At 40.7% G+C, this 72,089-nt stretch overlaps 2 protein-coding genes and 1 long non-coding RNA gene across 7 annotated transcripts in view; 1 reads left to right on the plus strand and 2 right to left on the minus strand.

Moving 5' to 3' along the window:
* Nucleotides 1–30,135: 30,135 nt before the first annotated feature.
* Nucleotides 30,136–59,118, minus strand: si:dkey-40c11.2 (drebrin-like protein). Its single transcript, XM_034542424.1, has 16 exons — nt 58,660–59,118; nt 42,645–42,700; nt 42,301–42,413; nt 41,373–41,447; nt 37,052–37,195; nt 36,671–36,748; nt 36,345–36,496; nt 34,691–34,745; nt 33,600–33,674; nt 33,344–33,452; nt 32,672–33,211; nt 31,795–32,127; nt 31,536–31,628; nt 31,303–31,436; nt 30,533–30,584; nt 30,136–30,418 (listed from the first exon to the last, which is right to left on the minus strand). Exons 1-16 carry the CDS (start codon nt 58,749–58,751, stop codon nt 30,282–30,284), a joined length of 2,238 nt encoding a protein of 745 aa, XP_034398315.1. The 5' UTR covers nt 58,752–59,118; the 3' UTR covers nt 30,136–30,281.
* LOC117736830 lies at nt 47,288–47,701 on the plus strand. Its single transcript, XR_004609993.1, has 3 exons — nt 47,288–47,342; nt 47,424–47,481; nt 47,595–47,701. It is a non-coding gene; the product is annotated as an uncharacterized LOC117736830 (long non-coding RNA).
* Nucleotides 59,119–65,717: 6,599 nt separating the features above from the next.
* Nucleotides 65,718–72,089, minus strand: part of rhobtb4 (Rho related BTB domain containing 4) — a 34,417-nt gene continuing 28,045 nt past the window's right edge. For 3 of the 5 annotated variants that reach the window (XM_034540948.1, XM_034540949.1, XM_034540950.1), the window contains 3 exons: nt 71,850–71,938; nt 71,629–71,734; nt 70,760–70,938 (listed from right to left, as the gene is read on the minus strand). In XM_034540948.1, coding sequence (XP_034396839.1) covers nt 70,760–70,938; nt 71,629–71,734; nt 71,850–71,938 — 374 coding nt within the window. Of the gene's footprint in view, nt 70,939–71,628; nt 71,735–71,849; nt 71,939–72,089 lie in introns of all 5 variants that reach the window. The other 2 variants (XM_034540947.1, XM_034540951.1) reach the window with 1 other exon arrangement.

Genomic DNA, 72,089 nt, shown 5'->3' on the forward strand with positions numbered 1-72,089 from the left:
GTAGTAATGTCCACCTTGAAAAACCCTAAGTGTGCTGTTTGATCAATGCTGCCTGATGGGAAGGGGAAAATCAAGCCCATAAACGGGCCCTTGGATGCTAAAAGGGGAGAGAGACCTGAGGGACCTAGCATTGAAATGTATGGTGAGAGGTATATTGATGGCCGAGTTCCGAGAAGTAGAAGTGTTTGACCCTTTAACACTTTCCCCTATCCTAATACGCATGAGCTGTGTACCTGTGCGTGCATGTTGTTCAGCTTACAAATAGCCTATATGTGCATAGGTGATGTGCGACATACATGTAATTAAGATGATTGTAAGATAAATGTAATTAAGAAACTGTCAAGCTGCAAAAGTGCTGAGAGACAGTTATGACCTTCCTGCTTGTCTCTCAGATCATGCTTCTGTGGTTGAAAAGTTCATCTCCTCAATGGAAAGAGTACTGTAGAAGTCTATTGAAGCAGACAACAAGAGCAGAAGAAAGGCAGAGGGAAGAAAAACAAAAAAACAAATAAATAGCAAAGTTTTTATTCCCAACCAAGAAGAAGGCATGTTTCTGTGTCACTGTTTTCCCTTTTCATGGCAAAGGGAGGAGAGCCAAGGTCGAGTGTGTCAGTGTGAGTCAAGCCTGAAAGTGTGAAGACTCCAATTAGACATAGCCTCGGGTCTGACTCCAAAAGACAAGGATAACACACACCCCTCCGTGAAAATGTGCCAAACAACGCATAGTGCAAACACACACAGACACACACACAAAAAAACATATATACACATACACATACACACACCACATGTCTTCATGTCCCTGTTTTACATGAAATGCATGTTGATACCACAGCTGTTTGCACCCCATCCATCATCTCTAGCAGGCAACAGGCAGAATTATTAACAAGCAAAATCTGTCATGCCCTATTAGCACAATAAGGAACGTGCAAAGGCAAGTAAACAATGTATTAATGTACGGCTGATGTGTCCAATTATCATGTGTTTCAAAAATACCAAATATTTATGATTTCACAGTCCATTTGCACTTAATTGAACATGTTGCATGTAAAAAAAAAAGAATATCACAGCATATTTAATGAGCACTGGAAGATTTACAAAGTTTATAGAAATACATTTGTGTTACTCTGAGCTTCTTTGTGATGACATGACATCATCATTATTTTTTTACATAAGATAGTAAAAAAAAAAAGAATTGAAAGAAGTGAAGGTATTTATTTTTCACCAATTATTTTTATTTTACCTACCATTCTTTGTATTCTAGTTATGTAAAGCACTTTGAAGTAGAAATTATCTTGTGTTGGGATCACGCCAACAATAGTACTGTAGAAAGACTGTCCACACATTCAAACAAATCAACAAATTACCCACATGACAAATACTGTACTATGTCAGTGATGCCAACAATAATGGATCATATTAGAGTTCTTTGAATGCATCAACTTAGACCATATCTTTGGGGGTTTTGAAAACCACTAGCCTTTACCAACAACAAGTACTACTTAGTTGCATCTCTGCTGGTTTGTCAATCTGTTGTAAATGATCTAAAAAAAAACTTGGAAAAGTAACCAGACTAACAAAGAGATGAAAATGCACTGGCTTCTCCTGACCTAAACTTAAATCATTTGATAACTGGGGCCTCATAAACCCCAACTCATCACATCCCTGGCTAATTGAGAGCTCCTTGCAACAACTCACTTTGTGAGGGGAACACATGCAATGGATAACAACAAGTAATGTCTGTCACCTAATCTGGATAGTTTTCCTGCACATAACAAATAATCTCTCTTAAACTCAGCTCAGTTGAGATTCAATTGACACTGAATTAATGTTGTCGGCTAAAAGCTATAGGTTCATATACTAATATGTTTTTGTTTGTGAACATACTGTATGTTTATACAGAACATATCTACAAAACCTTCACTGTCAATGTATTTTTATTTTTTTTATATCTACGTGTGCCAACTAAACATGATAGACATGTTCATGGTTATCTTAATAATAAGTCACAACACTTGGTTAAGGTCAGAAAAAGATTCAGATCTTGGTTTTATACCAGAAAAGAAAACTGTCAGAAAGCCAACAATACAGAATGTTTTCTTTTTCAATATTTAACCGAAACCACTCTTTCTACAATCATTAAAGTAGCCTAAACTCAACATGTTAACCTAACAACATGCAATTCCCGGTCTATGGTTTCAAAGACCTGCAGTTGGTTCATTCGCCATTCACCCTGACAATCTCTATGTGACTGGGCGGGAAACAGAACGTGTACCTTTCTAAAGAGGAATATGGTTTTGAAGCCTAGATTTCACATCTTGGCCTTTGACTTAGGTTTAGGTTTAGGTTTATTTATTTGCGCAATTCAATCAATACAATTAAAAAATAAACAAACATAATAGAGATATATGAATATCACTGTGCAGGAAGCTGGGGTTATTTGAAGCCTCCCCCTATATAATATTACAATATTTTATAAAATTACAAACTGAAATATGCATAAAATAGAGAACAAAAGATGAAGAAAGAAAGACTTTTTTTGCAACCAGATGTGTTAGTCAAACAGGAACGCTTACTAAGACATAAATTAACTTGAACATGAACAGAAAACACACTGCGAAAGGTTTAAAAGTTCTAAGAGGAAAACTCTGACAACTCCGAGCGGACAATGCCATGGTAACAACCCCTCAATCCTAAAGTAGGCGCCCACTAAGGCATTCCCTGTTTTATCTTCTATTTAACTTGAAGGCTTGAAACTAGCGATTGAGACCATAAACTCGTGTTTATTACTAAGGAAAAGATTCAAGTGATAAAAGAGGTAATTTTCTCATTGAATCTGACTTCTTTTTGTAACCAAAGAAGTCACTCCCTGCTGGTCTTTAGAAATAATGCACGTAACGACACTTACACATTGGCTTTACTTTCCAGAAGTGGAGGTTGCCACCTGGTCAGAGGGCATATCTTCTTAATATCATTACTCAAGACAGGGATCATTAAAACCAGTATATGTTTTAATTAATGCCAACCGCCTATTGGGTCAATCCCTTATTAATCTCTTTTGTGCACCGATGCCTGGCTGAAAACATGCCAAAAATGCAATGCGAGAGAGCATTTGTGTGTGCTTTGGAGAAAGAGAAAACAAGCTGGGATTAAATAATATACAGTGTATAGTGTGTATAAAATATACAGAGAGTAAATGCACACGTACACACACATGCAGAGCAGATGTCCAGTGTACAGTGTGAACTTAATGAGCCATGAATGATATGAGAGGCACATGGAGATGTCCGTCTCTATCTGTTCAGAGACAGGCTGTGGTTGGGACACATCTGGTACCTGCCCCCCTCCTTTCTGCACCTGTGCTTTAGATGCTCAGGGACGGTTGTGAAGCAAACCACAATTAAGACCTCTAGCTCGCCATTTGTACCTATCTGATTTTAATCTATTGCACTGTGTGAGAGAAGGAGACCTCAATTACTGTATATTTGGTATTCAAATGCCCTCAATCTAATTGTCATAATAAATAATACTCCTAAATACATTTTTCAGCAGATCGTACAGATATTTTAACTTTTTACACATTGTGACTTTGCTAGCTACAGTAGTTCAGCAGAGACACACACACACATATACATGCATACATACATACATACATACATACATACATACATACATACATACATACATACATACATACATACATCAAGCTGATGCTTCTCAGATTGTGTCATGCCAAAAGAGACGCAATTCTTTAAATACATCTTCGGTCACATGCACTACCATAGGCACTCCTCAATTTGATCCACATTCACAGAAAATTAATATTCCTCTTCATTTACTTATTTTATTGACATAGATTAAACGGTATTTAATTGTGTCTACCATGAACAATGTTTTGACAAAAGTAAATTTAAAAAACATTGCAGAAGTGAATTTTAAGTGTGGGAATGTTCCTTTAAGTAATCACAGTAATGATGTTAACAACTCCTCTCTTGAAGCTAACCAAATAAGCAATTGAGTTCAGGTATAGATTCCATTATGATGTGAATGACCAGAAACAAAAGTTATAATACAAGTATTCTCTCGTGATCAGCTGACTTAGGATAAACTCCAAAACATCTGAGAGGGGGAAAATGCCCCAAACCAATTGCAAGTAGTAGGCCTCCTCAAGTTATGACTGCCCATTAGCAACCAGGCAAACACATGACAACGCTACAAGAAAATTGCTCATGCAACATGAACATTGAATATGGTGCTACCAATGCAAAGGAATGTACATAGCCCACATTGCAAATGAAAAACAAACACATTGCAAATGAATACGCATAGATCAGTCTCCTGCAGCATGCAGAAGCCATAAGTGTCAATAAGTCATGCTCATCCCCACTTGAATGATGACCAGCAACAACACAGCAATGCATCCACAGTTAGCTTCCTGGCATTAACAAGTGAACACAGTCTGCAGTGAGCCGACACGAGCGATGCATTGAAGCCCACTCGGCACAGAGCCGACTCACCTTCGTCTCAAAGACGTAATCCAGTGACCAACCTGCAGACTCATGGTCGCGCGGTCGCAGGAAGACTCGGCCCCTGGAGTCTGAACTGGTGGATGGAACCCGCCGACCACCGCGGAGACGACGCGCGGCCCTGCGTGCTTGTTTACTCTCCGTCCGCTTTCAGACGAGCACACTGTGTCAGATCAGCTGGGCAGTCGACATCGAGTTGTCAAAGGCAAAGTTATCAGCCATACGTGAACGATTGTAATCTCCGCGCAAGACACCTGTATGAAAAATGAAAAAAAAAGTGAACAAGCCAATCGCCGTAAAGCACATTGTCAACAGCCAATACACGCGCGACTGGCTGCAGCACTGAACTAACGATGCTTGGAGACCTAATTGTACTTTTTCCAATGAAGTTTCAGTGGAAAGTAAACAATTGAATAAAGTAAATGGTACACCTGCACTACCATGGATAAATATGAATAGCTATCAAAGTTTATAGGCGTATCTCCTAATACATATAGGGTGAGGAACTCAGATTTCAGATTGCCTTACCGAGTATGTATGCGGTGGCCATGTATAGGCCTCCAGGGTTGACAAATACAGATAGCTAGCATACAATCAAATAAGACCCATGCACCTTTGTGCTATTGTTTGCCGTTTATTCAAATCTGTCTTTGAATGTTTGTTTATACACTTTTTTACCCGGAACGCTCCTTTATCCTCCAGGAAGAGCTGAAAGCTTAGCTGAGAAAAAAATCCACCCTGAAATTATTTTATGTATTTTTTAATTTACTTAATATTTTGTTCCAACAAAGGGCAAAGGAGGTTCAATGGTTTTAGTAGAGAGTGATTCAAATATGGAGAGGGTCATTATAATGGGACAGAAAGGGAAATGAGAAAGGGAAGTGAGAGATATCAAGGATGAATGAAGGATGATGGTGATGCACTGGAGCAAAGCTCTATAAAATAAATGCAAGAGAGGAAAATGTTAGGAAGGAAGCATTGAAATAAATGATGGTCTCCTGTTTGCCCACTGGTCTGCAGCTAGCTCTGTCATGGGCACAGATGACCCAAAACCAGAAACTCTCCCTGCTGTCATCTACCTCCCGAGACCTCCATGGCACTGACCTAATTTAAACAGCTTGATCTTCTTCCAAGCCCTCAAATGTGACCTCTCAGACACTTTCCTCTACCTCACAACTAAACATCTGGATTGGAAACTTTTATTTTTGAGTGTGGTAATGTTTTTAACTGATCTGTTATGCCTACTATATATTTACATATATATATATATATATATATATATATATATATATATATATATATATATATAGTTAAATGCCTACATGGTTATGCCCCTTCCCTGCTTAATGAATTTGTTACAAGACACCAGCATACCAGTAGAGTGAACACACGGGCCTCACTAAAGGGGAACTGTCGTATTGCTATGCGCTAGACCTCATTTGGAGAATCAGTTTTCTCCGTTCAAGGAGCAAAAGCATGGAACTGTCTACCAACAGAATTGAAAATGGAACACAATTTAAATGTTTTTAATAGAGGTATTAAATCATGGTTAAAAGAGAAACAACATTGTTCTCACATGTAAACAAACTTGTACTTTGTGTATGTATCTGTGTATGTATCTGTGTATGTATTTGTGTATGTATTTTCTTATTTTCTTTTTAAAAAAGAAAAAAGGCCGGACAGGTGTTGTGAATTAGCGTTTCGCTACAAACAATTAGTACAGTGCATCTAGTTATTGTGCAAATTCTAATGCCACTGTGATGTCCATATCAAATAAAGTCAAGTCAAGTCAAAACATAAATGCATATTATATAGATAGTGTGCATACTTTCCCCCATAAAGTAAATCTGAATATTGTCTATTTATTGTATTGCTGTTTTCATGGTTCTCTTGCTTGACATTGAGAAAGCAGTTCAATATCAAAAAGAGTAGAAAGATACAGAACGGAGAACAGCTGTGTTTAGAAAATCTACTGTAAAATCCTTCAGTGTTATTGTTTAACAATGTCAAATATGCTGAAAAGAGGTACTGCATCTCAGCCTGATGGTAGTTTGCATGTTCTCTCTTTGCTCAAATTCTGGTAATAATCATATCACAAGAATCTTCCCTTATCTACTGTTAGTTGTCACTTCCTCTGTGTGAATAAGGTTCAGCAACAAAGCCTGTTGATTATCAACTCATTGCCATAGTTGAACTCATAAGAATTTCAGTTTGAGTGAGGTGAAAATGATGTCTGGATTTTTGTATGAAAATATATGAAGATGTTTGCGCAATGCAACATAATAGCTTAAAGATGTGCAAAACTCTAATATTGTGCAATACTGTATATCATATCAATACAACCTGCAGTGATGTCGCCGCCACATCCTCCCTCTTTATAAAGGAACATGTTTACGATTCAAAGTTTGGTTTTAAAAAGTTTAATCAAAGATATAATGTAATCTAGCTGGCTACCAATGCTTATCAGATACGTCTTGTTCCTGTTCACACTGTGGAAAGATGTTGCAGAATCAGAAGTAAGGACACAGCTTTAAGATGAAAAACATTGTACATATTGATGATACAGTTTTTCAGTTTAACAGTGCCTTCATTGGTATTATTGTCTTTGCCATCAGCGCTATCATCTCGAGCAACAGCAGCAGCAGCATCCACAGCTGGATCGTCATTATCATCACTAATGGCATCATCACTGTCTCGATCAGGTGACTAAACAACTTTGATTGCTGGCCTTTCATTCTGTTACAAGATCCGAAACCCAGATAGAGTGCAACACCACCCATCCATCCATTCATCCATCCGTAGAAAGGGAAATCATTGGTGGCCTAAGACCAGCCTCTGTAGTCCTCTCCTGTCCAGGAAACTTCTCAGTGAGTTAGACTGAGTGGCCCTGCTCCAGCATGTTGAATAATGAATTAGAGGCTGATATCCTGTGACGGAGACTGGGAGAGAGCACTTCCTCCCTGGGCCAGAGTGGGGTTTGAATACCCGTGAATAATACATGGCCAAAAGTGGGTCTGTTGAAATGACTCAATACTGGGAGTCAAGTGCGAGATTATCTTTCCATGGTTATGAAAATATTGCAGCCTTGGTAACACAATAGGAAAGGTGAGAAGATGGTTGTAAGAAACAGGCTTACAGTTACTGTTCTGTGTGAACAATATGTTATCAAATTTAAATTTCAGAAATTGTTTCTGAAATTTGCTGAAAGTTTCACAGGGATAATAATATTATATCAATCCAAACCAAAAACGTATTCTGGTTTAAGTCTATTCAAACAAGAGGACATGGATTCATTTTGACCAAGAGTGGACAAAGAAGTGTGCCTCTGTTCACCAAGGCATGAGTCCTACCTTGTTTCTCAGTCTTTCCAAGTCCCACCATGGGATTCTGGTTACATGAATGTGGAAAAGTAATAATCACGGCACCTGCCATTTCAAACTAAAATAAATCCTCCCGGACAGAATTATGATATATTTACTTATCTTTATACAGTTGTCAATTTACACATTCAGAAATGGATTTTTGGCCTCCCACAAGACTAACTGGGGCCCCCTGGCTCTCACTGGGCCAAGTCAGCCTCCAAGAAAGCTGGAAACCGCAGGCTCTCGCTCAGCCCCAGCTCTCCCAGCTAACCACTAATCCATGTGTTTGATACATTAGACGCTCTGCTTGGCTTTGTTCTGCAGGGATGTGCTGTCCCTTCTCCTGCCAAGTCTCCCTCTTTCCCTTGACTATCTTTCTTGCTTCTTGCTTGCGCTCTCTCTTGCTCCTGCTGCAGTCCAGAGGATTAAGCCAGAGTCCATGGGATTTATCTAATTGTGTTTAATTAGGGCTGGGTCAGGCCAGAGCCACAAAGCTCAGGCAGTTGGATTCGAGGAAGCAGATACTTTGGAGTAACCCCTCCAGATCTGAAGCTGGCAGGTGGGCCTGAGGATGGTGAGAGAGGGGCAGAAAGAAAGAAGTAAGAGAGGATAAATAAATAGATGGTGAGTGAGGAGAAAGAGAGAGCAATAGAGGGCAGAGAGAGGTGGAAGAGAGGAATCAGTAAGGTGACGACAGTGTCTGTGTTGGATTCCCCCAAGGAGAAATCGATTGCCACGCGCCTCGCTGTTCCCCAGACCTCTGCTCCTCCATGCTTCTCTCGATGACACCATGCTGTGGGGAGCCGTAACTCACTGTGCCCTTGGTCGGGGCTTAAGCACATTGTGGGTCAGGAAGTCTTCCCTTTGGCATGATGCACTGTATTCCAGCTAAAATAAATTCTCTGCTGAAGAGCCTTGAATTAAGAGCAAGCGGCCTCTTGCACTTGTCTGCTGAGGAGTACTAAGGGCTTAGACTCTGTCTTCCTCTAAGCCTTAGAGGAAGACAAAGGCACAGAGGGGGTGCAAAAGGAAAGCACCAGTTTCTTTGATTTTCATTGACTAAAGACCTCCATGTCTACTGAGAGCATTTAACCCTCACTATATCTGGGTTACTTTGATTCTATGTTTTCACATTACAATCCTATAATTCACCTAACAAGCAGTCATGTATACAGCGCATACATCTAATACAGAAAACAACATGTCACAACTTATTTGGTCCACTACATCATCCAGTGTAAGACCGATCTAAGATGTAACCATAGGAACTGAAACAAGTGCTTAATGACTCTCATCTCTCTACAACGAAAAAGCTCCTACATTTTTTTTTTCAAACCAATAAGTCAGTGAAATGCTATTGATATTGCAATAAAAATTCAGCAATGCAAAAAGGAAAAATGTTTATCCTTGTAAAGGAGCTGACATGTTAAATCGCCAAGCATGTTCTCCTGTTCCAGACAAAATGAATCTGGTCGCCTCATAATGAGCCTTTATTATGGCGTTGTGTTTATATTGGGCGAAACAAATTGTGATTCCAGTGGGGAGGACTGGGAAAAAGAAGTGTATGTAATTTGTGCCCCACGGCATTGTCATCAGGAGTAACTGTAAAAGCGAGCGGCCTCTGATATGTGAGCTGTGAGCACACACACACACACACACACACACACACACAGGTATGCAAGCAAAGCCACACAAAAAGAAGTTCTGGTGCCCACAAAAGCATGCTGATGGAGTGGCAGTTGTAAAAGAAATGTAATAAAATGCTGCTGCTTGCTGTTGTCTTGATTCCATTCATTCTAAGACAATTCCCCCCAACTCTATATAGTCTGTTTTTCCACCCACCCTCAAATATGTATATTGTTTTCAAGTTTAGGGTTTAGAAATCTGATTGTGGACATGTATTAGTCGACAAAAAAGGTCCAAGATTCTAAGTCTTGACATAAAAGCACATGTCAGTGCCCCTTTTAGATAGAATTTCAAGATGCTAATTAGCTCAATCCAAATAACTGCCACAGACCGACTATACTGTAAAACAATTCCCTGGTGTTCATCATAACCAATGTGTTGATTCAGCAAGAAAGACAGATGGACAGTGACAGTCAATGCTATTAACCCCAACTGACTACCAAAAGCTCCCACAATTACTCACTACACCTCTTAATCACAATGACCCATAATAATATCCAAGGCACTCAATTGGGCTCAGAAAGGGTTCACTGTACAATTATTCAAATTACAGCTGAACAAGAGCATTGGATGGAATTGTTGGAATTGAGTAATTATAGAGTGAAGCCAGCGGTGGCTCAAAAGGCCACAAGCTGAGCGATTAAGTAATATCCTTGTATCCACGGTAACCTTTCTGAAGAAAGGTAATATCAGTATAATGTGGCCCCACCTGATCAGAAAGAGAGAGCAGAGAAGATGTCCCACTAGGAAAAGAGAATATTAGGGAAGAGGTTTACCTACTATTATTGATTTGAATGGATCAGAGTTAATTAGTGAATTTGTGTTTATGATTTAAACACAGGACATGTTTCCAAAGTGCCTAGGTATCTACATATTAAGTCAGTTTTAATATGGTTTCTGGCAAGCTGAGGGAGCCACAAAGCAGGCTTTATGGAAATGTTGCCGCATGTCTCTGGTTCCTCATATACGGAACTACAATTAATGTGCAACTTACCTTTTCATCTATGTTTTTGATACTGAAAAAATAGCGACCATCATTGCTCTGGAAAAAAAAATCTTTTTTAGTTCTGCCCTGACACCTGCATGTATCCTATCATAAAGAAGAAATGGCAAAACGTCAGTGTGAGGCTTCGTCACATGGACCCACAGATGGAGAAAAAGAATAAAACTTTATTATTCATCACAAGATTGGCCGGGCGAGCTACTGAACACAATATATCCATTTTCATCACCCTAACAACTCAGTCCTCTGTCATCCCCAACATTAAGAATTGAGTTCTCTATATCAGCTCCTTCAAATCCCTGCATCCTCAAAACAACCCTTTCCATTTGATTTGAACTTTTGGAGCAACTGATGAAGAAGCGTGTGTGTGCTTTTGTGTGTGTATGTGTGTGTGTGTCTACCGTGAAAAAGTTCATAATTGAATGTAAAAAACATAGTTCAACATTCTGAATTTACACACTGGATGGTCATGTATAATTTGTTCCTATTGTGGTGTCAGACCTTTGATCAAAGAAGATTAGATAAATCATATGTATGTACATTTGATGTATATTTAACTAAGGACCAGTTATTTATGCGTGCAAGACATGGCTGACTTGTCACTGCCCTCAAAGGACTTTTAGTGAACCAGACAAAAAGGTAAGTGTTGATTTTAGTTAAATGAATCATGTTTATTTAAATCAAAGTAATCTTTTCAGTTTGATAATTAGAAAATGGAACATCCAAAACGCGATTATATTTTTCAGAATATGTGTGACTGCTCAAACATATGATTCTGAATAAAACATAACTATACATATGGCAAGCTATAAAATGGTTTAAGGAGTGAAGTGTTGTTTTCTTTGCATAACTTTTGTAGACTCATTCTATTAAGTATAGCTGTATTGTCCTGACTGAAGTAAAAGTGGGACACAGCCAGACTTAAATTAGAGAGAGGCACAGCAGTTGCATGTGTGCACATAACATTGAGGCTGGTTGCCTAGTCACAGAGGAACACAGCGCTGCATCCTGGTCCCTGAGAGTGGACTGGAGATGCTGACTCAGCCACATCCCTCAGCTGCTGGCTACAATTGGCCCCCAGGAGCACAATGTCTGACCCACATAGCTTGACGATAGGTACAATACAGCACCAGCATCCATTAAGTTTCACAACACTTTACTTGTACTAGACTAACACTTTTGGTGACATGTTCCAACATAACAGCTCGGATACAATCTGATAAGATATATGTTCTATTCTAGTCAAACATTGCACAAAGAAAACATATTTTGCAGTGCCTTAGCAGGTAGTAACTGAATTCCATGCTTGAATAGGCTGTCCTCACATGACCCATGAGCGTATGAGGACATTAAAAGACAGGAACAAACACCTTGTCTGTGCAACATCTGTGTAATTTGTGAAGTAGCTTGCAGCTTAGTTAGTGTTGTATTCTCTGTCAGTTGGGTAAATGAGCCTTTTTGTCATCAAAGTAGGCTTAAATCTAACATTGTCCATATTCTGGTCAATTGCTCATACACAGACACAAACACACACCTACACACACACGCGCGCGCACGCACACAAAGGGCAGTCAGATGCGTGGTGGCCTGAGGCTTACTTGCCCTTGGTAACAGACCGCGCGACCATCGCCTTCCATTAACCTCCTCCAAAGAGGGGGAAGAGAACTGCAAACAGACAAGAGCTGAAGACTTTATATTTAGACGTGTGCTGCTGAGGCTTTGCTAGCTATCGGTACTGTCTTTGTTCCAACTTGTGAGGCAGTGTTTGCAGGCCAGCAGTAACCTGGCAACAGGTTATGTTTGATGGTGTGCTTTTATAAAAAAAAGAAAAATATATATGTATATATATATATAAACTGAAAACTGAAATTAGGGGTTTAAGACTCTTAACAAAGTCAACCCAGAGGAAAAGGAAGGTGGAAGGCAAGAGAAAACTTGGGTTCTTGGATCTACGAAGAAGATGTGGCCTAGATTAGCACTTTTATTTCAAGTAGAATTTCAGATATGTGGCATGTTCATGCTTCCTCTTCTCCACTCTTCTGGTGGAAATACTATCCTCAACATTATTCAAGATCAACATTTGTATGGGAGCATGCTTTTGTCTGTTATTGATCTGCAGCATAGCCATTTATCATACTGGTATGCACAGCAAGAGAGCATTGGAGTGGCACTGGTGGCACATGCTTAATACTTTCCTTCAGAGAGACCACTTAATTAATGTAGTTCTGCTTTTGCCTGTTTGTGTGTGTGGTCTTCTGTAAAGTATTATTTAGATAATATTGTTCTGAAGGACCTCTTCCTTCCTTCCAATCAATAATTCAAGGTGTTTTTTGAGCAGTGAGTAAACTGTAAACAGGATACTGATCTATTCAGATAACATGACCTCCATTATGTTATCATGAAGACCCGAAGGTCATTGATTGGTAGGGAATCATTAGTGACTTTCAAGAAGTTTCGTCTGCAACTCTATTTAATAGACAACAGTATTGTTGGAGGGGAGGGGTAAGAAGATCGACAAGCCCCTACACTTTCCGATCAATACATGCCACTGTCAAGAAAGCTCACTAACCAACAAAAAAACGTTTTGCAGTTTTACAAACTGATGCTAAAGATAACAAAAAAACACACTGAGACACAGTTACTCCAAAAAGCAGACATGGTAGAACACATTTATGGCTGTATGATTTACACTTTTTCATTTCTGAGTCTGAAGTATGAAAGCCTTGTATGTACTTTTCCACGCCAACTTTGATCAGAGCTCTTGAGAAAATGGTCATCTGGAGTCTGTAAAGGAAACTTTGTTAATTGTTAAAACTAACACTGTGCAACCTGTACTGTGTTCTGCTGGGTTAAGGTGGACACAACGGCAGCTGGCTCTATTTTGTTGTCAAATACAGGAAGGCCGGGAGGAGAAAAACACCATGAGCTTGTATCAGTAGAAAGAGAGAGGACACTTGGTATTATTAATAGTAACAGACCCATGACAGTGAACAGAGAGGAGCCTGTGTGAGCTGCCTTTTATTTCAACCACCCTCCCATATGCCCCACAACCTCCCACTTCCCTCCACCCAAGCATCTTATGAAATATGTACAAGGCAAACAGAGGTGGGGTTGATGCGCAGACCTTCCTCCTCTATGACTAACCGCTACATGTCCAGTACCATTACTTATTTATAAGGCATGCCGTGTAAGTGCCAGAGTGGCCTCGCTCGCTTCCCTCCATGCCATAAGGGCACTTTCATAACACCCTGTTTACATTTCAACCACCAAGAGAAGAGTGATAACAAAAAAGGATCTCCAATTAGTTACAGTGTCCAGAGCATGGCGAGACATCGGCGGCGGTGACGGTTCTGCTAAATATTTGTAATGTGTCTTAGAACCTATTGGGTTGTGCTGGTCATCATCCAAAGTTATTGGGGGAGATGAGTTGAATGCTTTTTTCCATAGGGCCTCAATTGTATTCAACTTCAGAGCTGGAAAAAGTGTAAAACAATAAAGGCTTATTCAAAAAGAGCTGTTCAATTGCAATTACATTCAAGGAACAGACCATGGTTATGTTGTTCCTGTACATAGTGTGCACTTTTTTACTTACTTTTCTTCTTGTCTGTCTTTAACATAGGATTAGATTTTAGATGGCAATGTATGTTTTCATGTTGCAGGACCAGAACTGTTACCAGGATTCAACATCCTAAAAATGGTTTTAAATCATTTTGTAACGGCATTCATTTCAGTCCATTTACTGTAATGATGTCATACAGATGCCCATTGAAAGGAATGATGGATACTCAATAGCTGGATTAGATTCTCTTGATGCACATGGATTGAATAATAATTCAAATCAATTTTGACAACATGGAGACATTTATTATAAAAAAAATCAATGAACACAGCAAAGCCCCTTGCACAGTGAATACATTGCAGATTTTCACAGAGACATCTGCATTGGCGTATGTGGGAGCTTTGAAATATGTATTCTCAGGAATGAAAACAGTCTTTGCCACTTGCATCGAAATAAGTGGGAGGATTCATTGTCAGAAAGTAAACAAAGCACTGTGACAAGCCAATGCCCCACCACCCAGTTTGTGTAACACATCAAGAATCAGATCAAATCTGGATTAAGAACAAAATGCCTATGGCATATTACATGTACCTTCCAACTGTATAGATTAGAAGCTTTGTTCCAACCCAGGGACACCATCTAGTATAACTGGATTCTCCTACATGGTATTAACTTGGTGTAAACCATGATGCTCAATAGATCTTTGCTTCAGACACCTTTATTGAAAATCAGGTCATACTCTCCAACATGTTGCCCACCCGTGCAAGAAATCGGTGCTCCTGATGAAACTGAAAAAGTATCATTGCCATACATAAAATATCAAAGGTTTACAGAAAAAATAGATTCATAAAATACATTTGATGGAAAACTTAAGATGCTCAGTAATTTTTTTTGTAAAAATGGTAAAAGCCGTACAGTTAGTATTCAGATTGCTTCTGTGTACATTGTGAAAGCTAAGCATCCTCCCTCCCTTATGGCAATGTAGGTCATATTTTCCTCTAACTCTGCCTCTTGAGTGTCCCAGCATGAGGCTAGCCCTGCCCCATCTCTGGATGCCACCAAACACAGAGCTGGCACTACCTCCAGGGGCACACACACACACACACACACATTCTGACAGAAGCGATGCCAGTAAGACCTCAGATATGTTACCATACTGCACCACTGTCTGGGACCTCCATTGCCACTGTATCCCCAAACCACTATCCAGCACCACGCCCCATAGATCCAGCCTCAGGCCAGGCCAGCCCTGCCCAGCTGTGTGAGATCCAGACCAGACCTGGCTGACACTAGTCGTCCCGCCATCCACTCCATACTTCAACATCGCCCACACCCTAATCTCTCTCATCACTTGTCTCTGGATGGATGGGGGCATGGGATTGACGGCACGCGTGTCGCCTCCGTCCTTGCCATCGCCATCTGCTTGGTGAGCCCAAGGAAAGCAAGAGGAACGATCGCGTGCGCCTGCCAGCCAGCCAGCCAGCTAGCCTTGCAGAGGGACGTTGTGTCCAAAAACTCTGTGCCGTGCCGCAGAACCTTAACTCACTGTCACAGGGCCGTCCAATGTGATTGATCTGGTCCATTTAGTCAGACCAGCCAAGTCTGGAGGAGGCCTGGTCCTCCAGTAGCCCCTCCAGCCCCCCTCAGCCCACTCTAGCCCTGACATACCAACTAGCACAACACAAACAGCAGAGCCCTGCCAGCTGGCCCACAGGCTTGACATGCTCTGTCTGCTTTTTAGTTAACACGCCACAGGCCTAAAACCAGGCTTATATGGCTGTCCACAGCTCAATTCTTTTGGCTCTCCTAGTGAGGAGTAATTGAACTGAAATTGAATCAATGTTCACATTGTGATGTGCTTTCAGTGCATGTTAATACCATTATGTTAGAAAAGCAGAGTATTGTATCCTATTAACCACAGGTAATCTGAGGCTCAGGAGGTTAAATGCAGTTGCTCAGCAATACCAAATGAATGCTCAAAGAGAAGCTTTAATCAGCTCTATGAAATGACACTGATTCACAAAATGGGTCGTCCAGAATATTCTCAATACATGAATTAGTGGCAGATGAAATGCAGTTCAGAGGAAATTAAAGAGGTCATCAGTACGGGTTTGTGTAGTTTCATTTTTCATCCCCAATATTATTTCCTGTTCAGCGTATTTACGTAGTCCTATCCCATTTATTGGATGGTCGGTGCTCTGGCTTGGCTCATTCCAGGAAAGATATTTCATTGGTGTTTAGTTACTATGAAAATGAGTTCCCTAGACACAGAGGTCATAGCCACAGCCCTTTATGCAGTTGCTATTTGCGCTCTGTCTGTATTACATCACTTTGAAATCAGGCTTTTCCAAAGCATTGACTTCTCAATGCTTCCTCTTTAACAAGCCGAATGTTAGTTTTTGGGATTTACCCATTGCCAGGCTTACGATTTTCCTTAAAATTTCAACCACATCACATGGACTTATTTCACTTTTTAGACGCCTGACTGCTGAGGAGAAATCGATTGTTGAGCTACTCTAGTTCACTGTATAAACAGAAAAAGATTGTAGATTTAGCATTAAAAGTCATGTAAGTTTTATTTTATTTGTTGATATAGATGTGACATTTATCTGAAACAGACATTGTTCTAAAGCTTTAATTCTGAACAGTGAAGCAAGGCAAATATACAAACCTTTTAGTTTCAGACCAGGATTCTGAAGAGATATTAACTGTATGTGCCTCACGTACACTGAGTGACTTTAAAAAACTCTGGGAAGTTGTGAGGAAAGTCGAGTGTCTTATCACTTAAATATTTAACAAGGGGAGAGCTATTTCTCTGAAACATTTCAGCATCTTCTTGCTCACTTTAGTTTTTCTATTTCTGTTTTAGTTTTGCTGCAGAAGACAATATGTGCATCACACATGGGGTAAAAGGGACAAAGGAGCTAGCTGGTCATCCAGATATTTATTAACAATCCAAACTTTACACCTCTGGGCATCAATAAGGCACATCGTATTTTATATGATATTATTTAAGTGAGACTTAAACCAAATGCCCACACACCCTTGATGAAATTATATTTACAATGTGTGCTTAAAATATACACAATAGAAAATGATTTGGCTTTTTTTCTTAAGTTTGCATACTGTGGGTAAATAATTTGAATCTCCATGATCCCAAACCAGAATTTCTTCTTGCAAATTTGCAAATTCCCTATCTGACTGAGGCAGCTCGCCTGTGAACCACCATGGGAACTTTACTAGAGGGGTTAGCTGGAAATATTGTACAGTGACAGTTGGGGAACTTTTCTCATGGGGCCCAGCAGTTCTGTAGAAAAACACACCACTACAAACAAAGAGCATCCGTGACCTGATCATATGGAGTTGGAGTTTTTTTTAAAGTAGTGGCAATCATTTTTTTTTCTTTTTTTCTTTTTCCACATTCGTAGCCAGGTTAATTAAAGAATTCTTTTCTTAATTTCCCAGAATATATACATGACAGTCTTACAAGCAACAAGGTAATATAATCTCATATTTTTTTGGGGGGCTGCTAACCGTGTTGCAAAGTAGTTTTAAGCGTGTCTCCAATGGTGACATCTCATCATGCGGCAGTATGAAATGGTCTTGAAGTTGAATGAGACCCAAACAAAAGCGTGAGGGAATTAGTACATGCGAGGCACATTTCCAGAAAGTGTTTATGTTCTTCTTAAAGCCTTTCTCTGGCAGAAGCGATTACATGAACGTCTCCTACTCATTTGTTTTCATCTGAACGTTTGGCTGAGGGGTTTATCCATCTTGACAAGCACATAATGTGGCTTTTGGTGCTGTGAGGGAGAAAATTAGAGAGATCGGAGGAGAGAGAGGGGAGAAAATGTAAAAGTTAAAACAGAGGCTCTGTGGTGGGGTTTTATCACTTTTCTTGCTCTTCCCTTCCTCTCTTTAGCAACATGCTTAACCCCCTAAAGATGTGTTAAAAGATCACAATAATCCCCTCGAAATGACATTAGTCCTCACTCTCCTCTTTGAGTAGGTGGAATATATCTGAGCCAAAAACTGAAGACACTCTAGGGTGTTGGGAACGATATGATAAACACATAAAGTTCCCAATGTAATTTGATTAAGTCTAAAAAGTATAAATATGGTGTCTGCTCAGCATCCCATACTAAGCCAATTAGAAGCTCTACAGTCAATGAATTTGTTTCCATGTGATAGTTTGACTTGACTTCTGCAGAAGTCACATGGAATCGTATCAAATAGTGAGCATTATGGTAAACTTTCTATCATCCGCTGTTGGTTATTATGATTTCTTAAAAAGAGGCCTTGAAACCATAACAGCATAAAATATAGGTTATTAACATAGAAAATTGCCTTTACACATTATTGTGAATGTTTTTGATGACATTGGATCAAGACACTGTCAAAGACCCATTCTTATGCTTTGTAGAATACTCTGATACACCACACCAACCAAAACCACCATAGTGGCCGACTAGGTCGGAAAACAGTGTTTTATTTGCTGAGGAAGAAGTAAAAAAGGAAGAAAAGGGAAAATGCGTAAAATAACTTTGTAGGATTGTCCTCTAAAACACTGTCTCGACCAATTACTTGGACACTACTTCGGCCAAACATCAAAATAGAGCATTACAGAATATGGACTTCTCCCTCAACCAATGGTGCATTTGGACATTGCAGAAAGAGTACGAAAATGCTTATTTCGACTCCATCAAATGGGGAAGCTGGGAGGCTTGATAGTAGTACTCGGCCCCTAGAATTGCTGCCAAGATATGCCATTGACTTGTCAACCAGATTTCACTTACAGAACCGTAAAACATGAGTGGACAGGGGGGGTATCTATCTATCTATCTATCTATCTATCTATCTATCTATCTATCTATCTATCTATCTATCTATCTATCTATCTATCTATCTATCGATCTAAATACAGTATAGTGTTATAAGCCTTACATTGTTTTTGTGCTCATACGTGTATATGTGTTGCTGTCTGTTTGCAGATCCACTTCCCCTGGTGTGGGAAGTGTTGGATAATTAGCTGCCTTATCAGCCCGGGACACGAGCAGTCTCCTCTCCACTGACAGGTCATGGAGCCCAGGACCAGCGGGAGGTTTGAGAAGGAGGAGGTGGGAGGATAAGACCACAGGAGAAGAGACAATGAGGAGAAATAGAGAGAGGGAGAAGGAGCTGAAAGGAGGGAAAAAAGAGGAGAGGGGGAGGGGGCAGAGAGGAAGACAAAACCTGAAAGAGAGAAATGGGATGAGGATCCAGACAGAGGAGTAGATAAAGAGATGGAGCAGATAAAAAGGGGGAGACAGTTAGGCCCCGCAAGGACAGAGCAGCTGCTCCGGCCTATCAGCACTTCCACGAGACCTCGGCACTCATTAGCATAAATTCGAATGACAAATGTGTCCCGCTATGGCAAAGACTAATTAATTCACGGAGGGGGGAAACTCACCAGAGTAAGAATTCAAATCATTCAATGCCACAGGCCTGAACAAGTGTTAAGAGGGAGCGTGCTGAGCGCCATTGTGTTTTGGAATTACTACAGTTGCCTTACATGTCCTGAAAAGGTCACAGCTTTCCTTTGAATTGTATTTGTCTTTTGTTCATATATCTTTTTCAGAATTTAATTTTTGGGGAAAAGTTTGAGTTTGTTAAAGTACGATGTTAAAAAATATATATACATTCCATATATGTGCGGTGTGTGTGTGCGCGTTGGGAGCACGTGATTGGGTTGATTAGACTGATCGGTTGTGTTCAGTATATTTTCACACACATACAGGTACACGTACACTTCATAAGAGGCAACAACGGACAGGAAAGCATGGCTTCGCTCTGAAGTGACGGCAGGCCGTGCGGCCTGGGAAACACAGAGAAAGGATAAGTGCTCCCCCTTGTGTTCAGCTCAATCAGGTTTCATAAACTAAGATATGACAGTGTAACTCCAGGTCACATATAAATTGATATTAAACTCTGTCACTATGGATACCTGAGCAAAGTTTTGCACACCACAATCAGCCTTTTGCTTTCTTCTTCGCACAGTGAGCATTACCTCATTTTATCCTCCGTTCACTTGCCTGTAAAGTCTGCCAACGAAGTGTCTCCTCAACTTTTGTTACAAGTCTATCGCTCTTAGGGGATTAGTGTATAATGAATCAATCCAACATGTTGGCGAGTGGCACCGACTGGGGTGGGGGGTCTAAATGAGCCGATTTAATGAGATTACAAAGTGTCTGCTTCATGCAGCTTGTGTTCACCCTAAATTCTCGTTGTTTTCCACTTTACAGCAGGTTTAAGTCCAGGTGTTCCTGTAGCAGCGCACATGTGTGTGTGTCTGTGTGTGTAACTGTATCTGTGCATTGGAAAGAGTGTCTCTCATTCTCTCCTGCTCTGTGTCTGTCTCTCCTGCTCACTCTACCTACTTACATCTCTCCTTATCCTCCCTGTTCTCCAAAACACACCAAGCTCAGCCAGGTGCAACCATTTTCTCTACCAAATCCCCGGTTAAAGACCCCACTACGGTTGCCCAAGAGCGCTCCTGCTAAACCAGGCTCTTCCTGCACCATAATTACATCAAAACAGAACATGTTGTGCAGTGTGAGGACTATTTATACATCCACATCAAGAGCCAGTTTTCGGTTTTTCGGCTTTCAAGGAACATCCTGTGAGTGCATCTGTGTGTGTGACTCGGGGTGGGTGTTGGGGGAGCAAATGGGTGGTGGTTGGCTGGGTGAGTGTGATTCTCCAGGTGGCACACAGGGGCCCCAGTTGCCGTTGCCCAATTACACCAAGACTCCCACACCTGTGAAACGCATTATATCTTGACCAAACACTGAAAAGAGTTGGTTCTCTTTTCGTCTGACAGTGGAGGACAGCTTAAGCGATTTGAAGGCAATGCTATAACCAACTGTTGGTTCAAAAGGGATCTTTCAGGCTAAGCCGCAACTATTATGGGCCTACTATTCATATCTTTGCATGAAGCCATCACAATTTCCAGACTAGCTATGTATGTAATATGATGGCTCTCTGGTTGAAGCTATGGTCTTTGTTGGACAAATACTGGTGCAATGTTTCAGGCTCCGATGGACAATTACACTAAAGGCCCAGTCATTTATATACTTGATACCATACTATGTAAATAATGTGTGTCTAATTCATACTCATATGCTGTCATTCAGCATTTCATTATATTTCACACATTTGTAGACAAACGTTTAAGGCACCATTATGTCAACAAAGGAAATTACGTGTTCATACATTACAGTAAACTCAGCCATCAAGTTCAAAAACTCAGTGACTTAGTTTAATTTTTTAATTTCTGTCTGTGTTTTTGTGTTTGTGAAAGAGGAAAGAGAATTTCCAGCCAATACAAATATGGTAATATCTTTTCATATATGGTAATGATGAAATGACTACCAGGTACCATGTAAGGAACTGGTTAGTCTAAGTGATAGTTATGGCCTTATGGGTTGAGAGCTCGACCCGAGATTGAGCAACAGCAGCAAAACAAGCCCACGCTAAGAACAAAGCAACGTCTGATTCAATGAAAAAACTGCATAAATGCTGCTTTGGAAATGCAACAGCTACTTTAAGACATATTAACTGATTAACAGAATGAGAAACTTAAATAATATATAATACACCATTTAGTTTAGTAACAAGTTGGGGTTTCTCACATAGAAAGTAAAACACACCTGGAAGAAAAATCTGTTTTGTAATTAAATACTACATACACTAGATACATCTCAGTGTTACATACATCTGCAGGACGTTATTTGTAAAATCCATCAATTGTTATGTGAACAAATATAATCGACAGAGAGCCAATTCTGGCAGGGTACATGTACAAACTCAGCTTAAATGCAATGCCCCAAACTTACCCTATGAACTTTTGAGTATCCTGACCAGTAGCTTTGATAGGTTATCCACTGAAGGGGCCCTCACATCACTGATAACAAGCCTGGGAAGCTTCACAGAGAGGGACACGGCAGCAGGCCACACCAAAACTCTAAGCTACTAAATATGAATTGCCATCAAATCCACAGCAATCGCTGAAGACCAACTAGATATTGTCATTTGGTTATGCAACAAATAATTGTACATGGTTCCCTAAACATTTTGCCACAGATGCTTATAATCTAGATGTCCTACACTTCATTACAAAAACATTTTTAGCAACTTTTGCCAGCTTTTTGACTCACTTAAACTAAGGTATGACTGCTGCTACACCTGGCTGCTGACGCACGTGGAGAAGAGAGGAAGGGAGTGGAGGAATCATGGGAGGAAATGGTTTCATGGCTGAGCTGACTGTTTGAATTAGTGTATCTGAAATGGGCATCGTCTGCTAGCACTCTGACATGGTGTTGCTCTCGCCTTTGGCATGAATCCATCCCTTCAGACTGACACACATGCACACACTCACAGTCACACACAGACACATAAGCACACGCTCACACGTGGAAACTCACATCGTGCATTTAGCTTGCCTTCCTCCGACCTCCCCGCTGTGTCTGACACAGCACCCATGATCCTTTGCCTCGCGGGCTGTGAGCTGTCAGAGTGACAGGGCATGAGAAGGGTGACATGTGACACTGCGAGACAGGATCAAATGTGTCATCATCACCTCAAACAAAGAAACAAAGAGATTAGAAACTCTTCCGTATACCGTAAGATAATTTGTGATTGCTATCACAACAATTTAAAAATTTTCATCAACTTGAATTCCATGATTCAACCATGATTGAGTTCTTTTAATGAGACACATGCAGGAGAGATGTGGTCCTTGAACCAAAACGGCAGTCAAATAGGTGAAATAAATGCTGTGGCTCATTTATTTAAAAAAAAAGAGAATGGCATTGGTCAATAGGCAGAACTTGAGCTGAATTATTACCTGATCTGAGCAGGCTGAGGTGTTAAAATTAGATTGGGGCATAAACGTACAAGATTACTGCAGTAATCCTTTACTCTACTCTCCTGTGTCGGACAAGCTGTCGTTAGGTAGACCACATGCAGTAGGATATGCACACACACACACACACACACACACACACACACACACACACACACACACACACACACACACACACGCACACACACGCACACAAAGCCATCCAGCTCTCACTAGCTTAGTCCAATCCATCCTAGGCCTCTGCTGGGCTAGCAGAGACAACACCTCTACACATTAGCCCTTTATTGTTCTTTCCATGGTGGTAATGGAAACAGAGTAAATGTGGCACGGAGGGGAAGGAAGTGGTGGTCAAGGGCTGCGGGACCTGGGGCCCTGCATTGCCCCTCCATGGTTGGCATCTCTTTACTTAAACACACTCGTGCACACATACACATTGTACGCACAACCTGTCTTTCTCTCCCTCTCTGGATTTGACACACACATACATACACACCATTACGAGGGAGTTCGGCAAGCCGCACGGTAGTGAAAACACACACCGCCTCTGCATCCCTTCAAATGGTAGGAAATCCTGGACATGTCGAGCACATTTAGACAAATACTTGAGGTTTTGGGGAAATCGGGGTCACCTCATCTCGGAGTAACGTGATGCTGGATATATTAAAAAATGAAGGGGTGCCCATATGGAAGCCATCGCAGACCTCGTGCACATGCACGTACAAATCAAAGGAACTGCTAATGAGGGTGACCGTGACATTTTTATGTTGTTATCCTACTGTGTGGCTTAGGTAATGGCTGTATAGGATGGGAGGAATTTCATCCACACACGTACAGGGGGGTCTTGGCGGTATTGTTACAGCCTAAACACATTTTTATGGTCTTTGGAGCATTTGAATTATAGTATCAGCTCTACACATGGCAGGTAGGGTTTAGTGGACGGTTACCAAGCTGGATTTATTTACTTTAAATGTCTCACAGCAGCCAAACTGACACAGAGCGACTGGTGCTCTACTTACAGTGCCACACCAAACACCAGCGCTTCAAATGAGCAAAGAAGAATAGAGTAGAAAATATGCTTTAATTTGCTGCACAGGCTTTTTAAAATCTAAACAGAACTATAACACTACTGTTTTGTATTCCTCTAATACTCCAGTGTGTCTTTCACTTTTTGTAATTGATCTTAGTGTGAACAAAGATCTGTTAGACGCTGTGGTACGAATTGTGTGAGGGCTGGAGCTGGTTGCTGTTAGGATGTGTGTGTGACAGATACGGCGTGTGCACGCATTTGTATATTTCTGCATCTGTTTGTGTACTTGCATGCTCCTGTGCTATCAGTCTTGGTCAGGTCCCTGCCTGGTTGTGTGAAGGTTTGTCTCCCCATGTTGTTGCAGCCTGTGTAATCATGGTATTAATTATTAGCTGTTTGCTCTCCATCATCCACCTCCCCTGGGGGCGGGCACTGTGCCTGGCCTGCCAAGGGCTGGCTCTGGGTGTCTCATCCACTATAAATCTGCACGGTTAACATCACAATCATAGAACAGCAGGGTGAAGCACAAGCGTGTGTATGTCTTCTTAGAGGGTAGAAAATGTGAATTGGTTAGGTTAGAACAATTTCTAATTCAAATTGAAGAAATATACAAAATAAAAAATGCAGCTGCATTAAACAATGCCATGCTGTTTTTTTCTGTGTTTCAAAACCACACTTATAGCCTGAAGTCATGTAGTTCAGCTAAGAAATAAACAATGCGTCCCCATGGGCTTAGCCTAAATGGTGTGAGAAAAGATGTCTCACTTTATCCTGCTTAATATCCTCAGGCCAGGCTGTGAATTAGTCTCAGCTCTATCTGATCTCATATGTGTCCTTTTCACACACTGCCACCGGCATATCCCCATCACTTACTAACACACACGTGCTTATGTACATTTGTCTCCCTCAAATGCCACCATCGGCATTGCTCCTTCAGAGATACTTGTGAAATGAATTGTCTGAAAGAAAGTCACAGCATCTGGCAGTGATTGTGGTGCCAAAGGCATCATGTGTGAAACCAAGAGCATATATGTATGTGTGTGTGTGTGTGTGTGTGTGTGTGTGTGTGTGTGTGTGTGTGTGTGTGTGTGTGTGTGTGTGTGTGTGTGTGTGTAGGTCACCAAGAAAATGAGTGCTTTTACACATAGTCTTTAGGGACAGCTCACCCAATTATTGACCACTAGGGCTTTAGTCGTGTTTGCATGCTGACTGGTGGCTTCTGCAAACAATTTAGACTTTAGTTTAAGGTCATGATTTACTCTGACAATATTTCTCTATTCTTCATAGAACTTTTAGTATTGCTTCTTATTAAAAAATATGAAAATGTGTACAATCAAAAGCAATCCAAAACCTTTAAAGTCATTTACTGGATTGAAAGCAATTTAGAACATTTTAAGATTAAACCCCATTATACATCATTCATCTTAGCTTGAGTTGTCTTTCAGCGGTTACCACAGACTCTGTCATGTTTCCCATTTCTTTCAAATTCAATAATAGTCAAAAAGACCAGAAAATATCGTTTTAGCAAAACACATTTTACATCAATTTACTGAATGGAAAAATAAATGATCGCTATGAACAAAAATCCAATAAAACGTAAACCAAAAATGGAGATATTTCTTCTGGAACCACAGCAAAGTTAATAAAAATCACTAGTGGTTTTCATAGACACAACAGCATTTCATTGTCCAGGATAACGGATTGAAGATGAGGTAACAGATTTGGTTGTGCCTGTTGCTAGATTCAAAGCATGATGTTTTTTTTTCATCTTTAGAATCAAGAAAATAAAGCATTTGTACAGAGTCTGTTGCATTAATTAACAACTACCAATGTTCCCCTGTGGTTTCCCACCACTTTGAAGATTCCTTCACAATAGACTGAGAGACTTAACCATTTACGAACTGAAGGGGGGAAAACAATCTTGTGATTGGATCACAATGCCACATGTTAGCTGATTGTGAGCGCAGGAATTGTATCGTCAAAGCTAAAAGCGCCTCTTGGGAATCATGTCAAGAAAAATCCCGTGGAGGAAATGCTGCCAACTCGTCTTCACCAAAGATTGGTAAAAAGAGATTTTTTTTTGCTTCAAGACAGAAAGATGTTCTAATCCTCTATTCATTGTTAGGGTTGTGTAGGACTGGCCAAGGGAAATAGCTTTTTTGACGGCAATGGAGGGGAAAGGGAGCTTTGCCAAAGAGGGCTTCAGAAGTTAATGGGCCGGTTTCAATACTGACAGTAAAATCTTTGCTCGAGCCATCAGGAGCTTCTAAGGCGTTATCTACTTCAGCGGTTTTGAAGATTATCTTGAAAGGGAAAACAGAAAATGACAATGTCAAGAACAAGAGAGATGTCTAAAAGCAAAGGTTTAATCAAGACTTACACCAGAAGGAATTATCACCAAGCTAAAGCTGATTTATGTTGAGGAAGCATTATAGTTTGGAGAAATTCTTCCCAGATAACAGTAGTAGCCTTGAGATCGTCTCACAAGCAAACAGCATCAATGGTGCATTCACATTTTGATACAGCACCTAGGGTTGCAATGGAGTTTCTATTGCTGGTGGGTAATGCTCGATACCATGGATGAAATACTGCCTCCGGTAACTCATGCCCCTGCAGAACAAAGAGCCAAGAAGAAAATGAGGCCCGTGTTCTCAGTGAGTGCTCTAACGTATACAGGTGCTTAGAAACACTGATCTTTATTTCAGCAAGGGAAGAGAAAAAAAGGAGCTTCTTAAGTCTTTTAAAAATAACACTGCCTGAGCCCTGCCAAACCTTTACGAAAGCATGAGCAATGTGGGTACTGTATCTTTCATAGCACTTTGGAGTGGGGAACATCCAACCGGGCAGTCCTCTGGCACAAATACTGGTGCGGTAACCTGAAGCCTTCAGGACGGACAGGGTGACCCTGTCCTTCATGTTTCTTCCTGCAGAACAATGAGCCAAAAGGAAAACAAGTGCCATTTGCTTGCACTTGCACACAGGTGCTCACAGCTAAAGAAGGAAGGCTGAACACAGAGTTATTCTCTTGAAAACTCAAACACATAATTAATAAAAACAAGTTGAAGTAAACTACTAGTTAGACCAGTGGTTCTCAGCCTTTTTTCAGTGATATACACCTTGTGCAATGTTACCCCCTAACCAGCGCAAAATCATTTTTGTTTTTGAAAAAATGATTTAATACACAGTGCTGTGCCATCAGTGTCTGATTTAATATAGAATATATAAAATTCAGTTTATGAACTTAAACTTATATTTTATTGAATATTTATTAAATAACTTTTTTTAAAGGATTTTTGAATGGATGCTAATTTTAAATAGATCACGTACCCCCTGGGGTACACATACCCCCATTTGAGAACCACTGAGTTAGACAATGAAAGGCAGAGGTTGAGCAGTGGCAAGGAGACAGAGGTTGCCTCGGATATGGAGGCTAAGAATAGGACGTCTTCGGTTGTTTGCACATGCATGTGTGTTTCACGTGTTTATCCGTTCCCATGTGCACATATTCATGTGTGTCTGTGCTTATCCTCCCCTCCAAGGTTTGCCAGAATCTGCTTCAGAGCAGAAACCCAGTCAATAAGCCACGAGCCATCAGCAGCCAGGTCAGATTAGGTGTCTGTCGTTGGCCTTTGTGCTGATAACACTACAATGAGTGGCACTTCCCTACCACCACTTCATCTCGGCCGTCCCACACTTGTCAGTCCTCCGCCGGTCAGATAGGCTCTGTCAGTTAAATAAGAGATAAAGGGAAAGTCAGGAGGAGGGAGGGGGGTTGTTCTCTGTTAGTTTAGCAGCTTAGTCAAAGAGATTTTGTTACTGATGAGGGTCACAGAAGGAATAAACAGCCTTTAGACAGAGGGGTAGGGGAAGGGATAGTTGACTGGCACATTAGCCGGTGTCTCCCTATCACTCTGCTTAATCTAAAGAGACAAGGGATCTCTTGAGTTATGGGGATGACCATGGGAACAGGAATATGGCAAAGTGAGAGAAGAGGGGACACAACTGTCGAGATACATTTGCCTTCACATTTTCTGTGCACAGATGTCCTCTCACTCTCACAATCTTTTATCTTTCTCATGCACACCAGTGTCAAATGGTGTTACACGAGGAGTGTTAAGGTTTTCTTCTTCCTGTTAAAACTTAAATTAAGTCTCTTTTTCTACCTCTCAGTCTCGCTCATTTGAGCTTTGCACAGCCATCTCCTTGCAACCCAATTAGTATTTCATAAGAGGCTCATCACCTTTTCACACATATCACTGATGATTAGCCTTCTGGGATAACCTCGACAGAATAGTCTCCTGGATGGATTTAGTCAGTCTGTCAACAGGCATCAGTAGGGATCAGGAGGGATGAGACCCATGTCAAACATTACCTGTCTATTTCAGAACAGATGCCAAACACGGTCATTGAACTGGCACTACAAGAGCGTAACCTAGCCCTCACAAACATATTAAAGTTGTTTGGTTAAGAAATATTAATGTCATATTCAATCAATCATTATTACTCTGGGAGAAAATCCTGTTTGAGGTGTAGCGGCATTAGCAATTTTTAGCTTTGGAAATGTCTGGATATCCTGCTTTTAAAATGTGTGTAACAATGAGCCTCCTCTCTGCCTGTCAAAATATTTTGCCTTTTGTTCTGAGGAATCGGTTCATTTCGGTGAGGTCTCTCAATAATGTCGTAACTGACATATCAGAAAAGGCAATGTCTCCACCTATAGGTGCAAATACAGCACTACAATTTAAAAAAAAATGTTCTTCCTTCCAAAGCATTTAAGAAGCAATGCATAAGATGAGACCATTACGAAATGTATATTGAAATCAAGTTACACTCGTTAAAAAATTAAATATCAAAATACTATCAATAAAACAGCTATTTTACAGTTCAATCTGTCTTCTTACACGATACAAACCCTACTTTACTATCCTTTATTACGAGAAAAGAAAACACCTGCTCATGATCACTTTACTGTTATAATTTGAATTAGTATTATTATTATTTTGTAATTGCTTTATTAAAAGGTAGTAAACATGTAATGTATCTGGTGCATTTATGGTTTATTTTGTACATTGAATACATTACATTCCTACTTCCTTCAAAAATGCCTGAAGTAACATTTGCGGTCATTTGAAAAACTGTGCTTCCCTTGAAGCAAAATGATAATATCCATCACAGTTTCTGTTTGGTTTTAAAAACCCGTACATGTGAAGAAGAAAACAAACACTTTAAAAGTTTGAGTTTGAAGATGCTTTATATTTGTAAGTTTGGAGTAAATACAAAGACCATATCAAACAAGCATAAAACATACAAATATGTATAGAAAATGAGAAGCTCTTTGCTGTTTTTATACATTATTATATACAGTGTAGATGATTAAGATATAACAGAAGATTAAAATAGGAAGATTCTTTTCATATCATCTGTGTTAATACAATGCTTTCATTTCTTAAAACCTAGGAATAATCAAGATGAGACATAATCACAAATGTATGGAAGGACATCACCATATCAACAAACTATAGCCTATCTTAAAGAGTGATAGAGAAATGCAGATGTCAACACAGTGCCTCTTTCTACTGCTCGTTCATCTTCTGGTTCGCTGCTGTTCAGGTAATTAAAATGTGCTGTGAGACTGTCAGTAAGAAAACAGTGCTACAAAATAACTCAGGAGATACAGGAAGGTGATTATAAGATGATGTCTGATACAGGTATCTTGATTATATATACCAGTCAAAAGCAGTACATTATTTTTTAGCAATGCAACACACAAAGCAAACGCTGAGCAGAATGGAATGCTTGTTATATGTGTGGATCAAAAAGATGACAATACACTAGAAAAATCTGTTTGTGTTTCTCACACGAAAAGCAAGTTTGTGATCCTTTGTCATTGAGATCTGATCCCTCCCACCAACATTCCTGCTGTATCTCAAAAGGAAATAAGTTATTTTGGTCCAGGAAAAGGTCTCCGCTATTATATCCAAGAAAATGAGGCTGGTTAATTTCTGCATACTTGAGAGAATATTTTGTTTTGCTCAAAAAATATCAAAATAGAGAGTCACACTTTTCTTTATGCTTTCTACAAAACAGGGAGTCACACTTTCCTTCATCCTTCCAACAAAATAGAGAGTACAAAGTTTCAGTGGGAGGATTAAGGTAAAAAATATGCGGAAATGTGAGATGGTGTCCCTGAGTGAGTGTCTGCGTCTCTCTGTCTGTCTATATGGTCTCCACATAATTGGCAGGGAACAAGCCTTGATGGCCATCTTTGCTCCATCCTCTCCACCAGGCTTTGTCCACCGTTTCCACGTCCTTAATGATGTCACCGGGTTCAAAGGAGATCTCAGATTCGTCCTCTGTGGGAACCGCAAGATAACATGGTGAAAACTCAGTAATCACGGTGTAATTACTGTAAATGGAGGCACTTTAGGTTCAGATGCATGGTGATTATCCTCTAAATGGCAGCTTACCTGCTTGGTAGTCATACAGAGCTCGGACACACATGTGTTGCTCTGCTAAAACCTGTGTGGAGAGGAAAATGGAGTCAGAGAAAGGCTGTAATCCTGAAATACACTTCTTATAAAATATAGCAATATGAAATCACTTCCATTGAAATTAAATTGAACCTTAATGATAACGCTGGCAATATTCTATATTTTTGTCAACAAGGCCCAAAAGGAAAACAAATTATCAATTAATTGATGTTACTAACAAGTACCTTTCTAGCCAAAGCCTAATATACATTTTGCCTGTGCAATAAATCTCAATTGCTCTTCAAAAACTATTACAAATGCATTCCTGAGCAACAGCTTAACTCTGCGTGACATGTTCTTACTTCTATGAAGAGGCATTGTGCTTTATTCACTCGTACTCTGAATGCGTATTAATCCACTTCTGAAAATAGTCCCCAAAAAATTGACTAAATAATCTGTTTGCTGAAAACTACAGTGACCAACTGTTTTAGACATGTTTAGCTTTTTAAAGAATAAATAAAAAACATTTTTGTAAGAAATTAACATCTTTAATAGGAACCAATCAGCTTGGAGCTGAGTGCATACAGGGTAAAGAAGTCAGAGAAAATTGAGAGAAACTAACGCAAATAACCCAAATATAACCAACCAAATATTCAACAATATTCTTTTTTTTTAATTAACAAACCGGCTTTGTGCAAGACACTGACTGAACAAGTATAATATGTGTTTGTAGCTTCTTATAGATCTATGGTTTGTGGATAGACTACCTCTTGTCCATTCTCTGAGATCATCTGTTCCTCTTCCTCGTTAACGTCAGCCTCCTCTGCTGTGCGATGAAGATCGTAGTACCCAGTCAACTCCGGGGAGCTGAGTTCTGTGTCCGATGGACTCAAGGACCGCTCTGAGTGGGAAAAAGTATTTATCACATTCCAACCAACAACCAAATGGGTATTTATGTATTATCGCTGAATAATTGTTTTAAATAGATTGGTTGCCAAACCTAAGCCATTCTGATTTTGCTCTCCGTTTGTGATCCCATTGGTTGACACGACGACAGTCTCATGTTTCATTACTTGACAAATTGGTTCAGCATCTGAAATAATGACTTGGTTGTAATCTTTTGTGATGGAGCAGCATATTATCAAATGCCATTTTAACTTTTGGAAAGCTTCAGTACATCATTCAAAAATAAACCGTGTGAGACAATAAGAAATGTTGAGAAATGTCAAATTAGCAGGATATAAGAACAAGAGGGCTACCAGTGACTGTCGACTCTTCCTCTTTCTTTGGAAGCTCAGCAGGCTCAGAGGGAGTCTGACTGTGTGGGGCCTTCTCAGCATCCTGTTTTAATCCCTCCTCCTCCTCCTCCTCCTCTTCCTCCTCTTCCTCCTTGTCCTCTTGCTCCTCATGCTCTTCTGCCTCAGTCTGGACTGGTTCTGTGGTAACAGCACAAGGCTCTAGTTGCATTTTACCTTTATCTTCTTCATGCTCCTCCACATCCTCTTCCTCATCTTCCTCCACCAGTACAGCCTGCACTTTGTAGCCAGTGTCTGAGACCAGCTCAGCATGCACAAGAGTAGCTGTGTCGAGGTCTGTTGATTGGAAATGGATATCATTACAAACACAATTGGGAATTTGATAAGCTTACATGTTGTAAAAGAGCCCACATGTTTTATATAAAGCAGTTGCAAACCTAGTGAGGGGTTTGCAGTTGCAAACCCCTCACTAGACACACACTGAACTATAAAGAATAACAAAATTGGCTTTTCTGGGAGCACTTTACATTTAAGCTTGGCATGGCTAAAAGTATATGGGATTACTTTAGGACTTTTTAATTGTGACTGGACTGTAAAAATATTCTGAGCTCTGTCATTTCTGTATAACAGGCCACCGATTCATAGCTCCCGCTTTACTAGCTATGTGGAGTAGGTTTTGGCAAAAGCATATAAGTCACTTTAGCCTGGAATAAAATGTTTAACAATCACTACTTAATGTCAAACGATTAATGTAATAGGCTCTTCTTCACTCTTTTGTTGTTTTTGGGATAATTCCACCTTCCCCACACACCTCAAAAAGGAAAAACATATCATTAGACATATCATCAGATCTCAATGTAATTGTTTGCGTCCACCCTACCTGTGTTTGGCTGTGGTACCTCTGGAAGAGGAGCTGTTGGAGCCACAACAGACTGGAAGAAGAAAGCTGAGTGCTCTGGCTGGGTTGGGCTATTTGGGGTGTTAGGGGGCGATGCCGGCAGGGTCTCTGGATGTGACAGAGAGGGGTTGTTTTTTACTAAACTGGGGGACAAAGAAGCCAAGAGACTAGGGGAGGCGGGTGGTGCAGAAGGCTCTGTGGGTGATGGGGGTTTGGGCTCAACAACAGCCTGAACTTGGTTGTCGGCTTGTGGAACGCTGGGCAGGGCTGAAACTGGAGGGGCAGGGCGGAGAGGTGATGTGGGCTGTGAAATGGGGGCTCTGGGCCTTTGTGGAGAGGTGACAGGGCGGAAATCTGGACTTGTTGAGGGAGACGTGGCACGGTAGATTGGGGAGCTCGGAGCTCGGGAGAAGGGGGAGACCAGGGGTGAGCTGTAAGGGGAGGATGACGTGCTCTCTTCTGCTTTAGAGAAGATGAAGGCTGTGTCCGTCAGGCTGCGCTGGTATCGCCTGAAGGGTTTGCCTGGAGGAAAGGAAACAAAGTAGTTTAGAAACTGCAGATTGTTGTTCTTGTTTCAATGAGCTTGTTTGGACCTTGGAACACATGTCACCACGTGGGACCACCTCTGCTCAAGCTTCCACACAGTGTGCATACCAGAGCGGGAGGATCCAGGGCTGGTGGGACTTTGTGATGATGATGATGACAGCTGCCTGAAGAACTCCCTTGGGTTCATAGAGCGCTGGGACACCAATTCTGCTGCCTCCTACAGGTCAAGTAATGTTTATCATCGGCAAGAAATTGAAATGATTAAACAGACGGAGACAGTTCCTAATGACACACGTGTGGCCCATTCAGGCCTTAGACAAAGAGTTATTTAAAAACAATGTCAAGTAGTCTAAGATTCACTTACTGCTGCTTTCTCTATGGACTCACTCCGACTAAGACGAGCCCTCATATCTGCCACATGCTCCCTCTGCTGCTGCTCCTGTCAGTGCAGAAACACAGCAGAAATCATATTTACATATTTACTCACGCATTTTGATGTTTTTAATATCTTCATTTAGAATATAACTATTTGAAATGGTAGATGACAAAGATTTGAGAGGAGTGAAATGTCAGTGTTTGGACATTGAGCCCTAATTAATGATACGTTAACTGTTGATGCAAAGCAATACCTTGGAAGTACTTTTTTCCTTTTCTTTTAAGCAACTGCAAACCCCTCACTAGACACAAGTATAATCAACCTTATTTCACCTCTCACAAATATGAAGTTTATAGTATAATATAATGTAAGCAGTCTGCACTCAACCAAGCTAACCGGAGGTAACTTTACAAAACCATGAACATACTGTACATACAACTCACGACCAAAACAGAGATTTTTTTCATGGTAGCCAGAATCCAGCAATGTTTCTGCATTCAGTATACAATATAAGAATTGTATGTCAAAATGCCATGAAGGTCGTCACGCCTTGCTAGTTCACACGATTTATGTGCATAGCAACCATGTGACAAGGAATCAGTGATGTGTTCATTTAGATTTTAAATGATATCATAAATACTTAAATTAGATATCAAATAACATTCCTTTCAGTTGTATAGTCCCTTGAATATCTCATTATAAACCGAACGATCAGCAGTGGGTACATAGTCCACTTTCCCCAGTAAATTTAAATCGACTATAAATGAATTAGTTTGCACAGTAAATCAGTAGATATTGTGGAAGACAACAGTGGCCATTTACATGGATAACATTACATGGATCAAAGGGTCACTAATAAATAAAGAAACAATTTGAGTATTACAATCAGACCTCTCAGTCAAAGGTCAATCTGGTTCTTACACGGGGGTCAATGAGTTCAGGCAGTCTGACCAAATGGAAAGGTCAGAAGTCAGCAAAGCAGGTGTGCTTTTTGATGCTAGAAAAACAGTGCATGACCACTATTCATCATTACAAATTTAAAAAAACACATCTAAACAAACACGCATCTGTTCACTCACCCATTTAAACTTCTCCTTTCCGCGCAGTTCTTCTTCTTGCTCTGCCTGTTTTCTTCTGTGAGACAGGAAAACATAAGACAGCGCCATGTTACCATTTCCAAAAATCATTATCCAAAATGCAGTGTCACAGAGTATGTGATACTATTACTAAACACACATAAACATTTTTAATGAAATAAAAGATCTTCACCTTTGTTGATGCACACAAACAAACTTAATCCTCTCAAATTGTTTAAAATCCATGTTAGCGAGCACTTCTCCTTTGCCAAGATAATCCACCTGACAGGAGTGGCATTTCAAGATGCATGATTATCACACAGGTGTGTCTTGAGCTAAAAGGTCACTCTGAAATGTGCAGTTCTATCACATAACACCGTGGCAGAGATGTTGCAGGTTTTGAGGGAGTCAGCACAGGCATTGAAGAGTAGGAACAACGACCTGATCAACTCTATGGGTACAGCCCAAGTCTCTTATTTGTCATTTCCTCACTCCTCGCTTGAACCGGAAGTTGTCCTGCGCCGCCATATTGACGGCCGTTCCAAAGCTCTTATTTCTGCTGAGGAGCGAGGAGCCATGATGGAGGATGCACGAGAGCAGCTTTCCAGGAAGTGTTTTAACATTCGACATCAAGTATTTGATTGGACGCTGCAGCTGATCGGACTGATCACTAGAGTTTCATACCAGAGTGAAGACGGATCACAGAATAAACTTATTTGATTATGTGTCTGATTCAGCATCTGGTTAATATGTATGTTCATTGTAGGTCTGATAACTTTCTTTCTTTATTAGAAAGAATTATCTTTTCATGATCTTTTATTTCCCTCAATAACTTTTATAATGGATGCAATTAAAGTAATTTGGTCATTGGTCATTTACTGAGTGTCGGGTTTGATGAGTTATATAATTTAAGTTTACCCTGAAACATTAAGCCTAATAAATTAATTACAGTGTTTCAAAACATACAGATGCAAATAATTCATGAATAAGACATTTGCATTCCGCTGGAAGAAATCGGCCCTGCGCTTATATGAACACAGAACACAGTATAACTTGTCCACACTGTGTATAAATACTCAATGCAGTTTGTTTAACAGGTAACAGACCACAGAGAGAAAACATCTCCACTCTGACAGGGATGATAACAGTGTCTTTATTAGTATAACTAGTAACACCAATAACACCATTACACTGATCATGTGTCAAAAATCTTTTCAGCTGTTAAAGCCGACTGACAGATAATCCAGCCGTCATCAGAAACAGACGTCGCTTCACGTGACGCTTTAGAGGAAAGGACATCTAATTTCTCTTAAAACATATTACCTCGTTTCCTCTCTCCTCGCATGGTTTCCTTGCAAAGGAAAAAACGCAAGTGAGGGAAACGAGGATGCAATTAAGAGACTTGGGATGTGCCCTATGAGAAGGAGATGTGTCGCACTGCATGAGGCAAATGTTGGTCACAGCAGATACAGAATTGTGCACAAGATTTGAGTGAATAAAACCTTTTGTGTGCATAGAAATCTTCCTCAGAACTTCAATTTAAACTTCAGCTTATAACAAGTGTTGCATTCATATTTTTGTTCAGTGCACTTTGTTCTTCAAATCTTTACAAAATGGAGCCACTGGAGGGCACTATGTAAATCGACATTGTTCCTACCTCTGCTCCTCAATCATCTGTAGCTTCTCATTCATCTTCCTGTCCCTCTCGTCTGCATCCCTCCGCTCTTTTGAAACTCGTTCTCTTTCAAGGCGACGTCTCTCCTCTGCTGCACGCCTCTTCTCCTCCTCTTTCCTCTCTTCCTCTTCACGCTGACACACACATCGGCAAACAATGGGTAAAGTGTTATACATTTAATTAACTTCTAAATATACAAAATAACTGTCTTCAATAGCTTTCCAAATGTACATTGCAATAAACATCCATCTGAACTATATTTTAGCCAATTAAATGTGGCCAAATAGAGACACGGTTATTTGTCATACCTCTGCACGTGCCCAGAAGGAGTCTCTGTTTATTCGTCTCATCTCCATTGCAGCATTCGTTTTTCTGTAGTTAGTACCCTATAAGTCAAACAAAGGAATAGTGAATGAACAGCCACACATTTTGTACATTTTCCAATAATGTGTACCAAGTTATTTTGTTGGTGTCACTGTATTATACTGCATCATTGTCAGTAACTATAATTTAAACCTCTTCAAATGTATTTCTTTATTTTCATGGTCATGACTGAATAAACATACTAGAAAAAAAGTAAAACGCTGAAGTCAGAGAAGGGAAATGTCCACCTTGAGTTGTGTCACAATCTGTATATGAAAGTATCTGTCTCCATCAGGTGGGGAGATGAGGTATTGCAGTAGACTCACCACTAATTCCTCCTTGTCCGCAGACCTGGAGCTCCTTCTCACCCACTGTGTGGGAGAGTGGGCCTGGGCCTTGCTGAGCTCTGCTCTTATCTTCTCTTCTGTCACATCCTCCACTTTCTCCGCACTAATGAACGCATGTGCTTCCTGAAACACGGACGGCAGGGAAGGAAAAAGAGATGGCAAGTAGAGTAAGCATTTAATCCACCCTTACCGACTGTATTGAAGCCACACACACACACACACACACACACGCACAATAGCTAGAAATCCACACACACAAGTATATGCAGACTCTCTAGTGGTTTTCTCTTGGTCTGACTTGGAGTTATGCATAGTTGGAGCCAAACAGTTGCGCAACTGCTTCAGTTATAAGGATTGTGAGAGAGCGATAATCCTTCCTGGCTTTAGCGTGAGGACAGGAATGCTTTGGTTTGGATGGTTACAGATGGCAGAGGGAAGGATATAGGAAAAAATTAAAATAGGGGATGTGATCGCAAAAGTGAGCATTTGTTTTCGCGAAAAAAAGAGAGCCCTAACTTAACAGTTGCTCAATACCTGAAATAAAGCTTAAGGGAGATTTAGAGGTATGACAAATTACTATTGACAGATCATATTTAAAAACCACAACACCAAAACATAGTGTTCCACTGCAGCTATTTTCATGGGGCAGATAGGTGTTAAACATTGAAATCATGCATGTATACAGGCATTTGTATGTGGCCAAGACCTAAGAATAAGTAAGTAAGACCAGGCTTGTTGATGGTGGGCCAGGTCTGTCAGCCTCCAACAGGAAACCAGAGCTTTATCTGAGTGACAACGCTGACACTGACACTGAACAGAGCATTCAATGTGCCCTATAATACATGTCAGTCCGGTGTGTAATCCATATCACTCTAGCTGTCACTGCCAACTGCACACACACAAAGACCAGAAAAGCAACCCACAGTGCTGCCAAGGATGCTGGGAAAGTCATGCAAGCAGACAGAACCAAAATCTACAGCAAAAGCTCCCAGTAGCAACACATGTTTGCCTATTACTGACAGCAACCTGGCCTCCTCCTCACGTACTGTAGTTTATCACGTACAGGACGTACACAAACTGGCAGGGTTATCGATGGTGTTACCATTACTGAATGACAGTTCATATAAACGCGGGGCAAATGGATATCATTAAACATGCACAATTCAGATGTCAGTGTGCAGGTGTCTAACAGATTGACAAATTCACATTAAACAGATAACAGAACAGTTTGCTCTCAGGAGAAAAAGCTGTCTATATGTTCTTCCCTGTATACCGTACACATATCTAGTCATACCTTTTATAACATAATACAGCTGGTAGTCATTAAGCAGCATGTAGGTGCTAAAAGCCTAAGATTCCTTTTTTACCATCTTGTTTTAGATCGTAAGTGTTAGAAATTATATAACGCCCTCCTCTACCCTCCTCAGTCTCTTACCTTCCCCTCATTATTTTCTTCCAATTTATTTTCATTTTATTTTTAACCCCTTAAACAAGTGCCAATCTGCTAGCTTTGACATTTGACTCTTTCTTTTTGAGCTCATAATACTGTGTGTACACTAAACTGCTCTATTAAGACAAACGTGTCATAAATACCCTTATCAATGCTCTAAATATTTTCAACGGCGATGAAAACCAGCTATGAGTTATAAGAATATTACCTCTCTGGGCGGAAAAGGAGTTGAATTTAGATTGTGTTAAGCTGTCAGATAAATCATTACCGTTTTGAACACTCTACTTTAAATGTAAAAAGTAATGTAATTTGATTCATGGCCTGTAAGATTGTTACATTAATAGCTTATAATGTTCCACAGAGGAGGGCTCCTCTATTTAAATAAGACAGGAGGAGACACACACACACACACACACACACATCTCAGATGTACTTTATTCTGCTATTACTTCTTTGTAGAACATGTAGAACAATGGAAACATTCATACTTTAGTTTTCATAACTTAACGCCACATTTGAGTACAGTATGTAACCGACCCAAATCTGCTGCTGCAGACTCGCCTTTACAATAAAACCTCACTGCCAGCTGGGACATGCAGAATAGCAAGCTAGAAAGACGATGTAAAGAAAATAAATAGATAAATAAGGAATACAAACTAACAAAGTGCCAAGGGAAATTCTGACTAACTGCATCCAAAGCAATGAAAGACAAGATTCTAAGTAGACAAGCTACTCGAGCCCCAAGTTGTTATTATCACCACCTAATTTATGTATGTGGGTTATCTCACTAATGTTGTTTCCCGGTCATCGGAAGGTAAAGTAGGAATTGGAGCAGTCTGTGGCTTCTGTTTATTTCTGCCGAATGTGGACAACAGTAAAATACGGCCTTGCCTTGCCTTGATGACCTCGGTAATATCAGCAACTACCTCATGACCCCTCTATTTTAATTTATGTTTCCCTAAAAACAACTGGTGCTCACATCCAATGAAACCAAGTAGAATAATCAGTCACACATTGTTTTAGATCACAGAAGAATTCAAATAATGAGGTGACCTGCATGATGTAATGCCGTGTCTTTGATATGCACCAGCGGAGCAAGTTTGCATTTCATTTACTCAATGTAGAAATCCATAAAAAAAAGACCCAGATTGACTTGTTGTCATTGATTGATCGACTATTAATAGATTAATCAGCATTATTTTTAATGGACAAGACACAGAATCGATGTATAAAGCCTGTGATTAAAGTAATTTGGTGCTTGAAAAACAAGACATTTGTGAGATCTACACAATTACAAAGACTGGTATCAGTTGGCATGAATATTCATTTCTATACAGTGTTCTTACTTGTAATGCTAATTGTTTCCATGTGGCTAAAGCTGGATAGAAACTGTTAAACAAACCAATTTGAGTACTCATTTTAAGGAATTTATCACACGCCAACCCCCGATTATTTCCCAGACGGCGGTATGACGCAGACTGCTGTGCTGTTTTTAAAAAGCTTCCCATTACTCTTCGCATTACTCTTTGTCAGCATATGAGGCCAGTTTTCAAAGAGCCTTTTTGCTCATGAACAACATATGTAATGTGTGGATAATCTTGTGACTTTAACAGAGCATAGAATGGACAGAAGACCAGATAGCACAGTCACAGTGTGTATCATCCCCACAGACTTTATAGTGAGAATATTTCTGCAATTGCCATCAATATGCTTAAAGTGATACAGTATGTACTCTTTAAGTCTTAACCAGCTATAACTAATACATCTAAGTTTGAACTGCTGAGTAAAGGAAAATTAGTTTGGTCTTGATCAAAAATAGTTTATGTTGCCTTTTTTGTTGTCCTCACAGTGACATGTTTGTAGTGACAGTAGTGACCACAAGTCGATTGCATTGTCGAGACCCAGGAGGGGCTGTGTGTCTGTGTGTGTGTTTGCTTAGGTTAGGGGTTACAATTCTCCCACAATTCTCGGGAGAAGAGACAATTGTCTTCACTCCACACCATATTGACCATGTGATAATTTCCTTCCAGTTTTTGAAATTCCACAATAATATGTACACAGGACCAAGGGTGCACAGACACACACACACACACACACACACACACACAAACACACACAGAGAGGTTAGGCGCTTTCAGACAGTGGCTCACAAAATCCCACACTCTGCCTTCACTGTGTAAAAAAACGGAGACAAAAAACAACAAACATTCCACACATGCCATAATGTTGACTGGGTGATGCCTTTATATGGAAACTGGTAAACCTAGGGGTCAGTTCAACTTCTCCTACTTGGACTGAAACGCAAAACAATTTGAGGGACACAGATGGAGAGAAGAATCTGCAGCTAACTTGGTGATGGACATAGTTCCTGATATACTGTATACACACCTGAATCATAAAACCACTCTTCTCCATTCCCTCTAGTTCCTCTTTGTCTGCATTACCACTTGAGTTTCTGTTTCACTACAAACAATAGAGCCCAAACTCAGCTGTCTCACCCTGGAAGATAGACCAATCGCCTAGCCAACCACATGACCGAAACTGCAATACAACAGGAAGTGGACTGAGGACAGGAAACTCTCAAAACAATACAAAGTAAACTGCCGTGAGTAAATATAGAGTTTTTGTGCACAAAACTGAAAGAGTACAGATTTGTTTCACTCCAGCAGAGATTTGGGAAAATAAAGAGACAGTTATTTTCATGTACTGGACTGCTTCCGCCCCTCAATGCTAAAAATGCCACATCTGGAATTATGTCATCTTGCATCCACAGTTTAATGGGGAAACCAAACAAATAGACAAACTACTGGATGAAATGCACAAAGGTTAGTAAAGCACATCATGATGTACCTTGAAGAAGTTGTTGATGGCTGGAATGTGGCTGGCACATTCTGTCCTTCGGAAGTCATCCACATTTTGACCGACCTGCAGACAAACGAAGGATGTAGACACTTACATTCATACCTCTCTTGGAGGAGACTAAAACAGACTAAAAAAGAGGAGGAAGCAAGATTGGGAACAATAGGAACAATGTGGTTCACCATTTGGATAGATAGCTCACTAAAAACATAAAAGATCATACATTAAGTCCTTGTGAGGTACAATTTACAGCTTATCCGCATAGAACTATGCAATATTATTTTGTATATTTATAGACCTAAAGTCATAATAATGCATGTGTATGTGTACTGATTTTCTCCAATATTCAGCTGGCTGCAGATCTAACACTATCCCACCTCAACAGCGGACCAGCACCTTTATAAACCTTCTCACAACATCTGTTTCTTGGACGAATTCTTAGACTAATTCATGACCAGATATTCTGTGGAAAATGTGTCAATCAGAGGCAGTGGCAACAACTCCATAAGTCCATGTGTCTGACAATTATCAGACATGCACTGTGATCCATGTACTACAATGACAATATAACATTCTCACAGCCTTTTCCTACAGTACAAAACAGTACCATAGAATGTGAATAAATTAAGTATTTTAAGATTGAAAGTATTTTACAGATTAGTGGGTATAATGTATATCTTGTGCATAGATTGTTTCTGTGTATGACCACTTGAACTTAAAACCACTGTCTTGGAACTGGTAAATTAATTTGCTGTATCTAAATAATTCTGCAATTCTGTGAGCACCTGTTTGTGTACCTGCTATTTCAAAATGTATGTGCAATGCTTATATGTGATTTTGTAATTTGTGCTTGTATGCATGTTTCTTTCACAATATAAGATTACATGAGCTAAGCCCCACGAACCTGTCGGCCACTCACCCAGCTGATCATAGCAATCCGAGGGCCTCCTGCCTCCACACTTCCGACTTTGCACAGTCCGTATTGAGGCTTGGAGATGTGAAACTTCTCTGCCAGCTCTGCCACACCACCCGCTGCAAGAAAGGAGACCGAAATAAGTTGTGTAAGAGTTGGAGAGAACAAAAATGAGACTGATGTGAGGAACAACAGAAATGCTACATTTTCTCTAAATCACACATTTGAGTGTTAGAATATTCTTTAACCGCAAGAGGACATGTAAATTCCTTTCAGGCCAAAGTGAAGACGCTGACAAGCTTCAAGTTTTAAATTCTAACATGCATACCACATATGACAGTCCGCCTTACCTCCTGAGTCAGCCAGTTTGAGCTTGTTGGTGACCCCATCATATGTGAATATCGCCCTGTGGGCATACAGACAAGCACACAGGTCAGCTACTGAGAAATGTGGGTGACAAAGACATGACAGACACATTTGTAACGACTGTCAACAAAACACAGGTTGAATTTTCTGTACTTAACAAGTCGTGTTTTGATTTCTGTATGCCCAAAAGCAAAGGCTCATCCAAAACGTTCATGTCCAAGAATGAGTGTGTGGACAGCTGGGTATGCCATGTGTTCATCTTTCATGGTGCACAGGGGACACACAAAGACACGCACACATGCATAGCCAGATGTTTTACTGCACATACTTGCAGTGCAGTGCAAGGCATCTCGACAATGGACCAACACAAATGAATTCTCTTTAACTGTGACACATGCACTTGTTTACTTTTTTCTTTCCCAGAAGCCTTTACAGTACAGGTGTGAAACAAGAAGGGACTTAGCAGCACAATAACCTATTCACAGTATTTACCTCAGAGATGGCTGGCTTCTGAATGTGAAAATAAGTAGTCAGTGCAGTTCACAGCTACTTTTTGACATTTTGCAGGTGAAAACCTGTCCTACCGCACCCTTCAGTCAATCAAACTGCAGGTCACTGTGGCAACTCAACAACTCATAACGTGTTGCCATGATACCAGTGAGATACAACTGCACTGCTAAACAAACTAAGCGAGCACAAACCAAACTGAGTGTTTGTTTTGAGATCTTAGCTTTGTTGCAGAATCTCCAAGGCAAAAAAATGTGACTTAAGAACTTGTTACTTGGTACTTGTAATACTACACACTTTCCTGCCGCGATCTATACAAATAGTTAGTTTAGAGTCCAAAATGATGCCCATCTGCTGCTTGACATGACATGCTACTCACATAATCCTGATTCATGTGTGTGTTTGAAGCTCAACTCGGGGTAAATGTGTGTGTGAGTGTAAGGGACTTTACGAGGTGGCCTGCAGAGAGATAAATTGTCACAGCTTTAGAGGACTGTTGTGTGTGTGTGTGTGTGTGTGTGTGTGTGTGTGTGTGTGTGTACATTTCTTTCTGTAGGACCCCTTGTAGGACATCTGGAGCTGGGTGGCAAGAGTGTACGGCCATGAGCAGTTATTACAATAGGCCAAAGGTGAATGGTCTTCTGTGTTTGTGGGTGTGTGTCGGGGAGGAGGGAGTGAATGAGACTGTGAGAATGTAACACAGGGGCGGAGAGTAAAAAAGAAAAGATATATTATAAAAGGATTTGGCCTTCTATACAAAATCTATCGACAGTAAAAACAACAGCAGTTGACTTAAAGACTCACAACTGGCCAGCTAACTCAGTTGGCATCTCTGAATCACTCTGTTATTTTTTCCTGATACAACAAGTCTCTGACTGTCCAAATAACAAAGAGCGACAAAAGTAAATCGGTATGTGTGCGCAACTGTTCTGGGGAAACAATAACCATATTGTGCGCCCTACCGAGCAAGTTGCCCACTGGTGGGCAGGCTGAAACTGCTTTTTCATTTGGTTTATTGTGCTGATAATAGGGAAAGGTATTTACTGAATATCTATCATATCATCAAGCAAGAACAAGTGAAAAATCATGGAAACATTCTCCAGGGCTTTCCGCCATTGTGTGAGCTTTGGGTCACCTGGGTCTTTCACATATTTCTTCAGCGAATAGTCACAATATTTATAGAAACAACACACTCTATTCCCTCATTTGTCTTACCAGCATCAGGGGCTTAGACACCAATCCACATTTACTGATCCTTGGTACTCAAGACATTCCTAAAGGTCACCATTCACAAGCAGTCAAGGTCAAAGATCAATGTGCCTCTGAGGGAGTCTTAATTGCATGAGCAAATTCTCCACCCACAGGGAACAGGCTTGCACATGAGGATACACTGTGCTGTGGGAGGCTCTTTGTTCTGCAGAGCTTTCACTTGGATGGAATTTGCAATGGTCAATTTTTCAGGATTATTTTCTCCTTAAGACTTTACTTACTATAATCCTAACTTTACAAACAACCAAAATAACGAATGGTTATATAAATAGGACCTGATACCTTTATTATTAATGCAGCATTTAGAAGAACCATAAATCCCCTCTTTTCTGCCCTGAGGAAGGACACATATCTGAAATACACTGGCACAATAGCATTTATTAAGGGGATCAAGTAAATATCCTGGACCTTTTTTCTACTTTTTCTGAAAATCAAATGGATTAGGACTGGTCAATCATTCGATGGTTTTATTAAAAGATTATCTGGTTGAAATTTAAATGAACCCTGCTATTACATTATTTCTATGGTTCAGGGAATCCTCGTTGCTGACATGAAATGAGGCCTGCAATAGTTCACAGTTGCATTTACTCCAGTGCCATTTATTGTAACAGAGAATAACGTCAAACCCTGTGGTAAACCAATGATTGTGAATCTGGATATGCCAGCAGTGTGGTGTATTGGGTACAGAGGGATGGTACTCCCTCTATACTCGCTACACAGACTGTGAAGGTTAAGATTCACACTGCAAGTGTATTCCCTGCTGAAGTGTCCCTGAGCAGTTTTACGGTCACTCTTATGTAGCTTACCCATGGTATGCCACATGTATGTCAGCCAAGTTGGATGCCCTTCTCTCTCTCTCTCTGTCTGTGTTTTTGTCTGCAACTTGGTTAGCTTAGTTACTGCAATGTAGTACCAGAAGTAATCAAAATCATTCAGAACTAACAGAGCAGATAGACCCCCATTCCTTCACACATGTAGGTTTCATGAGAGCTACACTGACTGATGAGAAAAACAGACTCTCTTATGTCGGTACTCCAGCCCTCAACCAAACTGAGCCAACTATGACCTCAGCGCTGAGAGGGAGAAAGGGAGGGATGGAGGGTGGAGAAGAGACATGTGAAATGTAGGGAAAGAGGCTATCATTTAGGGGAGTGAGGGGCATGCAAAGGGGAGATGCTGAGGCAAAGAGAAGAGAAAACAATGATGGCATAATATGAAACATCATCTTTTTTTTAAGTAATTAAAAATGAGGAATTAAATCTGTAAATCATTACCACAGCCAGCTACTAAGTGCAGCTATAAAACAAGTAAACAGCCATTCATCTCAGCATATACAGAGACAAAGGCCCACATACAGTATATAAACACAGACACACACACACACACACACACACACACACACACACAATATACTGCAAGCCTGAGCCAGTAACAATAGGGATTATTTGCTTTGGAGCCCCTGTAATACCTCCAGAAATGCTACGCTCTACCATTTCAAGATGAACATAACAGAACCAGATGGTGAGCTGTGCTGGAGAATGCCTTGTTTTCACTTAATTCAGGCATTCCAGTACACCAGGCTAAAATATGAACCATTACAGTGTTGTAATGTGCAGGGAAAAAACACAATGTACACACTTCTCTTGTATTTTCATTTCTAAAGAGACCATAAGGGGAATTTTCTTCCCTTGTACTCTCATCCAATTTTGTTTTGATACTCTCAAGGAACACATTTCATTGTACTTGTCCATTGTTAGACAACAAGAAAAAGCTAAACAAACCTATGAGAATGTATTTTGAGTCCCGGAACCAATATCCATTTCTCATAAACCTTGTTCCCTTCACCGTCACCGCTCTGTCCATATATTCTCTATCTCACCATCATTACTACTCTAAATTCATTATTCTGACCCCCGTCTCCTACAACACATATTTCTTCCCCTCCTACTTTAAATCCTGTAGCACAACATACCTCTTTCACAAGCCAGAGCAATATCTCATCCTCATCTTTTCTCCCTCAACTCCACACTTCCTACCCTCTGTGTCTCTCTGAATCTGACTGTGATCTTGTGGGCTCACGGGTCATTTATTCATTCCAACTTTGCCAGCGGGGGAGATATGAGAGATTTGTGGTTATGGATACTGTTGCGATATGATAAACTGCACACGAAGAGAAATATATGAGAAAATGGATGAGAGGCTGGGAGCTCCCACCAGAATGCACTGCCCAGATCAAGCTTCCATATTTTGTTCCTGTTTGCCTTTCTCTCCCACATATCGCACACACATCCCCAGTGGACACACCAACTCTCATGAAAGGCATTTGACCTGTGCTTTTAACAATGCAGCCTTTTGAATACTTATTTCATGCTCTAACGTCTTTCAGATTTTCACTGCATCTACCTTTCCACAAGCGTCCTTCTGTTCATTTCATTTTACATCATCTGTTTTTTCTCCCATCCCCCATCAGCTCCCCAACTTCTTACTCTTGGCTCAGAGCTGACCTGGGCTCAGTGCTATTTTTAGTCTCAGTCTACCTCTCTAGCTGTCTTGGAGTGGGGAACTCAGAGATGTCCCCACAGTGCTCATTTCCTCTCGCCAAACATGGGCAAGAAAAGTCCAGCCAGACTCGACTGTTGAAAAAAAGTCTCACCCCCACCCTGTCCGGCATGTTACTCATATAGTGTCCATGCGGCGACCTCAGTGGTGCACGCATTCCTCCGTCCAAGACATGTGGAGGTTTATGGGTAGAGGTTGAGAAATGTGAGTAAGCGAGAGGAAGTGACGGAATGAGAGTGTAAGTGGAAAGTAAGAAAAGGAGAGAATGGCACTACATTTGTTGGCTTGGACAGAGTGATACAGCACCCCTAAGGTGATGCATCGCTGTGACTGAATAACGTGGCACGGTAAGCCACAGGCACATTTCAATTGTAATGTACTGAAAGATGTTTCTAGTGAGCATAAGTGTACATCTTATTCTGTTCTAGTGAAGAAGTTCCTACACAAGGCATGAGGACTGTCCAACATCCCATCCCACAATCGCAAGTACTTAACACTGCAGTGACCTAATCAGTGTTTCTCTCTTTGGCCCCTCATTAAGTGATGGAGCGCGGAGGTCAACATGCTCATATTAACACCTCTGTACTTATCCCACTCAGAGAAAGAGTGCCAGAAGAAATCCTGAGAGGGGGCAAAAGAAAGACGATATGTGATAGAGTCTCTTGAAAATCAGCTAAGGAGAATGGAAATTTGCAAAGAAAACAAAGAAGGCAAAAGAACACAGAAAGGGATAGTCCTGGTTCTCAAATGCATGGCTTGCTGCAGAGGATTCAGGCAGGTGCCCTGCAGAGAGTGGGCTGGAACAACTGTAATCCCCAAAGACCAAGCAAGAGGGCCCCTTCATACGAGCTGCTGAGCAGAAGGGGATTTAAACTCGGCACTTAAGTCTCCTAAAGGACATTGTAAAATTATGAGTGATATTCATTCTACTTGCCACAAATAAAATGCATCTTTGTTATTAATTCAATAAATAAATGAATTGCCATTGTATTGTACAGTATAGCTCTCTGGAAAGCAATGCTGATGTGCTGATAAAGTCACAAGGCATAAAGTAGACAGAAACCAAAGACAACAGCTATGGGGATGTTTGTGGAAACCCCGAATTATGTGGGGTGAAGTCACATATGAACAAGCCAAATATCCTCAAGCAGTATGTGGTTGTAGACGTAAGGTGTAATTGCTTTGCTGTCATTTCAACTGACAGACCAGACAACACTTAACATGCCGCTCTCCCACTGAGACTCCACAGCAAAGAAGGTCATGCAAAAAACACGACTTGCTTTGCATGCTTCAAATACTTTTGAACACATCGACAGTTGAACTAAAGGATGTTGAGACATGCTGGAGTAACGTTACCTCATGTTAGTCCAAACTTACAACAATTTACATTTTTTTTAAGCTGCTGTGTCCTTTATCGTCTTGTTTTTTGTATTCGTGCAACAATGAAAAAAGAGTGAACTGCATGCATTGAACATGAAAACTGAAAAGCAACCTGTACTTTGTCACAAAGAAAATATTTATGTGCCTATATATGTTGCATTGATGGAATACTGCTATACAGTTGATAAATCATGTTTGAAACTTCCATGCGAGTCAATTCGAAGAATAACTTGGCTGCCTGACCCATAAGAGAACTTACTCAGATCCACCCACTGAGTAACACTGGATGATGTGTATATTATTTGCCTGGGTGGAGGACACAGAAGAGTCCCCTGGAGACTATTACAGACCTCTGCAGCTATTTAGCCTGGAGGGAATGGAGAGAATGGTAAATAGTGGGAGAAATGACAGAGGCGGCGGAGAACAAAATTAGAAGAAAGAACAGAAAATGTAGCAAAAATAAATAAAAGTAAAACGTCAAACAACAAGAGTGCATGAAATATCAATCAGTGGGGGTGAGGTAGCAGGGGGCCGGGGGAGGGACTGAATGGAATGCTGCTGACAGGAGGAGAGGAGGGAGGAAAGTGTCTGTTCTCAGCAAAACACAGAGCAGGAGAAGTTTAGAATATGACAAACTAAACAAATAAGTAATTAAATCAGTGCTAAGGACCAGTGAAAGAAAACAGCCTCCTCTGTGCTGAGGCAGATGGAAAAGAGTGGGGGGTGGACAAAGAGACAAAAGCATGCGGCTGTATGGTAGACAACAAAAAACAAAAAACAACGAATACAGACAAAACACATCAGTAGTAGTGAGACTGGGGTCCGACACCGCAGAACATGTGTGTGTGTGTGTGTGTCAGAGTGACACAAAATGTGAAAGCAATAAATATTTCCGCACCAGAAGTGCCCCATTATTTATTAACCCTTGGAAAGGCTGAAGCTTGGAGTAGCTCAGTCTCACTTGTTTTTAAAGAGATTCACAGAAATCATGTCTTTCTTTCTCAAAGCTATGCGACCTATATCAATTCAGCAAGAGGAAATAGTCTAGACTTCCCCTGTTGTGTGTTACATACTGGATGTAAGTGCTGATAACAGGATGCTGGTGTGTTTACACTCAAAAGGTACAACTCAGTTCTAACTGAACTCAGCTCAAACTTAACACAACACTAAATATGTATAGTAGTAGATCAAACAGTTAATTTACTATCAACTGAGCTGCACATTATTGGATTTTCAACTTAATTTTAAATTTAGCATTAGCATTAGCATTAGCGAGAATGCAACAATTGGAAACGGTAATCCAAAAACTATTTTATTCTGTATTAGAAATTGTATCATAAAAGTTTTTTGAATAAAGTCTTTGTAGAACAGACACTCTTCTGTGTGTCCCTGCATGTGTACATGCTGTGCAGTAAATGAGACTTGAACTGAGGTTGTATTACTCATTTGCATGTAAAATAAGAAGAGGCCTTTTCAGTCTTGCCAAATGCTTGCAATTTGTTAAGAAAAGATAGCAGTAGTGAAATCAATGTTGAGGTTTAATAGAAAGTGGGTACATGAAGTTCATTGTCATGAGGGTGTGTGCAGAAGAGTGATGGTGCACGTGGAGAGGGAGTGCCGACCTATTCAGGTTAGTGAAAAGCCACTCAAAGATAGGGTTCACGCTGGGAAAACGATGAAAAGCAACATGGGATGTAGATAAGTATAAATGGGTAGACTTAGAGGGGCGTATTTAACAATGGGAAAACAGCCGGACAGTATTGGAGGTTTCCAAGGGGGCAGAAGAGTATGTGTTGTTATTGGGTCTCTAGCGCATTACAGGGTTCTCTATGGGGTACATTGTTTGTTCAGAGCTATTAGAGGGTGGATGGCAACATAATTATCTTACCTACACCTGCCATGGGAAGGAGTACAGGAGGATAAAGGAGAGTAGTGAGGAGAGGAATGAGAATGACGATGAAACCTCTAAAATTGTGATCCACTGGGATTACTCTGGCATTTCCTGTGCATGCTGTCCCAAACTGCTTACAAACACAAATACACACACACACACACACACACACAGACACACACACACACACACAGGAATAGCCTCATGTTTCTTTGCACAGTTATTATGAGTTCATTAAAAACATGATGGCATCTTATCGTCAACCATTTCCTTCCGTAAAACAAACTAAACTCTCTTGAGTATCACATACCCACTTAGTCCTCATTTGGCTTCTCTACTGCCTCTCTCAGTGCTTTGATCTTCCTCTCATTCCTCTTCACCTGCCCTCTCATATTTCCCCTTCACTTAGCTCTGTCACTTCCTCAGCCTCTGCTGTTCAACAACAACGTGAAAAGACCATCTCGCTGAACTTGTCTTAACTCACTGAAATAATTTCTCTTTCCTCTCACGTGTTGACCTTTCTCATCTCGTTATTCCTCTGTATTCCTTACCAAGTGTCCTTGCCCATTCATTTGCACCTCTTTCCCAGCCTCTTCAATCCCTCTTCACTTATCTCCCCCGCTTTATTCAGTCTCTCTTAACAAACAACCTAGTTTTTCCCACCAGGGTCGTCAGGACAACAGAGCCTCCAGACTATCATCCCCCCCCCCTCCCCACACACACACACAACCCCACAACCCATCCACCACCAGCAAGTGAACAAACAAGACAAGAAAAAGTAAAGTGGAGTTCCCAGTCAAGGCCCTGCAGTGTGACTTTGCAAGACACTAATAGCTAACCATAAGAATGCCATGATTATAGCCACGGTCTTCCTTTGTAACCATGGTGAAGTGGGGAGAAATTGTTGAAGCAAAGGGTTAGAATACTTCACAACAGCAGGAGAGCTATGGGAATGAGAGCGGTGCGTCATTATTGAAGAGGCTCAGTGTCGGTTTTGGGTGTTTCCGTGTTTATATGTTTGCACATGTCAATGCACACTTGCATAAATATGTGTGAAAGTGTCAGATCATCTCATAACTGTAATGAAGAGCAAAATAACAATAATGTTATTGTCTGTGAAAAGATTTGTGACTATCAGACACTACAACTTGACGAGATGTTGCGGCGTGCACTTGGTGACACCTTCACGAATGCAGGCTCAAGATACACATCCTAACTTTTACAACAAGTGGAGCATTTTTTTAGATATCACATATTTGGTCACATATTTGGTTTATAACACACCTGTTATCTCTCCTACAATAATCTTCAAGAGGTTACCCTCATTTGGCCCAATCTTAACCCTATCTTTCCTGAGTATATATTTGAGCAATTAGACAGCTGTGTGGGAGCCACACAAGAGAACATTGTGTCTCACTACATCCTGTACGGCACATTGCAAGACAGGTAGGTCACTCACGTATCTGCAATGCTAGATTATGAGTTACATTGTACCTGAGTGTCAAAGGCTTGGTTTCACAAATTGTATCTTTGTAAAACTCTGCGGATCAGACACAAGTAATTATCAATACAATAATCTATTTCTGCAATATCAATTTGTTGCTCAGATGTCGCCTACAAGTACTGTAGCTGGGCTTAGAAAACACACAAACACAAACACACATTCATTCTCTTGCCAATGTGTGAAGACACACTAAAATACAGATGTGTATAGACAGCTATCTGACACACCCTTGGAAGCACCACTCTGTCTGTTACACTCAAGGCCCATTAGTTAGATTAAACAAGCAATTTACTTCAGCCCAGCTTCTATTTTTCATAGCATTTGTGTGAACAATTCATCTGGTTTCACAAACACACAGCGAAAGTTTCAGCCTTGATCTTGAACTGCAAAGGGAAACAATAACATATTTGTTGAACTCACAGCCGTGGGCATAAACAGGACAGATTTCCAGTGGAAACAATGTGCAGAGGGTAACTGGATTAAGGTCAACTGCTCTGAGGAACTTGAATGAACAAAAGGAGGATTTGACAGAAAGGTCAGGTGTTAGGACGACTGACACAATGCTTTTTGGCTATTGTTCACAAACGATCTTTATATAAACCTTTTACTGTAATCTTTGTCATAGTAGCAGCTTTTTGGGGTTTCTCTTGAAGTTATTGTGTTACCAATAGAAAATTGACACAGAGAAGAAGTCATGAAACATTGATTACCAACCTTTGGCATCTTCTGTGGGGCAATTACAAGTCACACTTCAAACAACACGGTGTCAATTTGTGGTTATGCACCCAACAGTTTGCACGCTAAGAAACCCAAACATACAAAGACACACACACCCACACACACACACACACACACACACACACATACACACACTATGCACACATACAGTATAACCTACTGCAGTCAGGTATAATCATGACAGAGACCTACCATTACCCTGCAGCTTCATCTTAGACCCCAAATGAACCTAAACATTGTTTAAAGGCAGAGTAAGCAGTTGTTTAGTGATTACTGTTAGGGACATTCTCTCTCTCTCTCTTTCGATAGAGAGATACATATAACAGCCATTAAAGCCATTATTGTCATCATCTTCCAACATGCCACCCACAGACACGCTCACACAAGCAGCTAGGTAAGCTGAGGGTTCTCTTTACTGTGCTGCTTTCAGGTGCAAACCATGGATCTTTGAAATGGGCACTAAGTTAGTGGTATGCAATAGCTCTTAAAAATGTGTCCCAATGGGACACTTACATGAATGATGTCTGCCCTAATGTCCCACTAGAAGCACTTGAATGGCCCAAGCCCCACTCTGGTGAGCCCAAGTTTGTGCTTGAGTCAATTAAAGCCCCTCTGGTGAAGCAAAGTTCCCGTCCATCTAGCTCTTGCTATGGTGATTTGGCCTGAGGGTAAAATGAGTCCTAAACCTGACTCTTTTGTGATTATCACTGCTGCCCCTTGTAGAGTCTGTGAACACTATGGTGTGAAAGGAAGCCACAGTATCAGATTGTAGGGCTCATGAATTATTCCAATAAACCGAAAACTGGTGTTTCTGCAGCAAAAATAGTGTGACAAGTGATAGGATGCACGCCTCATTGGAATCCAAAGGACATTGATGTCTCACAAACATTGCACAGTATTGCACAATAAGCAAATATAGAGAGCAAGACAGGGTGACAAAGAGGGATAGAGAGTGGACTGGGCATTGGTCCAGTTTAACTTCCCTTTGAGGTTCCATGAAGTTTATATTAAGAATCGATCAAACGTGTCCTATTACCACTTATCCTGATAACAACACTGTGTGCAGCCATTGAAGCCTTATCCTGAACAGCCCGAGGAAACCAACAATGTCTGCGAGATTTCACAGTGAGGCGATCAGAGGGATTTGTTTGAAGATAGAAAGGTATGACCACCTTGACTATGCTGGATAGGGATCACACAACCATTTGTCATTCATTCTCTTTCTGACAGGTGAGTGTTTGTGGATAATTAAGGAACTGAATAAAAAGCAGAACAAGTGCAAGGAAGTTCAGTCAGAGAGTAACTTCTTGATAACAGTGTGATGATAATGGTTGTTTATCTTTACAACAAAGATAACTGACTTGCTGCTGAGTCAGGACACACTGTACACGTAAACACAAACATGATGCATGTGCATCTACACACAATGCCAGCCCTGCATCTCAACTCCCTCCCATCCTCTTCCCACAACCACAGGTGTCTTCCAAGTAGCGTGTAAGACACAGGAACTCTTTAGGTCTCGGTTAATCATGCATGAGCCTGTTGAAATTATGGAAAGTAGCGGCAGCGCAAAACCCCTGGCCGATATTGAAATAAAGGCTCCTTCATTTATTAACGAGAGAGTCCCTTCACAGGATATCAGAGGCCTGGCAAGGAGATGTTGTTGTTTTTTAAATGAAAATGGGTAAAATTGCTTATTGAAGTTTCCCACAGAGAGTCCAACTTTGCAGCTACCATTCTGCCAAAAAATGTCACACGTGAAGGCTTTAAATCACTTAACATTAAGTAGTTCTTAAAAAAAGAAAAATGTTGTGGTTGTCTTTAACAGGTAAAGCTAAATAAAAAACACTAAAATGGGTTTCATCAATCTCTGAACAATTATATTACAGTAGCCTATATACCTCCTTCACAAAATAAAAACAAATTAATCTGTAATGTCACAATATTAGCATGTTGTTTTCTTTATGAAAATATGGCTACAATACACTTCCTTCATACATAGATTACCTGACCTCAGTCTAGAGCTAGAATGTCAACTGGGAATGAAGACAGGGTGGATTGGTCTCTGAATATTCTGTCTAAACTGAATCACTTTGTTACTACAATGCAATCAGATATTTACTTTATGCGTCACTAATAATCCCTGCTAGAGGACATCTTGAAACACTTAACACAGCTAAGTGTGGACAGCAAGAAAGAGGTTTATAAGTAATAAGGTGTGTTCAAAGTCACCAGGCCCCACAAATGTCTGGATACAGCCCACACCCAAATCTGACGAATAGTGGTCAAACTGCTCCAAAAATCAATAGGAATTCTCATCTGATCAGTTTGCAAGGCTGAAACAATGCTGGAAACATTTCTCTAAACTAATTCTTCCCACCTCTTTATCGGGCGTGGCTAGAACAATGTGTACACATCATTTAATACAAAATTAAAAACAAAAAGCTCATGTAGTGCCTCTCATCCTAACCAATGATAGAAATAAAGACACTAACATTATAGGTTTGGGAGTGGTACGCCATTCATTAACTCACAAGTGGAGTTGACATTAAGTTGAACGGCTGAAAGTTGTATTACTTTACAGCAATAACATAATACAACACATCACTGCACTTTTAACATATATAAATGTAAGATATATAATAGAGCTCTAAGTATCAAATAAAATGGGGAAAAAACAAAGAATAAGCCACTTTCAATGGAAACCTTCAATGAATGCTGCTTTACAGTTAGGAGTTTGAGATCCAAAGTGTTCCTAGTCCTTGTGTGTGTATTGGGTGTATTACTAAGATGATTATTTTTACCCTGATAGGGCTAAAAGTGTGTACGTGTTCTTATCTGGTGTCTCATGAATCAAGCTAGTCAGATGTCTTCTGTGGGCAGATTCTACGGTACAGGCCTCACCACTCACACGTCCATCCAGTCAGGACTGGGCTCACCGTCAAGGAATCCTCCAGATTTTATTGGATAGTAAAAAAAAGTGTGTGTTCTGTTATCTGTTTCTAACATGGGACCTCATCAACTTATTTTCTTCATTTAGAATATCTTCTAGTGAACAACCAATAACTAAGAATATACTTAGTTTACAGTGAGTTAAACTACAATAGGCCTACATCTGAAGTACAGAAAATGTATTTTCTTTTACTACTTTTTTAACTATTAACATAATCTTTTTCAACCTTTCTATACATAATTCAAATATGTTTCACGTCAAAATGCTCAAACATAATTTATTATTATTATTACTTGATTGACATGAAAAATTATATTTTAATGAACAAAATATGTGTGATCACAATGATCACAAACCATTAAAATGTGTTCAAATGAAAACAACTAAATGCTTCAAGGTCAACAGAATAAGTGTAATGCAGCATTATCGGTTCACCGGTTATTAGCTGTTCCACTAACCAAAGCATTAGCGACAAAGACTGTAGAAAAAAATGTTAGCTAGCGAGTGCTAGCAATAAGTGTTCGCTAGTGAATGGTGTTTGCCATCTTTTTACAACATTACAATGCTACATTATGGCCCAAAGTAGCTTGGAAACATTTGACAACCTTCCCATGACTCCTTATTTTGTAATGAGATGTAATGTCATCAGACCTAGAACGGAAGTGTGGTGTTCAATTAACTCCCCTAACAACCGCTAACACCAGACTAGCCATTGCTTACAATGGCTACCAACAACTATCAAAGAAGCGTGTGCCTCAGTAACCGGAGTTTCAAACAACTGTGTCCCTCACGTTCACAGCTGGGATTCTGATAAAAGAATGCCTTATTAGGATGACAAATGGCAATAGCCATAACAACTATGTGGCCTCTTGTTGCAAGAATGTTAGTCGGTTTGCTGAGTTTACGGGAAGAGACTTCCGGTGGAAATGGCAATGCGCCCTCCCGCAATCGTGCAGACCCTCAGCTTGGGAACAGCGTGCTACACTTCTAAATGACGAATGAGTTGGAGTAGCCATATAGTTTTTAAGTGTTACACCCATATGAAAGCTGTCAACATAGTTGCATAGAACATTTCCATTTGTCCATGACCAAATTGACCTTTCCAAAAGTTACTATTTGATTTATTTGGGTATAAACTGGACATAAATCATGATTTCTGCAGCTAAGAATCAAAAGTATTTCCTGTTCATAGAATTAGACCATGTCTTTGGGAACATGCATTATCACTGGTTCTCTTTCTTTCTGTCTTTCAAGGCACACACTAACACAAAACACATGCATACAGTTCAGCTTTCCAGCCTACAAGTGGGACATGTTGTAGTCCTGGTCTGGTAGACTGCTGAGAGACCTCCAAGGCTGTATGTTTAGCAGAAAGGTCTGAATGAAGGATGCATTGAAATTGCTCCTCTTTTCTACAGAGTCTCGCCCACAAAGGGTCTGTTTCCCATTCAGGACACAAGGTCATTAGATAATACACACAGGGACCTCAAGGCCACAGAGTGGGGGCGGGAGCATTCAACAAAACAAGCCTCCTATCAGTCTCAGTGCAAACTTCTCAACGGCCCAGACTCACTGTGTTCAGTCACAGCAGAGTTATTTAGTCCTCTAAGGTGGGCTCAGTGAATGCTAGGGGATTTCTCCTTCCTTCTTTTTCGTTTTATTATATAAGCTCAACCAAACACGTGCTTGTTGTGTTTGGGTGATTGTCTCATCCAGCATTATGAGGATACGTTGGATTGTTTGACAGGCAGTGGGTTGGCTGAGAAGATCTGTTGTTCACTGAAACTTTAAACTCTCTCCAATGAGAAACTGCTGGAGCAGTGAAGTAATCATGGTGAGGTGTCGCTGTGGGACAAAACCTCACAATGATACTGAACATGGAAAATGTTAGAGATTTTCCAAATGCAAGAAAGAATGGAAACTAAGCATGTTCTGCCTGGATGGGGAACTTATTTCCATCCCATTCATGAAGATGTCAGATTTCAGCTTGTCAAGATGTACTCAAAGTGTTCTGAATCCCATGTCCTCAAGTCTGTATGGCATCATGAAAAGCCAGGAAGAAGGTCGGAAGAATGTGGCCAGGGAGACCCTGTGGCGGAGGAAGAGCGAAAAACAGCGATGGACAGAATCAGTCCTCCACTTCCACATGAGCATGTGTGTAGGGTGGGGGGGGGGGACTACTTCTCTCAACTATAGCTTAATCGAAGTGAGTGGTTATGTGGAAAGACCATGGTCATATCTAATTCTCTCTGTGTTAGCTGAGCCAGTTACAACATGTCTGTAGCTAGAGATGACAATACCACACACACACATGCACACGCACACGCACACACAGTGAGTATGAGTAATGGTATTGTTTGAAAAAGATGGATTGGTCACTATAGTTACAGACTAGCCAAACCCTGTAACAAAAGAAGTTAGCCAAGTGTCAGGTACATAATGACATTGTTCCACATACACCAGAGCACAATGAATTAATTATTTAAACATTGCATGTGTTTAAGAATCATCAGAATGTACCTTGAAGTTTAAAAACTATGAGATAGCTCTTCTGGTAAAACACGTCCTTGTACTTGAATAGTAGTAATACTATTTGCTTTAATATGTTGTTCATAAATAGCTCAATATATCTATATTTTTAATTAGCATCGGTTGATCATGTGGATGTTATTCATGCATGCGTGCTAAGCTGAATGTCAAATTAAAGAGCCTCTCCCTGAAAGACAACCCCTGCCAGAGATCGGCACTACATCAGAAACGTGATACTCGGCACAAAGAATGACGCGTCGCAGCTCCTGGGGAAGAAAAGCGAAGCCACAGAGCTCAAGGCCCGGTGAGGGCAGCGGGCGCTGCACTTTGAGCCACACCAGCCGCCTGGCGTGCGTAAGGGACGGTAATCCACACCTCACATCAGCTCTCCGAGGGGATGGGGAGAGGCACATGGCTGTGTCACTAAACCAATTTGCATGCATTTGTCACTCCTGTAGCCTACTTGTAAAGATAGTTCAGCTTGCGGGCTGTCACCTCAGTGTCCCGCATTGGATTAAATGAACGCAAGCCCCTTCTTATGCGCCGGCAAACAGCTCACAAAGTAAAGTAAAGTTACAAATTACACAAGCCTTCGTACATGCGCGTCATAATAATGTCGCAGAATTATAAAATTGCCATTTATATATCACGAGCTGTATATGTGTTTACCAGTTGGTGGAGGAACGGGGATTGAGGATGTCCTCCTTGGCCGTGAGCAACGACAGGCTGTAGGTATCAAGGTTGACCGTCTGCGAGCTCATGATGGCAAAAGTTTCCAGACCACTCCCGTTGCTTCTCTTCTCACTTTTCCCGACGGTTTTCGGGGTCGGAGAGTGTCTGCTGCACAACAGCCACAGCGGGACACTGAGGGTCGTTCGCGGCCGAGGACGCAGCAGCAGCAGCAAAGCAACGCAGGTTCATGCGATGTGGACTTAAGTCCCAAGTTGGAGCGATCGGTGCAGGCGCTGCGCACTCACAGCGTGAAAGAGACTGCGACTGCACACCCTGCTCTTTGTGCAGCTTTTCAGCAGAAAGCCCCACCTCCCGTTGAGAGAGTGGAAAGCGTAATGACTTCACTAGCTCGGTCGCTTTGAGGAAAACCGCTCAGCTACACGTACAGATCACTACAGGCTCGCACATCGTCGTCCTCGTCACGATGTGCACGTGGCCACTCTTCTTTTAAGGCAACTTGCCTGCCCTTTAATTGTGAAACATTCACTTATCTAACAAATAAACCTTACTTACTTCGTTAAAGCGACGCAGAGCCCTGGAGTTATAGCACCTCATCGCCTTCATTTACATAGAACTACCAGCAAATGAATGCTAGCTGAGGTATCACAGCATAGAGAACAAGACAATAGAATATACATTTATTTTCAAATTAATGTTATCTTTTTTTCAAATAATTGTGATGGCTTAGCCATTGTTTGAGCAAAACAAACAGAATAGGAATTGTTGATGTGGGGTAGAGGGGGCTACAGGCGCCAGCTTTGGATCTGTCAGTCTCTCTTTGTCTCTTTTTGTCTTTGAATTGGCCCCCACTGGCCTTTGGCAGACTCCAGAGAAGCCATTTACAGTGCAGTCCATCTCTGAATGAGCCAAAGAAGGGCCAATTTCATGGGAACTTGGTCTGAAGCAGGTTGCATATAAAAAAGAGGCTGTTTCGGTATTTAAGAACGGCTGGGGGTCTGTTCAATGACTGCCCAAAAGTGACACACACAAACACAAACTGGCCACACAATCTTGCACAAACACTGCCGTGCACATGCTCACACATGCACACACACAAGTGCACACACACACAAGCTGTGAACTCTAGACTAACTCCCTCCAGACATGCAAACACACACACACACACACATGCACTGCTAATTGACTGTGGGCCAGTGGCATGGGGGTTTACGATCTTGGATTATGGGAATGTTCCTGAGCTCTGTAATTTACTTAGCAGTCGTTCTTAGATAATCCAGGACAAACGTAGGGGATGAAACTCATAGGATTTTATTTTCTAATGTGTCAGACTAAGGGTGGATTTGAATGATATTTGAATGATATTTGATTGTTTTTCCTAACATTTAATCTGCTATACCATGCTTTTCACTGCTGAGATTTGGACTGTAAACTCTCACATGGCTCATGATAACACTCTGGTGAGTATTGGATTGACACAGTCACCCAACACAATCACTTGGGAAAATAAGCACCTCCTTTTAAGGCAAATAGTTTCCATTTCCATCTTTGTAGTGCTTTTCCTTGAGCGCATTTTTCACTGTTTGGGTTGTAGTTTTTTTTCAGGGATGCCAGAGTCAATGAAATGATAAATAAACATATATTGCAAATACAAAGCAGGTTTTACAGAGAAGCAAACCACTTTGAAGTAAAGGATGACTCTGGTGTTTAAAAACAGATACAAATTGCCATAATGAAACCAATAAAAATAATTTCACAAATCTGGCATGACACTTCAACTGTTTAGCCTCAATTGTTGTTTGTAAATGTTCTCCCCAAAGAACCAAAATCCGGTAAACCCTTAATGCAAGTTGTGTTAAAAATGTTACATTAGTTGTATAAGGAAGCATGCAGCACACACAGACTCTGCTGTTTGGGACAAAGTATGCATGCCAGAGGGACAGGGGGCATGACATCCCCATGCCGCTATTATTCTTACGACTTCCTGCTATTAGAGGCTCTCCTGCCCTTTCAGACTCTCAGGGCTCCACTGTGAATGTGAACTGCAGTGCTGTTATGCTTCACTTCAGAGGACTTTGGCATTTCCTTTGCTGGGGTGCGGTGGCAGCTGTTGTTGGAGATGGGGTCTAAATGTGGGAATGATTGTATATCCAGTGGGGATTTGGAGATGTGTTTGTTTGTGCGTGTGCACACGCTAATGGGGATTTTCTTCTCATTTACTGAAACTCCTCTAATTGTCACAGGCTTTTTGTCCAGCTTCCTGCCTTGCTGACATAGTCTAAACTAGCAGAGTGTGGGTGACAGTGTGTTGAGTGGTCCAGTCACACCTAACATCCTCTCATAGTCTCTCAGTTCTATCTTAAAATCCTAAATCCATCCATCAGCAAGTGTCTCAGAAAATACCCTCCGATGATGTGTGTCATTGCAGAACATACAACAATATCCCTCTGAATTTATACAATAAACTTCCACCACTCAAAAAGAAGCTTCCTTCTCGGCATGGATTTGTTTTGCCTGCGTGGCAGGTTTATGTGTGCTCAGATCTGATGGGTGTTGTTAAAAGTTCAGAGATGTGTTTGGGTTTAAGGTCACAGCTTGAGGTTTCTCCTCCTGTTGTCTTACTTCACTAATCATTTTCCACTGCTCTTCTCTGCATTTTGTGAGAGGCAGGATGACCTGCATTTTCTTTCATGTTTGCACAATTGCAGTGTAATCTTCTGTTCAAGTTGTCATAAATATAACCTTTCCTCTGACATTATCGTCTTGTGAATTTACTGTTTCACAGTACAAAGTGCTGGAATGTGTCCAAGCGTTTGAGAACGCTTTGGGCCAGCTGTATTTCAAACAAGTCAGACCTTGCTGTACTTGGTACAATTAATTCATCCCATGGAAACGATCAAGCGCGGTCGCTTGACTAAACCAACATTGGCTATAGATTTCATGTTTTATTGGTCATTGTATAATGTTTTAAAGGCTACACTTAAATAGTCCTTCCTTAAATTGAGCTGTGTTTTAGGAAGGTGATATTTATACGGCAGTTTGTACGTGTCAATCTTCCAGAAGTTCCATGTTTGCAATGTGATAAGAAGCTTTTGCCTGAAGGATGTTTCACAACTGCTAAAATCGGTGTAGGATGGGCAATTGTATGTGTATGACACAAATATTATAACCAACTATATTACTTATTGTATCAGTGAGAGAGCATGTGTGTTTTTTGCTCTAGCAGAGTGAAAATACTACACATCTCTATCTCACCTCCTCCTGTCAAGGCAATGATGAGCTCACTGGAGGAGTCATGTTATTTCTCTCCTGGAGGTCAATAATGAGGCAGATGTGGGAGAGGCGATGATACAACTGAGTAGAAGTTAGTCAGTGGCGATACAATGTGGTGCACACACATTTATCTGACAACCGGACTCAAAAACGTGCAACAGCAGCTGGTAGGGCTATCAACATCATGACTTTGCATTGGAAGACGCTTGAGGTCAACTCAGGTTATTTGGGCATGGTATGAGAAGAAAAACATCAGAGGTATCCGGCAAAGTAGGAAACAAAAGGCATTTGTAGGGAAGAGAAATAAAAGACAGAGGGCACACTTGCACATCATAGTCAAACATACCTGTGTGTTTGAGTGTGTGCGTGAGTGTGTGTCTGTGAATGTGTGTCTCTGAGAGAGAGAGAGAGAGAGAGAGAGAGAGAGAGAGAGAGAGAGAGAGAGAGAGAGAGATATCCACCCACACATTCTCTGTGAATCTGGGTGTCTTCTCCTCGGGTCTCCAGGTGAGGTCACTGCTCAGCTATGCAGCTTCACAACAAAACATCCACATAAGATTGGACTTCCTCATGGTTTTGAGTTTGCCTTGCTTCAGTAAAATAGGACAAGCATAAACAAATGGCAGGGTTACATGGAAATAAAAAAGACCACAAATCTCAGCTAAAAAAATAAGCTCCACGTCTGCTTTTCCATACAAAACTGACCTTAACTTAGACTGTGGTGTCAGGATAATAAAGTACTCCTAAACGTTGCTTTGAGAGGCCCTGATTTAGAGGTGTATGCATGTGTGTGCGGGGGGAGGGACAGACAGTTTTGTTTATGGACCAGACTTTGGGGAGGTCTTGACCAACAACATGAAGATGGGATGTCACTTGGAGGAGGGTGAAATATACAAAGGAATGTGTCTGCCTTCTTTTGTACATTTGTAATTACTTGTTGAACCACTTTATTATAAAATGTCAATTGCATGAGTGTCTGTCCCTCCTCCTGTCTGTCTCTCCACCTGTCTGTCCCTCCTCCTGTCTGTCCCTCCTCCTGTCTCTCTCTCCACCTGTCTGTCCCTCCTCCTGTCTGTCTCTCCACCTGTCTGTCCCTCCACCTGTCTGTCCCTCCTCCTGTCTGTCTCTCCACCTGTCTGTCCCTCCTCCTGTCTGTCTCGCCACCTGTCTGTCCCTCCTTCTGTCTGTCTCGCCACCTGTCTGTCCCTCCACCTGTCTGTCCCTCCTCCTGTCTGTCTCGCCACCTGTCTGTCCCTCCTCCTGTCTGTCTCGCCACCTGTCTGTCCCTCCTCCTGTCTGTCTCTCCACCTGTCTGTCCCTCCTCCTGTCTGTCTCGCCACCTGTCTGTCCCTCCTCCTGTCTGTCTCGCCACCTGTCTGTCTCGCAGTCCTCACTAAGAGGGCTTATTATGTTGCATTTAGTGAAACGTAATCTGCACACTCAACTGATTAAATACAACAACATTGCGCTGTACGTATGTTTTAAACATATTAGCTGGAGTCTCGCTTCAGATTCCCATTGAGAAATAAAAGCTGTTGAAATGTCACTTTAGAGTTAACACCCTTCATCCCTCGTTAGTAACGACACTCTTCATCACTCGTTAGTAACACCACTCTTCATCACGGACACTAATAATACTTTTCATCACTGATACTAATAATACTCTTCATCACTGATAACAATAACACTCTTCATCACTGATACTAATAATACTCTTCATCACTGATACTAATAATACTCTCCATCACTGATACTAATAACACTCTTCGTCAATGATACTAATAATACTCTTCATCACTGATACTAATTAGACTCTTCATCACTGATAACAATAACACTCTTCATCACTGATACTAATAATACACTTCATCACTGATACTAATAATACACTTCATCACTGATACTAATAATAATCTTCATCACTGATACTAATTAGACTCTTCATCACTGATAACAATAACACTCTTCATCACTCATACTAATCTGGCTGTTGGGCAGCTCAGTGCTGTTACATCCTCTCTGAGGTACAAAGCTTCTTTTCATTCCTCCATCATATTCATCAAGACCTCAAGTATCAGCAAAGATTAGTCTGTAGAGTATTATTTCAGCTCCTGTTTTGTCTTTTGCTCAGAAATTCACATCTTCTTATCTGCTCCCGAGGTAGCCCTGGAAAATGAGAGCCAGATGTGGTGATGTCATCGTGTGTCTGGGACTCCAGTTGTGTTCTATGAGGCTGCGGTGGTAAGTGGGGGCAAGGTTGGTGGGAAACTTGAACACAGCCCACGGATCAAACAGCTGATGCAGCATAAAGGTCTGTAATCAATGTTCAAACTAATGCTCGTGAGCATGGATGACGCTGAGGTCTCTGCTGCACAAAGCACGCTAGTAAATTCCTCCATTTATTAGAAAATGAGAGGAAAACTGGCGTACGTCATTGGTTGTTAAGACTTTCATGGCAGGCAGCTTCTCTGCTGTGTTTTCCTGGAAGAGTCTAATTGTAACACACATGCACTCACACATGTCAAGATGGCATAATGACATACATATTTCACAATACCGCAACCGCCACCTTCCCTCGTCACTCTTCTAAAGTTACTCATCATAAGCCACATCACTAAACATCACCATGGCAACTCTGAGCCCACTCCCCCCACGTTTCTGTGGCTTTCCGGGATCCCTTACCATACTTACTCTATTAAAAGTCTTAGCTCACAGCATGTTGATGTTGATTATGCATGGTCTCAGGAAGCCACTGGGTGAGTTGATTCAGTCTCTCTTTCATCCAAGTTTCAAGAAAATGTGATAAAGAAATATAAAAGAATATATGTATGTAAGAGGGCAGCTGCTTGGTGATCTTGAAGACACCTTTACATATTGAAACTGAATAAATAAGGCATTAATGATGAGACAGAGGCATGCAACTTTCAGTGTGCTGCTCAACTTGAGTTAATGCAGCAGGGAACTTCTGACAGCAGCCCACTCGGGGCCGTGAAACGGTAAATATCTGTGGTCCTTGGCATGTGCTTCAAACCTAACTCTGGGTCTTGTGAATCATTTAAAGAATCCCCCACTAAATGTAGAGAGCTTAACACAACACAGGGTTGGAATCCCTACTTTCAATTATGTATGATACATGTTTGGTAGTTTTCATCACAAAAACTAAAGAGATAGTTTGTTTGTGTATTTGTGGGAAACGTTGAAACAATTGCTTTAACAGAAATTATGTGTTCAACCTATTGCATTGAGAACTATGTGTTTCTGTAACACAGTCACACAGTATGGTTGCGCAGTGTTTTCTTTTCTCCACTAGGTGGCACAGCTGCCTCAGACTTGCAGTGTGTGTAAGTTTGCATTCATTGTGTGAAGAAAATGGTTGAGAATGACAAGTGAAAGATAGAAAGAATCTTGTTTTCAGTTTTTGGCTTTCCTTATCTTCTTTTGACATTTTTTAAATACTAATTAGTGTCACTTAAAGGACAACATGTATCATTAGATAAATGTACTGGAAATGGTCTCATTTTAAATTAACAACAAATAATATTGATCTGGAACATGGATGGAGTTTCACATTTTTAAATGTTTTCTCATGCAGAACTGTATTTAGTATTGATCAGTTAATCACTTAATGAGTTAAATATAGATAACCAACTCTTTGTAATTTAATTGAAGTTGAAAATTAAGTAACATTAAGTGGAACAACTAACTTAGGTATCAGAGTCAATGAATTATTCAGGAAAACACACAATAACAACAAACACATGAGACAAGTTCAAAAGATTAACATTTTTAATAAAATCCATGTCAAACATCAAAATACTGAAATGGCAAAAAAACAATTTTTTTCTACTTTTTTAAAATGTTTTACAAATCACAGTGGTTCAAAAATCTTACACATTTTTAGTTTCAAAACATTTTTGCAAAAAGGAGCAAAACATTCTGATTGTTGTATATTTTGTTGAAAGCCCTTAATAGTTTGTGAGTGTGGTGTGCTCTTTATTTTGCCTTTGTTTTAATACACACCATAACATGAGCAGTAAATGTTAATAAAACTCATGAGTCAATGGAAACAAACATAACAATAATATACAGTATATACGATTCACTTAGAAATGACAGTATAACCAGGGGCTAATCACACCATGTATGTCTATGAAAACACTCTCCCTATCCTTGGCCTCTCCATCCATTAAATCCCATTTATACATAAGCTTAATAAACACTGTAGATACAGTATGGTGAGCAGGTTCATTCCAGATTTACAACACTGTACTGTACTTTGGATAACAACTATATTCATTAAAGCGTTATATATATATATATATATATATATATATATATATATATATATATATATATAAATATAGTTGTCACCGCAAATATCTGCCTTTATTCCAACCAGTAGTCCACAGACACTGTTCCCCAAATTAGAATAAACTGACTTCATGCATGATGTCAACATAGTACATTGCAGCTAAATAGTGGAAGCAATAGGGTATACTATTGAATTTGGCTTAGAGAGAGAGACGGATCACAAGAAAGTGAAAAAGTAATAAGATATTTAAATTTTCATTAAGAAAACTGGTAAATATAAAGACATAGCGTACTTTTTACAAAAGTTGTATTAGGCTACATAATAGAAAGTGCAGGCACCTGAAAGTGTGCAAAAACATTTGTTCAAAACTGCTGGTTTGCTGGGTTTCTTGGTCATTTCTAATTTAAGCAGCTTTAGCATCGATGATATTACATACTGAACTTGTAAAGCTCCATATCTGTGTTATCATTGGAAGTTAGCACTGTGACCCAAATAGCCAGTAACTATGCTAAAATACCGTGCATTAAAGAAAGCTGTCTAATTAAACATCTGTGCTCACGTGTGTATTTCTTGGCTTAGTGAACTTTGATGTTGTGCCGCCAGCCTGTGCAGAGCCAAAAGTGTCATATTTCACTGAAGGCACAGGAAAGGACTATACATTTAATAAGGAAGGTTGAGCGTGCTAAGAAGGTAGCAAAGCTCCCCCTAAGATAAATGAGGAGAATGTTACAGTAAAAAGGGCGTGTTAAGATAGGACAAGACAAGCCAGATGAATAACACAACTCAGCAGCAGCATGTGACTTTGGCCTGTAGCGGTTAGTGAGGAGCAAATATTGAGGACTGAGCCAACACAGTTTACAATGTTGCATCTCGGTCACTCCCTTTTCTGGCCCATGACACCCATGATTATCGAATACTCAAGTTGTCATGAACTGGAAGTGAAAATATTGTAGCAATATATATTTTAAACATAAAGTATTTAATGTATTAAATACGGTCATTTCAGTTTTAACCCCCCAAAATTTAGCTTTCTATGGATTTTTAGTTTCATGCCCAATATCTTAAAATTCACAAGAATAAGATTGATTGGAGTAACTACCGTAACAGCATAGGCGACTTCTGCACAGCAGCAACAGATCCTCTGTATTAGTTTTTCAAGAAAATGTCGAGGCATGTTATTTAATTATGTATAATTAGTGATGCTACCTTGAGCTGTGCTGAGCTTACTTAGTAAAAGTTGTGCATTAAGCCACAATGCACGAAGAGAGCTACTGTGTGGTTCAGAGCCAACTACACGTTAACCAAGAAGCTGAACAAGTTATGTAATTCAGCTACTCACTGAGCAAGTTGTGGGAAATTCTGAAAGACTGAAGAAGAAGTGGAAATATCGTGCTACAATCAGGTTTAAAAAATAAATCTTACATAAGGAGCAATTCATGCTAAGCACAGAAAGGTATAGTCGTAGATACACAAAAAAAAAGGAAGAAAGTGCATTCCAACATTCTAACAAGTGAGGCCACCATGCAAATTAACCACATTACAAAAGTGGTTGCACTCCCCCAGCACACAGGCCAGCCAGTGCTCATTAAAAAGCGTTGCTTTCTCAAAGTCAGTGGTTTTAAAGTTACCATACAGGAATCAACCTGCTACTCAATTTAATCGCATCCTCTCAATCACCTGGTGAGTGGAGAGTCCTTCTACATACAAATAATTACCAGTCTAGAAAACATACTGATCAAAGGCCATAGGTTTTGACCAATCCACTGTTCTGGACTTTAAAAAAAAGTTTCATTTTAGCCTGCTTAAAAACAAGCAGCAGGCCTTTACGATTCTCAAGAGGCATCACTGCAGTTGGCTAAAAAAATCCCTCTCAGGATAATGGCTGAGAGTGCATAAAGCAACCAACCATTCCATTCTAACATTATCATGTCCACCACTGCAGAACCTGTCTGCAGGTTGGAACTACGATGTTGCTGGTTTTTTGTTTTATCCAACTATAAAAAGGCACACATACCAAGATAAGAGGCTTAATGGGTCATCAATAAGACAAATGTATAATAGCCATCCCTTCTATGGGGAACCAAAACTAGGCCATGGAAGTCCATCAAAAACTGTCCCCCAACTTTTTCGTCTTTAGGTTTCTAAATGTCTAAATTCCCAAAGCTCTGCACTGGGATGAGTTTGATATATCAGTGGAGTAATTCTAAATGAAGTAGGTTGCGTCTAATGCTGACTGAGACTTGTTCACTTTTTACTCTTTTCAGAGAGGAATCAGCTCAATTCTCACTTGGGTCTCGTGATATCCTGTCTGACTTCTATTTCGGTAGCCGACAATTACTTTAAGACGCCTCCCATTGAGAACGGCTGAACACACAACATGTCTCACGCAATCCATCTATCTCCTATAGTTGGGTCTGGGTAAAGCTAAGGGGCGCAAACCCTCAAATAGAATGATGTGCAAATAGAAACTCATCCCCACAAGGTCTCGTTTTCACATTCAGTGCTAAAGCCCCAAGAAATTATCACTCTTAACGAGAAAATACGATTTGCTCTCATATGCAGTTCTTTTGAGACAACACCGCAAATTTAATCTAAGGAAATATAATTTTCCTGGTTAACAAGGAGGCATAACAGATCACACTGTTTTTGAATTCAAAAGCAAGACATTTCAAAGTTGTAACCACTGTATGTAAAGGCATACATCTATACATGTTAAAATCAGTGACCTATTTATTACCTTTTATAGACAGACAGAGCAAAATAATTAAAGTTTAACAAATGTGTCAAATTTGAATACCATCATCAATATTCTGCCCGTTCATTGCAGGTAAACACTAAACAGCCAGACAGATGCTTAACTGTGAACATAACAAAGCTAGTGTGTCTGTGTGTTCATGTGGACACTGTCTCATTGTGACTCAAGCACCATTTTCAATTCCAGCCAGAGAAATGGAAGGCAATGTCCAGCATTGACAGCCGTATTCTTCTGACAGCACAGACACCACCAGGAGAAGGGATTCAAATCCCATATCATCCTGCCTACTTCTCCCATGAGCCACTTTCTCTTTTCTCCTCAATCCCCTCTTGCCAAAAAAAGAAGCAATGAAGCAGAAATTAAGAAAGTGAGGAAGAAAGAGATTAAAATAATTACAGCTTTGGTATCCAGTATTAGGTGAAAATCCATAGTCAGTGACCGTCTGTTTTTAAATGCACTAATAACACTGTGCTTTAGCTTTCTTATAACACTGTAAGGACTAATACTGATCTTAATAACTGAAACTGGAGTGAATCACAGGCACAAAAACTAATGTTAGTTAGTGTGAAGGTTAGTGCCAGGGCCCTGAGCAGTGCCCCTAGTGGTGTAGGGGTGTAAAGGCAGGCTGGCTGAGGTGCTTTGACTCAACCAAGTGGTCATGGACGTAGTAACAAGCGCATTTGTTTAATGCTGCATCCATCATTCCTCAATGGCAGAGGTATCAAGTAAGGCTAGCCCTCTTTAGCCCCATCGTTGCTATAGAGTGGTCACTTTGAATGTCTCTGAGGTGCATCAAGGAGAGCTTGTCTTATGCTTTATATGCACATGTGGTGTGCAGGAGAAGGGGGCTGGAAGTGCAGGGGTTGATGATGGACACCAAGGGCCACTTCAGGACTAGACAGGAGGCTAATAGCAATGATCAAGCCTTCTGACTACACCACATTGCTAACAATTGGTTGCCCTTGCACCCAAACCTGGGCTCTAGAACAGTCCTATTGTTGCAATGGCATCATGGTTTTCAACACGTCCTGGGAGTAGTGTGCACCATTGCCCCTGATAAGCAAAAATATGTAAAACGGTCAAATAATATCCAAATAATAATTGCATTGCTAAGTGTCAGGTTTCTGGGAATCCAGTGCTGGCTTTAGAGGGGTGGATCTTTTGCACCAGTCTGTGTGTGCAAACTAACAGTCTACGTAGAGGTGAAGGCAGAGGTGAGCTCCCCGAGAGGAGCTGCAGTGGTCAATGAGAAATAGTCTTAAGGTCAATGTGAAGGAATGAGACTGAGATAAATAGAGAGCCCTTGCTCCCAGTCCAATCACTCAAAGGCTGGGACACTGGGAGTGCTGGTGCAGGGACAGAGCTCTTGTGTAGGGGACAAGCGGCTGCACTGTACCACTGCAGACCCTTATATATCAGGGCGTCTGGGAAGCACTCAACTCGGAAGCATCACTCAGTCATGCCAACCGCAAACATACACTCGCACACCTATGCACATAACCTTCAGTTAAGTACACACTTGTCAGAGAAGCATACCACAATGCACTCAAGTCACCCACAATTATGAAGAGGCACATACATTCCCTCAAACATGCTGACATTCAGGCATAGTAGCACTACGAGTCATTTATCTACTGATAATAGAGGGTTCAATACCAGGGCGGGGGCTGGGGAGGGGGGTTGTTTAGTTATCCTGGATGACCCAGGTCTGGATGAAGATGTAAATGGAGGAAAACCCTCTAGGAGACGTGCGGAGAGGACGAGGGGTGCCTCCAGAAACACCAACCCCGTTTGGTGTGTTGCTTGCGCAAGATCTCCTCCTCGCGCTCACGCTCCTTCTGTGAGCGCAGATAGCGGTCCTCCTCTTTTAGGAACCACACAGGAGGCCAGCGCTGCTTCTCAAAGTGCTTCTGGTTTTCTACAGAGAGGGACAAAAACATGTACAGAAAAGGGGACTTAAAAAAAAAAAAAAAAAGGTAGGGAAGATTTCAGGTCTCAATTCAGATACGCACTGAAAAAGAAAGGGAAAAATCAACATCGACAATTATTGGTGCACAGTAAGTGACTGTAAGAATAAGAAAAGGTGAAATAAGGAAACAACTAACAGTAATGTAAAGGTGTAAGGATAAGTGAATAAGGAGAGGTCACACAAGATTACCCATAAAACCCATGAGATCAAGTGATTATCATTCTAGTAGTTGTTGGGCTTCCCCATGGTCACATTACAACCAACTCTTTATAAAATGTGTGTAAAATGTATTCACACCTTCATGAAACACGAGGATGGATATTGCAAGACAGTCAGATTTAGTTCACTAAGCTCATGAGGGGCATATGTGTTTCTCCTACTACTATTTAAAAAATATTTCAGCTTACTTGTATCAGGGGTTTTTTTCCAGACAAAAATGTTATCTTTCCCACTGAAATACAATGCTTGCTATGAACAAGTCACAGCATGCCATAATTCCTTTGCAGTGTGCTTAACCCAGAACACTTACTTCTGTTCAAACGAGCACTGCAAAAGTAAACTTTGTAGGAGTTTTACTGAAGGGAAAGCTGCATGTATGAAAGAGGACTATCAGGGCCAAGAGAGGCGAGGTGCCTGTACCTGCTGACATGACCTTCATGTCTTTGGGAAACTTGCGGCAGATGCTATTATAATTAGTGCAGATGTGATGGAGACACCAAGCTGATAGTTGCTTGGCGTTGTGGAACTGCAAACAAACAAAAACACAGAGAAAGTAGTTACTACAGCTGTGAGAGAAGAGGCCTTTAATGATTTAAGGGTGAGATAAGGGAAAAGAAAAAAAATGTTTTGCAGGGACTGACCTGTGCGAGCTCCAGGTAAGCCAACACTTGACCATCAATGTCACCTCCTTTTGCTGCCAACTGGAGAAGCTCATCCACAGCATGCTGCTCTGGGGATGCATACAATGCACACAATAATGTCAATATTACATGTTGTATTGCACCACTGACCTGGGCTGACACATCTCCTAGTTATCCCCTAGTCACAAATCAGTAGTCTGTCTGGCAGTCTGCAACGAGCATCAACTCACTGCACCTACA

This window comes from Cyclopterus lumpus, chromosome 9 (assembly GCF_009769545.1).
Source record: "Cyclopterus lumpus isolate fCycLum1 chromosome 9, fCycLum1.pri, whole genome shotgun sequence".
Lineage (NCBI taxonomy): Eukaryota > Metazoa > Chordata > Actinopteri > Perciformes > Cyclopteridae > Cyclopterus > Cyclopterus lumpus.

Excerpts from the sequence above, each read along its gene's own strand:
- si:dkey-40c11.2 (XM_034542424.1), bottom strand. The coding sequence starts at position 58,751 with ATGAGCTCGCAGACGGTCAACCTTGATACCTACAGCCTGTCGTTGCTC. Across the intron at positions 42,701-58,659 it reads CCCCGTTCCTCCACCAACTG|GGCGATATTCACATATGATG; the intron begins GTAAACACATAT and ends GTATGCCCACAG. Across the intron at positions 30,585-31,302 it reads TCTCAGAGAATGGACAAGAG|GTTTTAGCAGAGCAACACAT; the intron begins GTAGTCTATCCA and ends CTCTCCACACAG.